Raw genomic sequence first — 62,399 nt, forward strand, 5'->3', positions numbered from 1 at the left:
AATATATATATATATAAAAGGATATTTTATTTATTTTTTATCATAGAAATATTATAATTATTTTTTATAAAAAAATATTAATTTAAACCAGTTCAAAGTATAATTTATCGATTTTTTGGTCAAATCAATTTATTTGATATAATTTTAATAAAAATAATATAATTTAATTAATTATATGTATTGAATTTTAATTATTTAAAAATATCTTAAAAAAAAAGACATTTTAAACATCTTTATTTAAGTGGATCTCTAAATTTATTCTTTTATGATTCGGTATATGAAAGATAGCAGATATCTTACAAATTGAAATTAGTGCTGTTTTCTTTCTAACTATTTTATTTTACTTTATTTTATTTTTGAAGAAATTAGGAAGTAGCTGACAACTTGACATTCTAAAAGTTGTTGCAAAGTTAATAACCATTTATGATTTTAACACATTAATTTTATTTCTATTCCATAACTATTGCGCTTCATTCAATTGTTCATGTTTCGCTGAATAAAGGCCTATTTATTGCTTGCTGAATCTTAATTTTAACGAGACGAAAACACTCCTTTAATTAAGATTCAGAAATGAAATCCTTGTCTATAAAATGATAAATGTTTTTCCAATAGCATCCCGGGAATTTTTAACCGATATATATTTTGTTAAGATGTGTCCCTAAGTAGAACACATTTTAAAGATACTATACAAAGAAATAATTCATTAAAATTTATTGAAAAAATAAATATTTTAACAATACATTGAATGTATAAAAAATTTAAAAAGTTTCTATTACTATCCACCTCACTAAAGTGTGTCTTAACTAAATCATATATAAATGTAGTCAGATTTTACCACTCAACGCAGAAATATTCTATACTTAACCTATCCTCTATTTTTTCCTTTTTAGAAAAATATTCTAATCGACACAACCAGTTAGAAATATTATACGTAAAGTCTAGTTGTTGTAGATAGAAATAAAACGATAATATTGTGGAGACAAAAAAAAAAATCAAAATTTATTTTATTTTGTATTTATTAATTATCAAATAAAATAAATTTTGACCATTTTTTATTTTAATTATCAAATATTTTTGATATAAAATTATTGATTTATCAATTTTATCCAATTCCATGGATATATATATATTGGAATCAGAGGCGGAACTTTCCATAGACAAGAGAGTCTATAGTCTTACAGATATTTTGTAAAAAAATTAATAATTCTTTTATAAAAAAAATTAGCACATTTAAATAAATTAGTATATTCTCAACTCATCTACCTGTGTTCACTTTTTTATTTTTAATATTGGATTAATAATTATATTTTCTTAAATTATGATCGACTGTGGTATTTTTTTAAAATGTGGGATGATTTGATGTACGAAATACAAATTGGACCGTCTGATTTTTAAAAGGTACAGAAATTGGATCGTCCAATTTGTGTTGAAAAAATTAAAAAAAATTTGGAGTACACAAATCGGACCGTCCAATTTGTAAAGGTACAGAAATCGGACCATCCGATTTGTGAGAGGTACACAAATCGGGCCGTCCGATTTGTGTTTAAAAAAAATAAAAAAATTTGAGGTACAGAAATCGAAACCTCTGATTCATGTACTTCCACAAATTTGAAAAACATAAAAAATTATAATGTTAAAATATATCACCACTTCTACTTCCATAACAAAAAAAATTAACCACCTGTGTTCAATACTTATCTTAATCATTTTTTCTATTTTTTTATTTGTCATATAGTGTGTTTAAAATGAAATAAAAAGACATCCGTTCGTTGATTGTCTTTCTCATATGTCATAAAGTGAAGCCATTCTCATATATATATATATATATTTTATGTATTATTTTATTTTTAGAACAATAAAAACTGTAATATAACTAATAGTAATATTAATTGCTAATAAAGAGTCATTATTTTATTTTTAAATTAACATTGCAAGTTACATGTCATTCCAGTATTAGCATTGTTTATATTAATAAATTTCGGTATTTTATTTTGTTGAAAAATTAAGTTTTTATTTTATTAGAGTATATTGTTTGATTGTACAAAAAATAATGTTAAGTTTAGAAAATTTGTATATAATTAAAATAATAATAAAATATTATTAAAATATTAATTAAAAAATTATTAAATTATTATTTACTTCTAATGATGTGTTTGTTAGTGTGTAGGAAGAAGAAATTAATTTTTTATTGGACAGAGAAGCTATAACAGTCCACTTTGATCAATGAATTAATTTAGCTTTATGTAAAATTAATTTAAATATAAAATGGTTGAACTTTGAGATTGAGACAAATCCAAATTACAAGCCCATTTTGATAAAACAAAAGAATAAAGAAAATGGTCCCAAGATTTCTAGCATGTTTCAGTCACTTTGGTAATTTGAAGTTGAAAATTCAAATTGGTTGAATCACATTAAAAGATCCATACCTTATTCTATGCATTGGTTACTCAAACTCAAATTCCAATTTAGTTAAATGCATGCATAGGTAACCGAAACTTAAAATTAAATTGAGTTTAATAGTGCATTGAAAGTTTTGTCTCTTCAATCTCCTCTTTCTCTTTGCATTCAGTCATGTCAATTAGAGAAAAGAAGATTGAAGAAGTCATTAGAAGAAAAAGGAGTCACAGTGAAGCCTATGGAAGAAAGGCTATGAAGAAAGATCTAAAGAAAGGCAAAGCAAGATCTTTGCCATTGAAGGCATGATTTGGAGAAGGACTTCAAGATTTTCAAAGTAAAAAATGGAAGCAATCCGCCTCTGTTAGAGAAGAAGATCTCAGTTGCAAAAGTTTATTTCCATTTTTGTTCATCAAAGAAAGAAGATAGCCTCTAGAGCTATGCATAGGAAGAAGCAAAAATGGAAGGAAAGAAGCGGCTCTAGGTCAGAAGATCATCAAGGGTCCAAATCCTTTCTTGGAGCCAAAGACAAGATCAAGGGTTCATATTGAAGAAGCTTGATGAAAAGGGTTGAGAGAGGTACATGCATGTTGGTTTTTGGTTTTCCCTCTTTCTTCTTTGTCCGAACCGCTGCTGTTTTTGATTGGAGAAGAAGTTACTTGTTGAACCGGTTTCACCTTGGAAGCTTTCCCTTCTATATTAAGGGTGAATGGCCAAGGGTTGAGATCAAGGACAGAAAGTGTAAAGCACAGAGTTCTCATAGCTATCCAAGCTTTGTGAGTTCTTCTCCTTCAAAGATGTTCATTTTGTTTTCTTTTTCTTAGTATTGTCTGTCTGAGTCTCATGGTGAAAAAGGCAAATATAGTAAGATTTGTAAGAAAAATCCTGTAAGAGAAAAAAGACAATGATCAATATTAGAGAAAAATCTATAGATGTCTCAGAGTTTCTTTGTACATTTGTATGTTATGTTTCATGATCCTGTGGAGATTCCCTTATAAGTTGGGTTAGCACTTTGCGGTTGAAAGCTATGTTTTGAGTTCTAGTCAAATTCAGATTGGGTGTAGAATCTGAATTTGTCCCAAATAGGAATGGGTAGTTCTTAGGGAGAAATTGGTATGTGAAATCTTGAAAAAGAGATAGAAAAATTTTATCATTGTTGTGATGGAGACTGGATGTAGGCCACATTGCACCAAATGGCTAATCAGGATATATCTAGTGTTAATTCTTCTTCGCTACTCCTTTCTCTGTCTCTGTTTATCAAGAGACAAAAACAAAAATATATCAACTCAGCACGAGACAAAACAAAAGTGTCTCTCAACTCAACACGAGACAAAAAGCCGAAATATCTCCTGAAGTTCCTTTAAAAGTTAGAAATTAATATTCAGCGAAAAGGGGCTAAGATTCAACTTCCCCTTCTCTTAGCCACTGATTACCATCAATTGGTATCAGAGCTTGGTCTCAAAGAGATCAAGTTTTACAACTTGAAGAAAAGATCCTGATGGTAGTTAACATTGGCTCAAATCTGGTGGCCTATACTCTGACAGAAGAACAGTCAAGCAACAGACCCCATTCTTCAATGAAAAAACTATAGCTATTGAAAAGAAAGAATAAAAATCTTTGTTCAGTCTGTAGATTACAGACTTTGAAAGATAATCCTAGAAGCTTCATAATTTTCAACCACCACTGGAGTTGATGGAGTGGTTGTTCCCAAGGCTGAGACCGATTGGAATGAAGATGGCAGAAAAAAAATAGAGCTCAACGCTAAAGCTATCAACTTACTCAACTGTGCGGTTAGCTTCGAGGAATACCGACGAGTATCAAGATGCAAAACAACAAAGAAAATCTGGGACAAGCTTCAAGTCACTCATGAAGGCACAATCCAAGTCAAATGATCCAAAATAGATATGCTGAACATAGACTACGAAATGTTCTCAATGAAGGAAGGAGAAACAATTGATGAAATGTTTGAAAGATTCAACATTATCATCACCATCTTGGATGCTATGGGAATCAGACATTTAGAATCTGTACTTGTGAGGAGAATATTGAGATGTCTCACTAAAGAGTGGGAAACCAAAGCTATAATAATAGTTGGGAGTAGTGGTATTGATGAAATGACCTATGATGATCTGAGAGAAAAGTTACTTGCTTTTAAAAACACTTATTTAAAGAGAGATACAAAAAAAGGAGTTGCTCTCAAATCAGTCACTGAATCTCTGGATGATGAATCCAGTGATAATTTATCTGACGATGACTTTGTTTTGTTTGCTAAGAAATTCAGGAAAATAATGAAGCTGAAGGAACAGAACAAAGGAGGCAGTTCAAGGAAACCAAAGAGAGACCTGAGTAAGGTGATCTGCTACAACTGTAAAGAAACTGGACACTTCAAGTTTGATTGTCCAAAACTGAAGAAGGAGGACAAACCGAAAAGAGAAAAGAGGAAAGGACTCATGGCATCATGGGAAGACTTGGAGAATGATTCGGATGAAGAAGAAGAAACTGAAACCAAGTCCCAAACTTGTCTCATGGCCGACATAGTAAATGAGGTAATATTTCCTGAACCCTCAACTGAAGACCTTCATCTTATGATAAATCATCTCAATGGAAAAATCAAATTCTTCTTTGATGAAAACTATGATCTTGAATCTCAAGTTACCATTCTAAAAGTAGAAAATAATTTTCTCAAAAATAAATTAAGGGAAGTCGAATCTGTTGTTGATCTTGTTGAAGAAAATAAGTTGTTAAAAGCGGAACTTAAGAGCTGCGAATATCAACATTCTGTGATTACAAATCAAAATTATTTTGAGAAAAATGAGTGACTGCATAAAGAGGTAAAAAGATTTAAAGAAGACTTAGCCAATTTTGCTCAAAGTTCTGAAAATTTAAATCAATTCTTGACTAGTCAAAAACCTCTTTATGATAAAGCTAGTTTGGGTTTTCATAAATATAAAAAATTTATTGAAAAATTTTATTTTATCAACATGACATCCTCTTCGGATGACACAAGGTTTCAAAATTCAACAAGCTTTAAAAAATAGCAACACAAAAAATTTTGTAGATTATGCAATTGGAATGGACATTTTTCTATTTAGTGCTTCATAAGTGAAAGGATGATTGGAGATAAAGTTTACAAGATTATTTGTGATTATAATGGCTTGGGACAAAGGAGATGGTTTGACATTAAAGTATCCAAAAAGATTTGGATACCTAAGGTTACTTAAGTATTTTTGTAGGTTTGACTAGCATCCAAAAGAAAGAACAACATGTGGTATATGGATAGTGGGTGTTCTAGGCATATGACCGGAAAGTCAACATTCTTCACCAAGCTTGATGAGTATGATGGAGATTTTGTTACTTTTGGTGACAATGGAAAGGAAAAGATAGTGGCCATAGGTAAAGTGGGTAAGAACTTCTCTTCTTTCATTAATGATGTTTTGCTTGTTGACGGATTAAAGCACAATCTACTAAGTATTAGCCAATTGTGTGATCTTGGATATTTGGTTATTTTTAGAAAATTGGATTGCTTGGTTATTTGTGAAAAATTTGGTGATATTTTGTTTGAAGCAAAAAGATGCAATAATGTGTATAGAGTAACTCTAGAGGATTTAAATGATTAAAAAGTAACTTGTTTTACTTCTCTTGAATATGAAAAATGACTTTGGCATAAGAAATTAGGACATGCAAGCATGTACCAAATTTCTAAGTTTGTTAAAAAGAATTTAGTTAGAGGAATTTTAAATATTAAATTTGATAAAAATATTACTTGTGATGCTTGTCAACTAGGTAAACAAGTAAGATCATCTTTTAAACCCAAAGATGAAATTTCTACTAAAAGGTCATTGAAAATGTTACATATTGATCTTTTTTATCCTACTAAAATACGAAGTTTGGAGGAAAAACATTATGTGGTTTGGTAGTGGTAGATGATTACTCTAGATTTAGTTGGGTTCTTTTCTTAGCTCACAAAAATGATGCATTCTATGCTTTTTTCTCTCTTTACAAAAAGATTCAAAATGAAAAAAAAAATCATGAAAAGGAGTTTGAAAACCAAGATTTTAAAAATTTTTGTGATGAAATTGGAATAGCTCATAACTTTTCATGTCCAAGAACACTTCAATAAAATCGGGTTGTTGAAAGAAGGAATAGAAGCCTTCAAGAAATAATTAGGGCAATGCTTTGTGAAAATAATGTTCCAAAATTTTTGTGGGCTGAAACTGTAAACATAGTTTGTTATATTCTTGTCTCAATTGGTGTTTGTAATCTTGATAATTGGTGTTTGTAATCTTGAAAAAGAGATAGTAAAATTTAATCATTGTTGTGATAGAGACTGGATGTAGGCCACATTGTACCTAGTGGCTGAATCAGAATATATCTGGTGTTAATTCTTCTTCCTTACTTCTTTTTCTGTTTCTATTTATCAGGAGACAAAAATAAAAATATCTCTCAACTCAACACGAAATAAAACAAAAATATCTCTCAACTCAACACGAGACAAAAAATAGAAATATCTTCTAAATTTTTTTTAAAAGTCAGAAATTAATATTCAACAAAAAGGGGTTAAGAAATAAAGGTAATTAGTATTGAGATTTTTAAAAGGCAGATATTGTCAAAGGTAAAAATTTTATCTTTTAAAATATCAAAACTTAATTTATATGTGCTAGTTGTTTTGTATAATTTAAATAAAAAATTAATTTTTTATTAGTTTTTAGATTAAAAAATACATTTTTTAAATAAAAATAAATTTTTATGTGCAAAAAATTGATTTTTTTCTACAAAAACTGATTATTTTTAAAAATAAATTTTTATATTTAAAACTAATTTATTAATTTCATAAACGATTAATAATCAATTTTATTATTTAAAATCAATTTAGTTATTAACTTAAATTAAATTTTATTTAACCAAAATTAAATTAATTTTTTTGTTAACCTTAACTAGCTATGTGCAGTCCTATATATTAATAACAATTTGAAACATAATTATATTTATAAATTTCGTGTTAGTATATAAATAATATTAATATATAATTTTTATTTTTGATCCCTCCACCACCAATGGTTATTAAAGAAAACATTGAATTGAAATGCTAATAGTAACTAAAACTGGTTGTGGAATATAAACATTTTAAAGAAGTTCAAATTTACTATGTGATTTGGCTTATATAATACTCTATCAACTGAGACCTTTCGATTCAAGCGGCATTTAGCTTCTTCAGATATGTGTAAGAGATGTAACAAGGCGCATGAGACTATAGAGCATTGCCTTAGAGACTGTGAACGATCAAAGGCAATTTGGCATATGTTGGATCCTAGTATCTTGGACTCGACGGCGGGTACTGCTCTTGAAGAGTGGTTTCAGAAGGCCTTGGCTAACAATGAGACGTCTTTTGGTACAGGACTTTGGTGAGTATGGAGGCATATGTGCAATGACATATTCAATACTGACAACCCTTGGACAGACTACAAGGTTGTTGCCTTGGCCAGCCAAGGACTTCAGGAAATCGAAACAATGTCTTTAAATCTCTCCGAAATTGCCTGTATTGGGAACCACCGATAGGCAATAGTTTTAAAGTTAATTATGATGCAAGCTTGTATCTGGATTTAAATTTAGCGGGATTTGAGTGTATTATTAGAGATTTTAAGGGAGATTGGATCTCGGGCTACTCTGGAAACATTCCTCCCTGGTCTATCATCATATGTGAATTATTTGCTGCTTGGAGAGGGCTGATTTTAACTTGGGATTGCGGTTTGAGGGATATTATATGTGAAACAGATTGTCTTGACATTCTACCCATCATGCATAAGCTTACAAGTGAGTATTCATCTGAAGTAACAGATTTGGTTCACAAGATTTATGAGCTTTTATCTCGTTCTTAGCTTGTTCATATTGAGTGGGTGTCTCGAGAAACAAATAGAACTACGAATTTGATAGTTAGATATGATGGCAAAAATAACTCTAATCATATTATTTGGTCTGAATTTTATGCTAATCTTCAGCAAATCATCCGTTTAGATATAGGATATATAGTATTTGCTTTATTTTTTTTCATGTTTAGACGCCCGAAAAAAAAATGGCAAATAAATAAACTAGTTTAGCTGCACGCACGAAATTTCGTAAAGAGTACACTTCTCTAACAACTAAAATTTTGTTTTCGATAAAGAAATCCGAGATTCGAGATTAGAAGCTTACTCAACTTAAATATGATTTAAATTATGATCATGATATCATATATATGTTTATTATCTCCATGTCACATGGATGGCCGTGAGAGCACATCTTCAAAGGACGCTCTCTTCAAATTAATATAATCAGAGCCTTCTCTCTCCGTTGACTACATAGCTTCTTAGTTCTTCAATTTCGATGTCTCAAAGTCCAAACCTTAGGTAGGTATCCTTGGAGATTCACTTTTTCTTATATGTTACATCACCTTCTATACTTTATACATAACATTAAAAAGAAAAACAAATTCCAAAAATCAAAGTTATCAATAGCTATCCCCACTGGAGGACAAGTTGGTCGATTGTACATATGGTTATATAAGACAAAAAAATTGTTATTGATACACTACTAAAAATTTATTGTATTTTTTATATAAATATATATGTTATTTTATATATTTTTAATATATATTTTATATTTTAGTATATATTTTATACAAATAATTAATTTTTTTTATGTATACACAGAATAGTAATTAGTACCCGCATAATGTCTTGTATATTGGATTTTTATATATTATATATAATTATATAAAAATATTATTTATATATTAAAATTAATCAATGTGTATTTATGTATAAATATATATAATTTAATTTATTTTTAATATATATTTTAATATATTTTATACTAATAACTATTTTTGATATACACATAATAATAATAATAATAATAATAATAATAATAATAATAATAATAATAATAATAATAATAATAATAATAATAATAATAATAATAATATACGTAGGATGCCAAAATGTACAAACTAAAGATTTTGTTTTATTATATTTTTAGTTCAGTCGGTACATGTCGCTCACAATTTGGATATTGCTTCCCAAAAAAGATGAAGGAATAAATTAGGATAGCGAAATATATTTCTCTATATACTATGAATAAATAAAGAAGGCACCAACTCTAACAAAAATATTAAAAATATCTTCATTTTTAAAAGCATAATTTATATAAAAAGTAGTTATTTAAAAAGAATAATAATGTATTAAGATAAAGATAACAATTTTATAATATGACAAAATCAAATTCTATAATTTATTATTTAATAATAAAAATATTTTTATAATTATAAAATCTTAATTAAAATATCTACTAATAAATATACATTTTCATTTCAGCTTAACTACTCTCTAGTTTTCACCATTGTAGAATTATATGTATAATTTATTTAATTTAGAATAATGCTATAGATTCAATTCTTTTTTATAAATTAAATTTAATTAAATTAAATAATAAAATTTAAAATAATATTATTCATAACTGATGATTTTTATTAATGTTAGATCAACTAAATTAAATTTGATTAACAAATTAAAAACACTTGAATACGTAACATTATCCTTTAATTTAATTTATAGTTTGAAAATGAAGTGAAGGCATAAAAAATTGTACTTGTTAGTTGTTATTAGTAGTCCATGAGAGGGAGTATATGGATAACATGATACATACATAGATCACGTTGTATTCACTTAAATCTGAAGTATATATAGGTTATAAAGTGAATAGTAGCGAAGGCAACCCTAGCTAGGTCTCCTTCAATTGAGTGCTCGCTTTAATTTATCGGAATGATTATTTTCTGTAAAAGTACAGATAGATAGGTTATTTATTTGCATGTTGTGATTGTTTGTTTTTTAAACCCACTCATCAATATTATGTCAGATTTCAAATACTCAATAACTTTATCCAAGCTAGCTCTAGTGATAGTTATTGAATGAAATATAAAATACATCAACCAAGAGAAAATTCAAGTGCAGTCGATTTTACGTGAAGTTGATAGTTAAAAATTGTTACATGAAAATTTAGTCAAATTAATCAAATAATCTAATAGTTCTCAATTATCAACTTCACGTGAAGTGTATATGAATTTCCAACTATCAACAACGATTATATTTATAAAATTAAACATCTAAACATAGTAACCCTAAATTCCAAATGATATTTTTCTAAAGAATAAAAAAAAAAGAAAAAGGGAAAAGAAAAAGAGAATTGAAGAAGGTGTGCGGTTGGAAGGGAAATAAATAATAATGGAGGAAGTGAAGTGTATGGTGGCAGATGAAGACATTGAATTAGAAATGCAATAAAAAGGGGAGAGTGTGTTTTCAGTTGGGTAGGTTTCGTTTTTATAATGCCTTCAATAACTTCTACCTTACTTCTTCATACTACAAACTTGGGAGTCAGCCAGCTATTCAAATAATTAATTAAAAGCTTTCTTTCTTTGTTTCAATGTTTGTGCAAATTAAATGAATAATAATAATAATAATAATCTCGAACGTAACAACATGACTGCAGGCACATATATACATTATATATATAGATGAAGACTAGTTTGATGAAACGATGATGATGATATGAAACATTTAATATTACAAGCAATGATGATATGATATTGATATGATACTGAAGAGTCTCATCTCTCTGAGCATCCCCTTAATTAACCTTCACCCACCACCTTCTCCTCACCATTAATACAGAGAGAGAAGAGTTCCTTCCTTCCTTCCTTCCTTTCCCTACCTTCTTCCCTCACAACAAGTCCTTTTCCGATAACTTTCTCTTCTTTTGTTGGTGTTAGTGTTTTTGTATGCTAAATGGAAATCCCCATGAAACTCAGATTCACTTTGTGCTCTTTGCTTTCCTAGTAATCTCTCTCTCTCTCTCTCTCACACTCACAAAAATGGGTCATCACTATCACCGCCGTCACCGTCACCATCACCACCTGATCTTTTTTGTGTTCCTTCTTCTACACACGGCGGTGAAGGTTAAGAGCAGTACCCTAAATTACACAAGTTACAGGGAAGTGAGTAGCTTAAGACTGGAAAGGATTCAACGGCACTTGGACAAGATCAACAAGCCCCCTATTCTCACCATAAATGTTGTGCCTTCAATTTAATCTCCTTTATTTCTTCAATTTATTACAATCATAATCATGAGTAGCACTAAATGTTTTAGTTATTATTTTCAGAGTCCAGATGGTGATATTATAGATTGTGTTCACAAAAGAAAACAACCGGCTCTAGATCACCCCCTTCTCAAGAATCACAAGATCCAGGTATATTTTCAAATTGAGACTACTAGTACTTGTGAGTTGCAAAAATGTTTTACTTTTCCCTTTTTCTTCTACATGATTTTATATTTTTATTAGAGTTTTGCAATTAACCTTATCACATTAATTAGATGATTAAGAAAAACAATCATATTAATTATACACAAAAATATGTTATCAATGTAGAATAAATATTCAAATATCAACTAAATGTTAAAAATAAATTAAATTATATATATAAATAGTATTTTTCAATGTAGAATATATGAAAAAATCAGTTGGTATCTTTCAGTAACAATCTCAAATATAAGTGATTTTAACAGTTTTATTTTGTTATTGGTTTGATTAATAAAAGAAGGTGGCGCCAAAGGTGCCAAAGGGGATGAATGTTAAAAAGAGAGGGACGACGATGGAGGATGTAGTGAGCGGCGGGGCATGGCAAATGTGGCACCAAAACGGGACACGGTGTCCAAAAGGAACGGTTCCGATACGGCGGAGCACGGTGCATGACGTTCTGAGAGCAAAATCTTTGTATGAATTTGGGAAGAAAAAGCGAAGCATGGCAATGTCTTTATCACGGCGGCGCATTGATGCACCAGATGTGGTCAGCGGCAATGGCCATGAGGTGCGCGCGTGCCCTTCACTTTCATTTCTCAACTTATTAATTAACCTGCAATCACTCTCACTCACATTAATCAAGATTATGTATTATCTTAAATCATTTAATTATTTAATTATTATTTTTATATAAAAATATTTTTATATGTATAATCGCTGTGTTCATGTTTTTAAAAGCAAAGTAGTGGAAGGAGAATATTTTTTTTAGATTATCTAAAGTTATTAGATTAAGTTTAGTTTGGATAAATAGTTTAATTAAATTTTTTTAAATAATTTAAATAATAAATAGTTATATTAAAAGTAATTTATAAATAAGTTATTTTATATTTGAATTTTTAGTTCTAAAAATATTTATTTTAAAAGAAATGTGATAAAAAGTTTTTTATTATGAGAAATCATTTTTTTTTAATTTTTCTATAAACTTTTAAATAACTTTTTAAAAAGTTATAATTTAATTTTAAAAATTACATTAAATATTAATATTATTACTAAGTCAAAAATTTCAAAAAATTAATTTTAAAACTTTCTAAACGAGCCTTAATAAAAATTTCTAAATTTCTTTATACATATGATCCGTAAATATTATTATTTTTAATCAGTATTTAGTCAACAATAATTTATATCTATATTTACAAAAATTTTACATACATAAAATATATAATTTATATCTATATTTACTAAAATTTGTACACATAAATCAATACTTTATACTAATAATTTTTATAATTTACACACATAAATTAACAAAATTTATTTATTAAAAATAATTTAGTATTTATACTAATTAAATAATGACTAAAAATATTAATAATTACTAACAGTCAAAAGTTTCTCTCTATATATTTATATATATTTGATATTTTTTATTTAGTTTTTTTATTTAATAATTTTAGCATGTGCATGTTGGTCTTAGCACTAAATTATTTTTTAATAAAGAATTTAACTAATATATATTTTAAAGAGTAAAGATACATGATAAATTTATTATTTATAAAAAATTTAAAATATTTTTATTTAATAAATATAAAATAAATATATTAAAAATTTAATTTTTTTATATTTTAATAAAAAAATTTTGAATTTATAAACTTAACATGTGTGGAGCGAGCACAGGATAGATACGCCTTTAGTTCACATATATATGTATGTGTGTTTAATTTCTTGTAAGTTACATGACATTAATAATAGTCGACAATAGATGTTGCAATACGTGCCATTGTTTTGACCGGAGCGGGGGGCCCGTAACAATAATATAGTCTATGCACCCATTTGGTAATGCTGCTAAATTTTCAAATTTTCATTACAAAATGTTTGTTTTATTTGTAGTATATATATTAATGTAAACAATTAGCTAAGTACATGAGAGCATGTGAATATTAATTAGGACTTAGGAGGAAGTAATGGAAGGTCATCAATAATTAAGATGAACCCATCTTCAATTTAATTATTGGCAATTAACGGGTGCAGCATGCGATTGCGTACACTGGATCATCCCAAGAAGTTTACGGAGCAAAGGCCACAATCAATGTGTGGGATCCTTCCATTCAAGTTGTGAACGAGTTTAGTCTCTCTCAAATTTGGATTCTTTCTGGCTCCTTCGACGGTTCTGATCTCAATAGTATTGAAGCTGGATGGCAGGTACATACATACATACGTACATACATACATACTCCATTTCATATCAAATTATTATTCGTTATTTTTTATGCTAAAAGGATTGTCTTCTAACATTCTACTTTTTGGACATATTTGATTAAACTGACTAATATATAAAGGGAAAATATGAGGAGTTAATGGAATATTTGTACAATATGTACAATAGAGATTTATGGAGTATTAGAGATATAATTATTAGTGTTACTTTTTTCTATCAGCTGAAACTTTTTTTGTGAACTCCAAAATCAATTTAAACTTTTGGGAAGATATTTATTATCCTTACACATTGTATAAATAGTTCATTGTCTCCCTAACGAAATCTATATATAAAATATTTTTATGTTAAAAAGCAATACTATATAACCAGTAAATATTATTATTTAAAAAAAAATATTTTTGGTCCGAAATAGGCACTGAAGCTTGGATTATTGTACTAGTCAGGTCAGTCCGGAGCTGTATGGTGACAGCCGACCCCGTTTATTCACTTACTGGACGGTCAGCACTCAGCACCACATACTCACCTTTTTTTATTTTCTTATTATGACCAATTAAATTACTCTGAAAATTCTTGATGCAGAGTGACTCGTACCAAGCAACGGGATGCTACAACCTTCTCTGTTCCGGTTTTGTCCAAACAAACAGCAGGATTGCCATTGGAGCTTCCATTTCTCCAATCTCTTCTCTTGACAGCAACCAATACGACATCACCATCCTCATTTGGAAGGTACTTCCCACAATTTCATCATCCACTCATTAGATGATATTGAGAATTGTTAAATGATAATTTAGTCAAATCTGTCAAATCATTTAACGAATAATTATCAGGATCCAAAAGTAGGAAACTGGTGGATGAGTTTTGGTGACAGCACATTGGTAGGGTATTGGCCGGCGGAGCTATTCACACACCTCGCCCAGCACGCCACAATGGTAGAGTGGGGAGGCGAGGTGGTGAATACACGTGTGACCGGCCAACACACTTCCACTCAGATGGGATCCGGACACTTCGCCGAGGACGGATTCGGAAAAGCAAGCTACTTCCGGAACCTGGAGATCGTGGACACAGATAACAGCCTGAGCTCAGTGCATGAGATATCAACCCTAGCGGAGAACACAAATTGCTATGACATAAAAAGCTCCTACAGCAATGATTGGGGCACTTACTTTTACTATGGTGGCCCTGGCAACAATCCCCAGTGTCCTTGATTATCATTAATTCCTTTATAAACATATATACACTATAATTAATTCCCAATTATTAATTAGTAAGTCATCTTTTTTTAATTTTCCTGTCATATTATTCTTTAATTGTACGTAAATATAGAGTCTTATTTTGGATGGAAGGAAAGGAAAGCATAAACACTACTGGAAATGGCAAGAAGACTTCTTGAATCACGATTTCTATATATAAAATGCTTAATTATTCTACCTTTTTGTTATTCTCAATTATCACAGATTCACAGTTAAAGTTTCATTTAAGCTGAATTTTTCTTTTTTGGTAACAATTAAAGAAAATAAACACTTAATCGAACAGAATTCAAGCTCCAACTGAAAGCGTCATAACCAAACTTCTCGACGAGAAATGCTTGATTCCACCCAAAACCCCCATAGGCTCAAACATTAAAACAGGATTTATATGCTAGCTAACCAAAGAAGCTATCAGTCAATAACAATCAATTATTATTAATAAAAAAACATTTAAAATTATATTAAAAAAATTCAAAAATTTAATAAAAAAAAACATTTAAAATTATTATAAAAGAGCATTCAAAATATTTTCATAAAACTCCAAAATCTGAACTTAGATGTTTTTTATATTTAGATTCGAATGTTCAAATTTTAGATGTTTCATAAATATTTTTCTAGAAATGTATATTTAGATTTTGAATGTTTAAATTTTAGAGGTTTTAAATTTTTTTAGGAATGTATTACTAAAAGTAAATGAAAGTAAAATATATTAAAAGCAAATATATTATTTCAAATGTTTCTTATACTTAGGTATCGAATATTTAAATTTAAGAGGTTTTATATTTTTTTAAAAAAATATATATTAAAAATAAATGAAAACAGAACATATCTTTAAATTTTGTATATTTAAATTTTAGAAGTTTTGCATTTTTTCATGATTTTGAATTTTGTTTCTGTGTTAGATTTTGAATTTTTTTTTATAATTTTAGACATTTTTTTATTAAATTTTAGATGTTTTTTTTTATTCACATTTTAATATAAAATTGACTAATTTGTTAAAATATTGGATGAAAAAGATATTAGTTACCTAGACTTTGTCGAAATTATATTATATCCTGATTGAAAGGAATGGATTTTTTTCCCTCTCCTTTTATTATTTAATATATTCTTTCATATGATTTTCACTTAATAAAAGTATGATGAAAGATATATTTTGGGTTAAGTACGACTTTGATTTTTAAGATAAGCACCCAAAAATTTTTTTGTTTTCAATTTTTTTTTATAAAAAATCGTTCCTAAAATTTATTTTAGTTTTAAAATTATTATTTTTACCAAATTTTTAAATTTTTATTCCAAAAGTATCCTTAATTAAAAAAAAAACAGATTAAAAGAAAAGAAAACGGGTATTGCGCTGGAAGGGGGGTTTGGGGTTTTGGTTCAGGGAAGAAGAGGGAGAAGGAAAGAGGAAGGGCCAGTGTCGCTGTTTTTCATTGTCGCCATTCCTGCTTCTCTTTGTTCGGTTCTTGTCGCTGGATCTCACCGCGAGGGTATATTTCGTGCGCCGCGAGCCATTTTTACTCCTTCTCCTCGCCCTCGCCCACGTCGTCACCTTACCATCATCGTCGTCGTTGCCTTGCCGTTGGCCTCATCTCGCCACACCTCCTCCTCAACATCACACCTAGTCTCGTCATTTGTTTTGGTAATTATATTTTTAGATTTTTGGTTCTTGTAATTGAAGATGAATTTGAAGATTTTTAATTATTATAATTGCATCTTAGTTTTGTTAATGAAAGAGGAAGAATTTTAGTTCTGGGTTTTGTTAATGGTTCTGAATTTTGACGATGATGATGATTTTTTTGTTTTTCTAAATTTTGAGTTCTGGATTCTTGTTTTTCTGAGTTCTGAGTTCTGGGTCCTGAGTTTTGATGATGATGATGATTTTCTGAGTTTTGGGTGAGATGATGCAGGAGGTGATACAGTGGTAGTGGGTGGGAGATGGTGGTGGTGGATTCTGAATTTTGATAATGATGATGATGATGATGATTTTTTTATATTTCTTCTTATGTCGACAATCATGTACATTGTTTTCTAAGTCCCTTACTGCCCTCTTCACGTATCGATGAAGTCCTCTCTTTCTTTTCGACTTTGTCGAACCAAGAGCTGTTGATAAATGACAAAACTCACTTTTTGAAACAATCCCAAAATTTCTAAAATACACCTTTTTTGTCCCGGTTTAAGAGACTCGAACATGACAAAAAGAAATTTTGAACTACAAGTAGGATCTCGGTATCGACTCACTGCTGGATGATTGGAGTCGCTCTTTATTTTTGGAGTCAAATAACCAGCAATCTACACCTTCCACGTGAAATGGTAGGCCTAACTTCTATTGGTGTTGTTGTTCTTATTTTTTTCTTATTATTTTATTATCCATTATTTTTCTAATGATGATGATGACCATGATAATGATGGTGGTAGTGGTGGTGGATTCTAGTTAAGCTTCAGCTTCTGTTCTGCTTTTGGTTAATTTTAGAAAAGAAGGAAAAAAAGAGTATTTTTATTTGAAGGACAATTTTAAAAATAAATTAAATTTTAGGAATGATTTTGTAAGCAAAATAAGGTTGAGTAAAAAATTTTTTTTTAACCCTAACTTAATTAGAGACCAAAATCATACTTAACCCTTATATTTTATAACAATAATTTAGAAAACAATTGAAAAAGTCTATTCCCTGAAATTGAAATCTAAATAAATTCATATTTATGTATGTATGTATGGAAAATGTGTATTAACCATAAGAATAATGTTACATTATTCACTAATAAAATTTATTATTTTTGTCAATAATTAATCATCACTTTAAATACAAAGTATTAATAAATTCTAATATATTAATTATAAGAGTATAATATTACATAACTAAAATTCTTTTTGTCAATATATAGTGGATACTCTAAACGCTAAGTATTAAATTATAGGATAAAGTATTATTTTTATCCTTAATATTTAAGATAAATTTTAATTTAGTCTTTAATATTTGAAATATTCTATTTCTGTCTTAAAAAATTTTAAACGAGTTTAATATTGTTTTACAGTTAAATTTTACATGAACAATTAACATATTTAAGAGTTAATATAACGTTCAATTTTAGTGTATAAGTAAAATTGACCTATGATATATAATATAAAAGATTTTTCATTAATTATTCAATTCAAATTTAATGGTATAATAGGACAAAATTAAATCCGTTCAAAATTTTTGAAACTAAAATAAAATATTTAAAATGTCAAGGACCAAATTAATTAAAATTTGGTGTAAACATTAAAAGTAAAATTATCATAAATTATAAATTTTAAATTCTATATTCTCTAATAGTATAAAAATAAAATATTAATTTAAAATATAAACTAATATTAATAAAAAATATTACTCCTAATATTTTCCTTACCATAATCCATATTTTGTTCGCAATTATACAAGATAACGACATTATTACATATGTATTTTTAAGTTCTTTATTTTTTTCCTCCAAAATTTATCACATATAATTGTCTGTTATACGCAGTGTTAGAATTTTGATATTCACAAAGTGATGTATGGTTATTACTCAATTATATTTATGCACTGTGAAACAGCGTATCAGAATCATAAGAATAGTGAAAAAATATCAGAAAAGAAAAGTAAAGGAATAACCGCATTTCTAGATTCCACTGAATCATACAGGTAATGTATGTATCCTCCACACAGAACCAGCATGAACGCTGCACGTTGCAAATTCAAGACAGTTGTTTAATTTCTTTTCATGTTTCGAAAAGCAAAATAATCAAAAGCCCTTAAAGACGCACATTCATAATTCATATATTCCCATTGCAGTATAATATATATATATATATATATATATATATATATATATATATATATATATATATATATATTCTTTTTACAATTTTGCTACGGTAGTAATAGTATTTCTGCTAATTATGAATATATTTAATAAAAGTGTCTTTTTATAAATATGTCTAATAATAATATTTTTTTTATGATAGTATCTAATAAAAATATCTTTATAAATATATTTTTTTATAAATATATTTAAAATATAATAATTAATTATTATTAATAATAAATTAACAGATAGTATATTAGTATTTTGTTCTTTTCTATCCTTCTTTTTCTTATTGCTTTCAAAAGGGCCAAAAGCGTGCTGACATCAGTTATGCAAATTAAACTGTAAAATAATGGCTCAGCAGCTTCAACATGCATGCATGTAGATAATAATAATAATAATAATAATAATAATAATAATAATAATAATAAGTAATCTGAGTATAAGAATGGCAAGGTGGAACATATATTATTTTACTTTATAATTATATACATATATTGCAGAGTTATTACAAAAACAGCTGAGAATTAAATTTAGGGTTTGACAAGCACATAAATATGAAATAGAAAAAGAAAGAAAGAAAGAAAATTCCAAGTAAGTCAGAGCTGGCAATTGCTGCATCTTTAATTTTATTTAAGTATTATGAGATAGATTGATGGTAATGGTCAAATCTGACCAGTCAAACAAACATGAAAAAGGCATGCACTGCACCTCCTCATTTATTTTATTCTTTTAGTGCAATTGCATGCATGCTCCTTCTCTTCTTTCTAATGCTATGACGAAACGGGGAAATAATAACATGCGAGTTTAAATATCAATATATTAAACTAAATTATATAATTATTATTTTTCCTAGATGAAAAAAAAATATTAGCCAGCATATATTTGATAAAATAAAAATTTCTTTTCTTCCATGCATTATTCATCTGATGAGATCAAGAATGAGAAGGAGGAGAGGAAGGTGCAGGAGAGGGCTCAAATTTGTAATGCATGTCCACCGAAGCCATTACATCCCAAGTGCAACTGAGTCCACTGGGAATGGTGACAAGGTCGCCGGCACAAAACTCCACCGCCGGAGAAGACGAGTCATCGGAATAAACCTTCACTTTCCCTCTCAGCAAATGGCATGTCTGTTGTGAATTGTATTTCAGCTTGTACTTCCCAGGAGGACAAGCCCATCTACAATAACAACATTATATAGGAAGATAAAATAAATTCGCAAAAACAGTTTAAATTTGTCTTATTTAATATTTATTTATTATAAATTTATTCGCCAAAGGTAAATTTTCGCAGTTTTTATTAGCTAATATCTTTTATAAAATTGTGAAAGAATAGGGAAAACAAGTGAATTTGTGGGTCACGAAACTTTTTTATTGTTGTCATGGGCTAACGCGAAAGAGTAGTTTAATAATTTTTTATATACTTGCTCAAATAAGAGGAATTAGTTACTCACTTGGGCCATGAATTAATTCCCAGCTCTGCAAATCTTGTTCTTGAAATACTTTTTTCAACTGTGATTGTTTGATCTGTTGAAGAACCTGATGCTGATGATGGTGCCATGTAATAAGATGAAAGAAAGAAAGAAAAAGAAGAGAAGCTAAGGCCAAGTAGGTTAAATTAAAGGGTGGTTGCACTGTTCATATTTATATGGGAACATTTCATTATATGGTCAAAGGTTGATAAAAGCAATCTTGATTTAATATTGTATTTTTATAACCAAATTAATTATATGGAAGCATTTTTTTGGTCAAGCTGATATTTGTACAGTATAATAAAATGGGCTTTCCTGAAAAGGGTGGTTGTTCTAGGATTATATATATTTTCTTAAGGAATAAGTTCTGGCAGAATATTTTTAATCATGCAAATTAAATGACAATTATTATTTGAGAGGTGAAAAATAATACTTCTAATTTGAATTATTCAAGGTATTTTAATTTCCTACATACCTTTTGAAAATATTTTTGGATTATATCAATGTATCTTTTTTTTTTGGAAAAAGTATAGAATATTAATATATTATTTGTCAATTTATTGTTAATAATAATTAATTATTATATTTTAAACACATATATAAGAAGATATATTAAAAAAATATATTTATAAAGACACTTTTATTAGACACAATTATAAAAAAAATATTTTTATTAAATATAATTATAAATAAAAATTGACAGAAATATTATTCGTAACATAGCAAATTCTTCCTTCTCGCGGTTAAATATCTCTGAGTATTAATATGTACTACGCAAGTTATGGATATAGGATAGAGGTTGAAATAGAGAAAATCAATTATAGTAGTACCAATTAATAAGAGTTGACTTTATTGAGAGTTGAGACATAACGTAGGTCATTGACTGAGAAACTGTGCTCCAATTAAAAAGGGGTTATGATGCGCATTATTGTTGTGCATGCTGTTGTGTTCGACTTTGGAGGCACAACCAACACATTTCTTCATAAGGAACATCACTCGTAGAAAAAGGAAAAAAAAATGTCAAACTAAAATATGAGAAATATTAAATCTAAAAAAGAGGATAGTATATTAAACAAATTAAGAGGAAGTTATATTTTCAGTTTTTCTAATTGTCTAAGATAATGTAACATTTTTGAAATAATAAATAAAGTAACATGTTGATTAGGAATTGGCTTTGACCAATTGAAGGGTTACACTATTCAACATTCAATATTCAAACGCGTTGTATTTAAATTTGGACCGTTTCTTTTATACTGTAGATATTTAGATTCTACTAAATCTATCATATCGTATTACTAATAAAACTGGCTTAATTAAGAGACATTTAGAAACATCATGGTTACATACTTCTTTTAAATTATAAATGAGATAATAAAATAACGGATTTAGCTAATATGACATCATTGGTTACATACTTGTTAAAAGTATTAATAGCAGAAATTTTAAATTTTTATTTTAATAAATATATCACAAATGCCATAAAAAACTTCAATTTTGCATTTTTTATTAAAAAATTAATTAATAACTTTAATATGTGTGTTAGTTAAACCAAAACAAAAAAGAATTTATGACTATAATAAATAAATAAGAAAAGCGTCTTATCAAGTGAATATAAATATAAATAAAAAATTTAATAAGTACTACAAAATACTATTATTATTATTATTATTATTTTAACTGAAATAAAAAATAAAGAAAATAAAAAATAAAAGACATTATAACATTATTATTGATGTATTTTTTAAATAAAGTATCGATGTAATAAAGATATAAAAAATAATATTAATATATAGTGAAATAAAACTTTGTTGTTTTTATTGTTGTACTTGTACAGAGTAAATACTAAAGTAAGCAAAAATATTTTCCACTAGATTTATTTATTTTTAATTTCAAAAGGAAAAAATATCAAAAGACCAACTTACATACAATTTAAATATCTAAATAATATTAGGAAAAAAAAATTAAATATGACTTCATTCTATTACTAAATATTCAAACAGTAGAACAGAACAATTAGATATTTAGGAAATCAACATTTTTTCAACCAATAATCAACCTAAGTAAAATTTAAAAGGAGAAAAAGCAAAAAAAAAAAAAAACATTTGGACCGAATTCTCTTATGCATTATGTTCCACTCTATTCCATTCCACTACTAATCAATAATCCAAATATCCTTAGCCTTAACTAACCTCTAATTCCAATCTAAAAAAAATAACATAAGCCAGAGGAATACAAGACTAGCAGATATCAGCACAGGTCAACAACAATACAATGATTCAGAAATAGGGACATTTGATGGGTCATCCCTTTTTCATGTCTCATTCAAAGATTATCACAAGTTATGTTCCAAAACAAATCTAGTCTTCGATATTACAATTTACAAAATGGCATTACTGCATAAACAACAAGGATCCATTACATATTTCAGTTCACACAAGTATCCATATGCAGCAATTTACTTATCCCATTCCAAGTCCAAAGCAGGTGGTTCCACTTTCGATTGAAGACCAACCGTGCCCCCTGACTGATGAGTCATGCGGTCCCAACCCATGATGTGTGGCAATGCAAACTGCATTGAAAAACAATTTGACAAACCATAAAGTTGTCATAAAAAGAGCGTATTAAACATGAAACTGATGATTTGCATGAATGGTGAATCTAAAGCAAATCCTGAATCCTAACTCAGCAGTTAAAGAAACTTGGCATGACACATTCTAGCCGCCCAATGACATGTTTCTAGGTTCTTCCCGTCTCAAGTAAATTGTGCAAAAAGTCAAGGCGATGTTCTGTGCGGGGGCTTGTCCAGACGAACAAATTAGCACATATTCATTCAACTATATTTAGATTATAAAATGAAAACAAAACTTGGTTCGCTGACAGGGCACAGTATGCAATACCAGCTGATGCTAATAACAATCCAAACAGAGACTTCTGTTGAACTCTGAATAAATTCAATGGGCTATATAGATAACGAATAAAGATTTACGGCATTCTAGTAAAGTTCGAAAACTAGAACTGTGTTGCTTAATGGAATTGAAAGGATGAAGACTGGATAGTCGATTAGGAGTTAGCTCTTATATCTGTTATCTCATTACCTTGCATTACAAGAATTTCATAATTATACTTGTTGTATTAGTTCTATCATTGAGCTGAGATTCATATTCTCCTCATTCATTCTCTCAACCTCTCTAGTTCTATCTTCTTCTCTCTCAATCCTTATCTTGGTACTAGCTTTGGTCCTAATACTTTCCGGAACAATAAGCATACAAAATGACATGATAGTCATTGTTTTTATTCCTTCCCTCTAATGGCAGAAAAGAAAATGTTCAAAATAGGATAATATGCAACGAATTACAATCAGAAACTCAGCAGGCATAACCTGAGAAAGCAATGATGTAACTGAAACAATTCATGCAGTATATGTAGAGAAGAAATATGACATACACTGCAAGCTGTCTTCATCACAGCAAACTCAGCAGTCGTGACAGGGACACTCAAGTAATCCTTGGTATTTAGCAGGTTATTGACAACAGCTGCCAAAGTAGACACAATCCAAATGAACAAGGAATACATTATTCAACGTAAAATAAGTGCAAAAGAAGAAGGGGCCAAAAACCACACACACACGTATTACACAAAATCTTACTCAAAGACACGAAGTAGCCATTGCTGCTTGCATGAGGCTTAATTGATAAGCTTTTTCTCACTTGACCAGCATTACTGCAGCACAAGGTATGTAAAGAAAGTGCCATCATTAGGGTAATGCCGGATACCTAAATGTATCTGTAATTCAATCTCATTCGCCTCTCACACGATAATTTAATGGCAGTCGAAAAACTAAGGCTGGAGTGAGACAACCAACCTCGATAACATGGAGGGGTCATGAAAGAATTCACAAGAATCCTGAGGGCCCATGCTTATCAAAGAGCCAACTTCAGTCGCCGAGAGAGCAAATCTCTGCAAAAAGGCAATTGAAATAAGAGACAGATGAAAGAACATCCAAAGAAACAGGATATACATCAGGGTAACTTGACAACACATTGGTTTTCGATCCAAAACAAAGGTTTGAAGTTTGAACTAAAGAAAAGTCACAAGCTAACAACAAATTGCTTGAAGCAAAAGCATTACCTGCTTGTTCTCCCAGTCATACTTGCGCTCCCCAATGGAGTGCATGAAAATCATCATCATTGAACCACGGCGATCAACTACAACGGCCCCACTCTATGCAAAGATAAAAACACAAAATAAATACCGCATAGTGAAAAGTGACAAGTATAAAGTTTAAGAGCTAACATCCAACTTGGTGAAAGTTGGAAGACAAGGACTCAAAGAGAAAGCAGCTTTGCCCTTGTAAACGGAATAAGGAGCAAATATGCGATTTGAGGTATATCCTGCAATTTTAATGCACAGAACCATATTATTACAAACCAAATGGTGTAGCATAAATGCATAATTCATAAAGAAGAAACAAAATACCTTTAGCAGCATATTTATTATTGGTAGCTGTAGAAAACGCTGCTGAATCCCTAGGATCATGTTTTGTAAAGGAGAGGGGTTCCAGTAAGCGGGGGCTGATTAACAACAAAATTAAAGACTGAGTTTGGGGTTTTGATCATTTGAAAGGGAAAGGGAAAGTGTTTGTTGTAGTACCTGGAACCGGAAATGGAAGGTAGAAGGCGAGACAGCTTCAACATTTTTTGTGATTCTCCAACTTTCCCTCTTCTTTCTCCTTCCTCTCTTCACTCTTCTTCACTCCTCTGGCGCACTCCGCATATTGAAAATGGTAATGGACTTTTTTTGCTTCTTTGGGCCTGGCCCACGGGCCCAATATCAGACGGACCACAAGCCTCTTCTGGAAAACACACAAGATTATTATTATTAAAGAATTTAAAGTTATTAATTCAAAAATAAACATAAAGTAAAAAATTTACAAGCTATTTAACATTTAGAGTGTATGGAATAAATAAATTTAAATCAAATCAAATATAATAAAAAAATTTATCATATTGCTAAAATATGTAACAAAAATATAAACTTAAGATGAATATTTATAAAATAGTTATTTATAAATGTTGTTAAATATATTTCTTTTTTTTACTTTATTTAATTTAAAGAATACATAAAAATTTATATTTAAAATATTCTTTATTTTTATGCATAATTATAATAAATAAAAAATAATAATATTTTTTTAATTTTATAGTCAACACCTTAAACTATATCTTTAATTTCACTATACTTTTAGAATTATTATTTTTTTATTTTTATCATATGATCTTTTCGTATTATATTATTCTTTTCTCTAACTATTTTTTATACATAAATCTATTATTATCTCATTGCCACTATGATTATATTATATTATTCTCTTCACATTTTTTTCTTTCCTTCTACTTCTGCGTTCTTTTTACCCAACTACGCAATTAATCACTATCATTATTTATATTTTTTATGTGTACTTAGTAAGTCATCTTTTTCGTTTTAAGAAAAAATTTAAGACGTAATAAATCCAAAATTTCGGTCAAATTATTAATACTTTATATCAACAATCCTAACAAATAATATTAAAATATATTATATCTTTTTTAAAAGAATATTATTATATAAATACTACTGTTTTAGTTATACTACTATTATAGTTAATATTTAATAAATAATATTTTACTATGAAAAATATTAATGTCATGTGGTAAAAATAAATATATTTTTTTAGAAATTTATCGTTATAAATTTGTGTTAATAAGATTATTTAAAAGACAATTTAATAAATCTTCTTATCTTACTATATTATCAGTGCTATGTGCAAAATAAATAATATTATTGTAAAAAAATAAATTTAGTTTATCTTTTCACAATATAATTTAAAAAGCTTAAAACAAAAATACATAGACTCATTTTTAAAATTACAATTTTTTATAACAAATATATAAAATCAGACTATGAAGCAAATATGGGTTATGTTACTGTGTAAAAAGGAGATTTTTTCAACACATATAAAAACTACGTTGGCGATCAATGATATAGGTAATACCGTAGCGAAAATAGCATACCGATGCATAATAGAGCAACAGCGTTAGTATGGGATTAGACTCTCAAACAGGTTAATTTGGACTATGCAAGTCCAATTCGTTAAATTTGTAGCTTAAATAGGTTAGATTGTTTAAATTTGTTTTATTTGCGAGCCATAATTTTTCAGTTTAGATCATTTATAGTCAGTCTGTGGGTTAAACGGGTCAATCCATTTATCCTTTTATTTTTTTAAAATATTTTGACAAAAAATATTACTTTTAGATAAAAAAAAACATTTTAAAAATAATAGTTGATAGGTCGAATTTTCGGGTCGGATCGAAGAAAATATTTACTAAAAGTGCTAGTTTTTTTTAAAAAATATAAAAAAATTAAACAGGCCACCTGTTTAGCCCACGGGTTAGCCTGTTTAACCCGTTATTTTTTTTAAGTTAATCGGGCTCAGCCTGTTTAGCCCAAAATTTAAACGAGTTTAATTTTAAAGACAAAGTCCACCCATTTAAATGGATAAATGAGTTAGTCCCATAGGTTTAACCCATTTTAACAGCCCTAATATGAGATCCATGCATCTAGAATTCTGCAATCAATAGACTCCACATGTTTATTAATTTATAATGAAATTTGTTAAATACTTAAATTTATTAGTAATTACAATTAAAAATGGGCATTTATATATGCAAAAAAATACAAAAAGCCTTTTAGAAAAATTATAGAATTTTAAATAAATTTTACTACTCTATTTATCGTTAATAAAGACCTACAAATAAAAATTATTAGTTTTTTTTATTTCTGCTAATAATAACGAAATGTAAATTCTTTAAAACAATTATATTTTACGTAAACAATATACTTATTATCAAATTTTAGAAAAAAATATACTAAACAATTTAATTTAGAGAAATAAGAATATACAAGAAATTAAAACATACTTATTATCATATTCTATAAATAAAAATATATAACATTTTACGTAGGGCTGACAATATGTACCTTATCTGCAGGTACTTAATCCTATCTAATTTTATTGGGTAGAGTTGTCTATTCGATTCGCTGCCAATAAGATAGAGTGTAGATAAAATTTGTTTGTAGGTAGGATCGAATGCAAATTTAGAGTATATCCTATTCTATTCTACGAGCACTCTTAATATATTACATAATATATATTTAAAATTTAAAAGTTATATATGTAATGAATGAATATTAAACCTATAACATTCGTTTTGTAAAAGCTCAAGATAATCACTAAGTTAATAATTTAAATTATTAGTTTAATACATTTATTATTTAAAGAATAATATTGTAAGAATTTAGAATTAGACAAAAAGTGATGAGATATTTATCTTTTTTTGGGTTATTTTAATTTTATTAAAAATTTTATGATCATGTTATTTGTAATTTTATTTTGGATTTTTTAAAGATTTTATTCTTTTAATTTTAATTTTAGTTTTAATTTAATTTTTTATTTTCTATTTTATTAATATATATATAATATAGAATGATTAAATTTTATATTTACTTGAAAAAATTTTATTTTCCTACAAATAAGGTAAGGTAGGGTAAGGTTAAAAATTTTAGAATGCGAGTAAAGTTAGGGTGGAATTTTAAAAAAGTTTTTAACTCGTGAATATGATTAGGGTAGGGTTTGGATAGGGTTAGGGTAGAGTCCAAACTCTAACCTATCATATCCATTACCAGTCTTACTTTTAAAATATATACTTTTTTTTGTTTTGTTGTTGTCTACGGTATCCTCCAATTTGACAGGTTAAGGCCTAATTCATCACGAATTTGAACTCTATTTAAGGTTTTATTGCTGCTGTATGCACAAGACGAAATTAAACCCTCAATATTTGCTTAAGCAGGTGAGTAAACTGACCATTTGACCAACCCAAATTAGTTTTTAATGTATATACTAAAATATATTCAGTATATATACTGAGTAAGTATCTTCATTTAATTAATAAAAAGGTTAATAAAATATAATGACATAATTTTTATCTAATTATAACAAGTATCTCATTTGAAAATATTAGCTAATTGTAACAAGTATCTCCTTTGATATATAATGAAAATATTAACTAATTATATATATATATATATATATATATATATATATATATATATATATATAAGAATTATTACCATTATAATTCATTTAGAAAAATCATAATTCATACATAGTTTTTTTTTCGATTTTTTATTCTCCATACCTAATGGTTATTTGCTACGATTCTATTAATAGTATTATTTATGATAAATTATGTGATGAAAAAGTTTGAAAAATAAAGGTAAGAATTATAAAGTTATGGAAAGTTTCATATAAATTTGACAAAAGTAAGACGGCTTACATAGAAATGGTTCTCATGGATGATAAGATTAGTTGATTATTTTTCATGATTCTTTCAAGTGATGCTATGTCCAGTTTATAAATATTTTTTGTTCGTATTTTAAGTTTATTTAATAAGTAAACCATTGCACGAATCAAAGACAACGCGATTTAATAGCTTTATAAGTGTTAATAACTTTTATATTTAATTTGTTTTACAGTGTGATAAAATTCATTGTTCAATCAAGAATTATTTGGCAAAGATGTTTGAGAATAAACTGATCGAAAGAAAGGTCTATGTCTTCTCAAATTTTCTGATTGAGGAATCAAGCAGAATTTATTTTTCGACTGCACACGTGTGTAGAATAACTTTTAAGAAAGAGTCACCTATAGTAAATACGGTCGATGATTGTAAAACTATATACTAATATTGATATAATATTGTTTAAGGTATATATTTTGCAGGTATCAAAGAAATGTGTTGAGTTATTTTTTAGTGGATTTAAATTATTTATTGTTTATTAGAGAACTTTGTGCATTAGAATTCTCTAATAATTTGTTGTTTATTTTGAGCTGATTTTGATATGTTATTATTTGATAGTAAATTACTAAAATCAATTAATAACTATTTTAGAGTTAATACACTTAACATTAGATTAAAAAAAACAAACAATACATAACATGTTATATTTTTATTAATCAAATTATTATCATTCAAATTAATCTTAACAAAACAATTTAAAATTTTAATTTTAATTTTATCACGTGCATGGCACGGATTATTACACTTGTTAAAGAATATAATTGAAGGAGAAGGCTATGCATGGAAGTTATGCATAAAATATATTCAGTAATTATTAATTACTAAGGTTGGAAGTAAGTCGAGTTAGTGAGTTTGACTCACGAAAATTGAGCTTGGGTCACGGCTTGATTCTTTAACAATTGAGCCTATTTTTTATTATCTATGTTTTTAGGTTGTTCCATACATAGGAATCATTCTTCTCTCTAAAAGATTATGAAATTTTTTATACCAATTATGCAAAAATGGTTGGTTTTTTATAGAATATAAGAACTACTAAGTGAGATCAAAATAGACAAATTACATACCAAATCTTAGTATGTTCTAGAGCTGGTTATCGAAGATCAAAAATTGATCCACTAAAGAAGACAAATTCAATTTCCGAGCAAAATTATAAAGCTAGAATTATTGTGAAAAGGGATAAGAAGATGGAATATGTATTAACCTTTGTGAATATCCAGCACAACCATGCTATTAGTCCTAGCAGGGCAAAGACTCTGAAAAAGAACAGAGAACTAAGCTTGCATGCGAAATGGATAGATGAGATCAATGATCAAGCTGGTGTTACAATAAGAAACACCTATCAAAGCTTAGCAACTGCTGCTGGTGACTATGATAAATTAACTTTTACTCAAAAAGATCTTTGGAATCATGTAGCAAGAAATGTCAGAGTCATAGAAGAAGAGGGGGATGCGAAATCATTAATGCAGTATTTTCATAGGATACAAGAACAAAACCGCAACTTTTTTTACGAAGTTAAATTAGACGAGCAACATCACATCAAGCATGCTTTTTGGGCTGATGCTAGAAGTCGTGCTACTTATGAGTACTTTGGCGACGTTGTGAGCTTTGATACGACGTACCTAACAAATAGGTATGACACTACAATTATATATTTTAAGTTAATTATATACACTTTGGTTTTTACATGTGTTTGATGTATATGAATAGGCAGAATAGAATGAATTTGCTGCTGTTGTACATGTTTGCATATGTTTGATGTATAGATAGGTACAATAGAATGATTTTGCTGCTGTACATGTTATACTAAGTTTGATTATGTACTCTTGTTTTTGCATATGTTTGATGTATAGGGATAGGTACAATAGAATGAATTTGATTATAGGTAGAATAGAATGAAACCGAGTTTGATTATGTACTCTTGTTTTTATTATAGGTATGATATGCCTTTTGGCACATTTGTTGGGGTTAACCACCATGGCCAATCATTGCTACTTGGTTGCGCTCTTCTTTCATGCGAAGAAGAGAATTCCTTTGTTTGGTTATTTGATTGTTGGATACGATGTATGGGTGGCAAGGCGCCTATTGGCATATTGACGGATCAATGCAAAGCTATGCGGAATGCCATTTCAAAATCATTGCCAATGACACGACATCGATGGTGTATTTAGCATATCACGAAGAAAATTTCAGAAAAACTAGGAGCATGCAAGCAATTTAACGAGATTTGTACTGATATGACACATATTGTGTGGGATTCTAGGTCTAAGGAAGCATTTGAGAGCTCTTGGACTGATTTTATCAACAGATTCAGCTTGCATGATAATAATTGGTTAGCAGATATTTTATGAGTTTGATTATCTTATATCTACTATTTGATTATTTATCATTTATTAATCAATATGCCTTACAAGTTTGATTATGTCCATTTTATGGTTTTAGGTTTGTATGAAGAACGTGACAGGTGGGTCTCTATTTTTCTTACCAACAGTTTTTGGGTAGGCATGAGTAGCACTCAAAGGAGTGAAAGTATGCACTCATTTATGAAGGGCTACCTAATCTCAAAGAACACTTGCAACAATTTATAACACAATATGACAACTGTCTTGCAAATAAAACTCAACAAGAATATGAATTGGATACTGCCAGCTTCAATACATGATCCCTTGTGCTACTGCCTCTGCTATTGAAAAACAGTTTCAGAAGGAATATACTCATGCAAAGTTTAATGAGCTTCAAAAGAAGTTTAGAGCAAAGACTAATGCAAAGTTTAATGAGCTTCAAAAGAAGTTTAGAGAAAGACTAATGAAAACTAATTGATCCTAATATATTCTAACAAACCCATGGCTTTGGAAGGATAGAAAGCAAACTTTTTTTTATGGCATGACAAAGAAATGAGCTTGGAAACATAACCACGTAGCCACGTAGGTGTAGTCAAAGCAAGCTAAGTTTCTTTTTTATTTTGTGACTACAACAAAATACAGCAAAGACAAGGAACAATGAATTATGAACAAATTGGCAAAATCAACTAGTCTCTCACTGGGTAAAAGGTAGAATAGCAGATGTGGTTGTCGTCAATTATTTACGGAGAAGCTTTAGAGCCCATCTTTTGGGGATTCACTCTCAGTTGTTTCCTTTGTTGATGTGGTTGCCAAGGCATGGGAGCTTTTCATTTCTTCTAACTGCCAAAGTAAGTATAAGACATGGTATGGTGATTTAGTAAGTCAACCAGAAGAAAACAAGTATTCTCGCTTAATAAAAATCAAAGGAACATTGGAATAGCAGATTACAAGCCAAAATCATAAATCACAACGAATTAGAAACTTAGCAAAGTCTAAAAATCCACCTGATGTATAGGAAGCCACAAAATAGTTACAAAACCTTCCACTTTTCTTTGGGCTATAACTATAACATGGACTGTATTTTGGCCTACAGAAGATCTATATGGATATGCAACTTAGACACAACTTACAGACAAGAGAAACTTATTCTTCCTCCCTTCCTCCCCCCCTCTCTTTTTGTCTCCTCCTCCTCGCAAGACCCCATCCCCCCCCCCCCCCCTCATTTTTCTGCAAGTGCAGCTAACCAATGAAGCTTCAACTTCATGGTTAATACTTCTGTTTTATTCTCCATTCCCTCTGTTTGTAGTTAATATATGCCAACTGCCAAACCACAGCATGTTCACACTCCTGATACTAATCAAAGATAACAAGATAACATACTACTTTTATCATCGGCTTTATTCGCAAACACAAGAATACTTACTACCCCTGTCATCTTGAATCCCAAGTCCTAACTGTTACCACCTAACCATGTAGAAATTACCCTAATTATGCCCTTGTTATAGTTCCAGATAAAATTAATCAAACATAGCGGAAATCATTCCATCAAGACAAATTTTATCATAATAAAATCTCTAAGTAATTGGAACTAAAGGATACGCAGACATATTGATATGCCATAGCAGTGTTCATCATAGATTAAATTTCAACTACAAACGTATATGGCATTTGTGATTGACATACATAGATATAAACTACAATTACAAAATCATGCTGTACACTTTAACGATTCAAATATAATCCAATTGGCAAGGAATGAGTGGGCCTTGGTAATGTTATGCAAAGCCACAAACACTTGAGAAGAAAAGTGGATTCATGCCACAATATGATATCATATAGGGTCTAGTGGAGTTCAAATTTCAAATCATGGTATAAAAAGGGGAACCTCTTTGGAAATTTTGTGATGTGCAGCCAAAAGGTCATTATATTTGTTGTGGAGATCAGAGAAATCTGCTTGCAGCTTTTCGTAATCTGAGATGGAAGGACAGCTTAGCTTCTGTTGAATGAACCTGATGAGTGACGAGCATAACAATTAACAAATCGGATCACAATTCAGAACACAATAATAGGTGAAATTGAAAAGGGAAACTCACTCAAGAGCAGAAGCAGGCTTGTCGTTTTGCTCATAAAGAGCAACAAGAACTGCATAAAAGTAAATACAGTTATTAGAAAAACAAAGATCGAAAGGGAGAGGGGGGAAGTAAACCTTTGGTGAGAGCGTCGACGGCTCCACTGGATTCAAGGTATTTTCTGAAAGCTTCCTTCTTGGCTTCTTTTTCCTGTGGAAATTGTTATTACAGTTGAGAATAATGTGAGACGAAGCAGAAGATTTGAAGTTAGAAGAGATGAAAATGGAACCTCTTTGTATCGCATCATGATCTGCGTCGCAACTCACAACTCTCAACTCTGCTTTACCAAACTATCTCTATCCTACTGACAGTTACAGCTACCGGTAGATCCGTAGATATCTTTATCTATTCATACTAACATCATTTTTTTAAGTTGAATTTAATTTTAATGAGTATATTTAATTAGATAGGATCGTATTAACAAAAATAATTATATTTTATATTTATGATAAATGATTATCCAAAAAAAATGAACACAATTATACAATTGTATAAACGGTTGTGTTATATGCACATCACTTTTAGCCACCAATTTAATATTTTTATACATATACAATACAAAATATAAAATTCAAAATTTAAAAATAAAAATCTTACTCTTAATATTACTCTTACGTGCTCGCTGAAACAACGTTCTTCTTCTCTACTTCCCTTACTCTCACTTTCACTCTCACTCTCGGACGGTGATTCTTCTTCCTCATCCTCATTTTTAATGGTGATTCTCTCCGGCGGCATAACTCTCCTTCCCTCTCTCTCCTATGACACGATTCTCCTTCGCTCTCTTTCAGGCGCGGTTGCGATTCTCTTTCCTCTGTCTCGAAAGTGGTGCTCTCTGTCTCAAGCGCGAATTTCATCGACTGTATTTTCCTTGTTTAATTCTGCAAGATAAATTTCTATTCCTTGATTGATTCTTCATTTTGGTTGTTTAATTTTCTAGTTTTGAAATATGCGAAAGAAAACTACACTAAAACGAGTAGAAAAAGAACCAGCAAACAGAGACACCAAAGAAAAAAAAAGAAACTTCGAAGGAGATAGAGTAGAAAAAGATATTTTGTCTTTAATTGCAAGTTGGTAATTTGAATTGAAACTGAGCATGCTACTACTTTATATCTATGATTTATTTTAATATGATTAGTATTTTCATTAATGTAGTGCTATGTTGACACGAGATGCGCACCAAACTTATTAGCGCACTTTCTTCTGATTATTTGAATGATGCGCAATGCAATGAGGTTCGAGCAATGGGTTTTGGATCCCTCTTGGGTATTCCTAAGGAGAATTTAAACCATGATTTGATTTTGGCCCATATAAATGCCTATAATCCCTCCAAATTTCATCTTCTCACTCCAATAGAAAAAGTAGATGTTACTTGGGATTCAGTTGCAGCTATCTTGGGAATGCGTACATACGGTAATAATTAAAATTTCTTTAAGATCTTTTGGTTTTATTAATTAGGATTCACTGTATAAAATCAAACATGTTGTATAACATGATACAACATGTTTTTAATATCACTTGATTCGTATAGGAGTATAATTATATATTGAATCTAAATCTTGCATTACTGATGACTTGCTTGATGAAATTTTTACATATTGAAGCTATTGATGTTAAAAATTTTGTGCTATGCCAAGTTTGATTATCATGTTGACTACTGAGTTTGATTATACTCTGAGTTTGATTATACATGTTTACTGAATTTTGATTATACATGTTAACTAAGTTTGATTATACATGTATACTGAATTTGATTATGCTATGAGTTCGATTATACATGTTTATCGAGTTTGATTATAATCATGTTTCTCTCATTATTTTCTTAAAAACAGGTGACACATTCAAGGAGGTAACTAAAGAGCATGAGCCATGCTTTTAGAGTTCAAGAAAAAAAGTCCAAATACTTTGAAACAAATCATGTTAAAAAATTCAGGAGGGGGTCCCACATTTAGGAGAGCTTTTTTGTTGTATGCATTAATAACATTTTTGTTACCAATAAATACAACAATGACTCGGGATAAAAATTTTCATTTGTAATTGATGTTGATAATCCAATGAAGTATAATTGGATTAGATGCATTGTTGATGGCCTTGCTGATGGAGTTAACAACTATAAAGAAGGAGTATTGTCAAGTTTAAATGGGTGTATATATGTGCTTCAGGTATTTTTCATTTAAATTAATTTTTTCTTTGACTATTATCTAAAGCATGTTTTATTATAATATAACTTTAATTAATTGAATTCAGATTTTATACTTTTATAAGCAAAAATATGGGCCCTTTGATTTTGAGAAAGAACCACAACCGCATTGGCTTTCCCATTGGACAAAGGAACTCCTTTTTGCCCAAATAGCATTAGAAAGAAAAAGTTCATCGGTACTTACATTGTCCGTTCTCTAAAATTTCATTTTCTATCCATAATGAATGAATTTTCACTAATTATGCATGTATTATAGGGGCTGGTTAAGTTAAAGGAAGAGCAACCTGTGCTTAAAAGACTAGTTCGACCAAAGAAAAGGGTTGTAAAAGAGACTACTAAAGCGGAAAAAGAGCAAAGTGAAAAGAAAAAAGTGGTTGATAGCCGTAAGAAGGGTAAAAAAGAATTGAGGCAAGAAGACACCACGAAATCAAAGAAAAAAAAGAAGCAAGAAGGAAGAGCAAACACAAGTTCCAATAAAAAGTAAGTTAGTTTGGCATTCCCATGTTTTGACTTTTCAATACTCATGTATACTACATTCACTTTCGTACATAATGTTAAAAATTAATAATTACTTGCTTCCTTTGATTATACTCTGACTTTGATTATACATGTTTACATATTTATAAAGTTTGATTATACTCTGAGTTTGATTATAGATATTTTAAAATTTGATTATACTCAAGTTTAGTGCTATATTTGACTACTGAGTTTGATTATATATGTTTATTGAGTCTGATTATAATTTAAGTTTGATTATACATGTTTACCGAGTTTGATTATATTAAGGTTCAGTGCTATATTTGACTACTGAGTTTGATTATGTATTTGCTAAGTTTGATTATGCTAAAGTTCAGTGCTATATTTGACTACTGTGTTTGATTATAAATGTTTAATGAGTTTGATTATAATTTGAGTTTGATTATACATGTTTACCGAGTTTGATTAGGTTCAGTGCTATAATCAAACACACAGTAAGCATTTATAATCAAACTCAAATTATAATCAAACTCAGTAAACATTTATAATCAAACACAGTAGTCAAATATAGCACTGAACTTTAGCATAATCAAACTCAGCAAACACATAATCAAACTCAACAGTCAAATATAGCACTGAGCCTGAATATAATCAAACTCGGTAAACATGTATATTCAAACACATTATAATCAGACTCAGTAAACATGTATAATCAAACTCAGTAGTCAAATATAGCACTAAACCTGAGTATAATCGAACTTTAAAATATCTATAATCAAACTCAGAGTATAATCAAACTTTGTAAATATGTAAACATGTATAATCAAAGTCAGAGTATAATCAAAGGAAGCAAGTAATTATTAATTTTTAACATCATGTACAAAAGTGAATGTAGTATACATGAGTACTGAAAAGTCAAAACAAAGAATGCTAGGAATGCCAAACTAACTTACTTTTCATTGGAACTTGTGTTTGCTCCTCCTTCTTGCTTCTTTTTTTTCTTTGACTTCGTGGTGTCTTCTCGCCTCAATTCTTTTTTAACCTTCTTAGGGCTGTCGACCACTTTTTTCTTTTCACTTTGCTCTTTTTCCGCTTTAGTAGCCTCTTTTACAACCCTTTTCTTTGGTCGAACTGGTCTTTTAAGCACAGGTTGCTCTTCCTTTGATTTAACCAGCCCCTATAACACATGCATAATTAGTGAAAATGCATTCATTATGAATAGAAAATAAAATTTTAGAGAACAGACAATGTAAGTACTGATGAATTTTTTCTTTCTAATGCTATTTGGGCAGAAAGGTGTTCCTTTGTCCAATGGAGAAGCCAAGGCAGTTGTGGTTCTTTCTCAAAATCAAAGGGTCCATATTTTTGCTTATGAAAGTATAAAATCTGAATTCAATTAATTAAAGTTATATTATAATCAAACATGTTTTAGGTAATAGTTAAAGAAAAAATTAGTTTAAATAAAAAATACCTAAACCACATATATGCACCCATTCAAACTTGACACTACTCCTTTTTTATAGTTGTTAACTCCATCAGCAAGACCATCAACAATGCATCTAATCCAATTGTACTCCATTGGATTATCAACATCAATTACAAATAGAAAAATTTTATCTCGAGTCATTGTTGTATTTATTGGTAACAAAAATGTTATCAATGCATACAACAAAAAAGCTCTCCTAAATGTGGGACCCCCTCTTGGATTTTCTAACATGATCTTTTTAAAGCATTTGAACTTTTTTTCTTGAACTCTAAAAGCATGGCTCATGCTCTTTAGTTACCTCCTTGAATGGGTCACTTGTTTTAAAGAAAATAATAAAAGAAACATGATTATAATCAAATTCGGTAAACATGTATAATCAAATTCATAGCGTAATTAAACTCAGTACACATGTATAATCAAACTCAAAAGTAAAATCAAACTTAGTAAACATGTATAATCAAATTCAGTAAACATATTTAATCAAACTCAGAGTATAATCAAACTCAGTAGTCAACATGATAATCAAACTCAGCATAGCACGATATTTTTAACATCAATAGCTTTAATATGTAAAAATTTCATCAAGCAAGTCATCAGTAATGCAAGATTTAGATTCAATATATAGTAATACTCCTATACGAATCAAGTGATATTAAAACATGTTATACAACATGTTTGATTTTATACACTGAATCCTAATTAATAAAACTAAAGGATCTTAAAGAAATTTTAATTATTACCGTATGCACGCATTCCCAAGACAGCTGCAACTGAATTCCAAATAACATCTACTTTTTCTATTAGAGTGAGAAGATGAAATTTGAAATGATTATAGTCATTTGCAAGGGCCAAAATCAAATCATGGTTTAAATTCATCTTGGGAATACCCAAGAGGAATCCAAAACTCATTGCTCGGACCTCATTGCATTGCGCATCATTCAAATAATCAGAAGAAAGTGTCGCTAACAAGTTTGGTGCACATCTCGTGTCAACATAGCACTACATTAATGAAAATACTAATCATATTCAAATCAAATCATAAATATAAAGTAGTAGCGTGCTCATTTTCAATTCAAATGACCAGCTTGCAATTAAAAACAAAATACCTTTCTCCACTCCATCTCCTTCAAAGTTTCTTTGGATACATTTTTTTTTTTTCTTTGGTGTCCCTGTTTTCTGGTTCTTTTTCTACTCATTTTGGTGTAGTCTTCTTTTGCATATTTCAAAACTAGCAAATTAAACAACCCAAATCCAATCAAATTCAAAAAGTAAAAAAAGTTATACATATAATCAAATATAGCACTGAACTTGAGCATAATCAAACCCAGCAAACACATATAATTAAGCTCAGCAATTAAATATAGCACTGAACCTGAATATAATCAAACTCGGTAAACATATATAATCAAACTCATATTATAATCAAACTCAGTAAACATTTATAATCAAACACAGTAGTCAAATATAGCACTGAACTTGAGCATAATCAAACTCAGCAGTTAAATATAACACTGAACCTGAATATAATCAAACTCAAATTATAATCAAACTGAATAAACTTTTTGTTGTTTACTTTGAAGCCTTATGCATATGTTGCTGCTACACTCTCTGTTTTATTTCTTGATTAAATTAAACTATGGTACTTCTTTACTTTCCCTTATTTGATTCATGAATATGTTAATTAGATTTATGATTAAAGAATAAATTTGATTTTTAATTTTAAAATTGAGGCTAGATTGGATATATGTTTAAATTCAAGACAAAACTTAGAATTAGATGGGGGAGTTCTGCAATTATCCTTTCTGGTATGGGTATATGAACACTCATAGGGTAGATAATGAACTAGCTCATGACCACAAGTGTGACATAGTGGTAAGGTCTTGCTCGAAGTAAAAAAACACACTATCCATTTTAATCAATACATACTCTATAGTGATAAATTGATGACTTTAGAGTGAGACCAATCCAAATTTTGTGCATATCCTAAAATTAAACAAGACCAGAAAACAATGCTCCTTTGGGGCATTTCAGCAAACAGCTTCTGTGCGCATACTAATCAAATTGAGCATAATCAAACTCATTCAGTATAATCATCAAACATACTCCAACTCATATTACAAAAATTCAGTTATAATCAATTAATAGTCTACTAATAATCAGTTATTATAATTAGCCAACTGAGACTTCAATTCAAAACCCTAACTTAAATATTTTTAGTACAAACTATGCACAACACAAATTCATTTATAAAAACTCAAAATGAAGAAGGAAAATGCAATTGAAGAAGCTGATAGAAGCTCAAAATGAACAAGAAAAATGCCATCAAAAAAGCTGATAGAATAAAACAAGAAAAATACAAGGAAAATGCAGAATCAAACAAGGAATAGAAATTTACCTTGCAGAATCAAACAAGAAAAATACAGTCAATAAAATTCGCGCTTGAGATAGAGAGCACCACGCCCGAAACAGAGGAAGGAGAATCGCAACCGCACCTAAAAGAGAGCGAATGAGAATCATGCTATCGGAGAGAGAGGGAAAGAGAGTCGTGCCGCCGGAGAGAATCGCCGTTGAAAATGAAAATGAGGAAGGAGAATCATCATCGGAGAGTGAGAGTGAGAGTAAGAGAAATAGAGAAAAAGAACGTTGTTTCGGCGAGAATGTGAGAGTAATATTGAGAGTGAAGTTTTTGTTTTTAAGTTTTGAATTTTATATTTTGTATTGTATATATACAAAAATACAATGGCTGAATTAGTGGCTGAAAATAGTTTGCATGTAGCATAACCGATATCTAAATTATTTATTAATAATAATGAAACCTCAATTATGTAAAATAACGGGAGAAAAGAATACATAACCTAATCTGCCCGTTATAACTTGGACTAAGAGTAATAAGTTATAATTCGGATATAATTCTCATAACTCACGCTATATGTGTTACACCAATTTAGCATTTATTACAATTTATATTAGTAATGGATAATATTTTTATATATATCTAAATTATTCATTAATAATAATCAAACCTCAATTATGTAAAATAACGGGAGAAAAGAATACATAACCTAATCTTCCCGTTATAACTTGGACTAACTACGGAGTAATAAGTTATAATTCGGATATAATTAATTCTCATAACTCACGCTATATGTGTTACACCAATTTAGCATTTATTACAATTTATATCATAAACGGTTCAAAAATTTTGTAACGTACATTTTATTCTACAATTTCTATCAATCACAAAGAAAAAAAAAGTATGAGCATTGGTATCTTATTAGAGTTGGAAGTGAGTCACATTAGTTTAAGTTCTATTTATTAATAGTTTGATAAGCTAAATTTATGAGCTGATGAGCCAAATTTGAGTCTAAAATTGAGCTCATAAATTAAATAAATCGAGTTTGAGCTTGGATAAGCTCAGTTTATTAGCTCGTGACCTGACTCGAGCTAATAAACATATATATACATATATCCTATATGCATTTAATCTATATATTTAATATTATATATATACATGAAATAGTAATATTTAATTATATATATTAATAATCTTAATTATTTAAATTTTATATTTATTTTTTATATATAATTTTGATGTAGGACATAAATAAAAAAATTATAATTTATTTATAGATGAACAATATATAAAATTGATCTTTTTAAATATTTTTTAAAATATATAAGTTATAATTTATTGATATAAAATTATAGATTATGTTCCTATTATTTAAGTCAATTCGTGAGCTCGAACCAGCTTGTGAGCTTTCGGTGAGTCGAGCTTGAGCTTAAGAAATAGGCTCAATTGTTAATGAGTCGAATCGAGCCGTGAGTCAAGTTCAATTTTTGTGAATCGAGCTTGAGTTTGTTCTAGCTCGACTTAACTCGATTCACTTCCAAACCTGTCTCTGATAAAGTCTTATAGCAACTACTCAAATGAAGATGGAAAAAACATCTTTTTTATAAATATGCTTTGTTTAAAAAATGTGACTTATTTATTTAACCACATTTTAAATAAAAATAACACTTTTATAAATATCAAAATCTAACCCTACAATTCAGCGAGCCTTTGACAGGTATTCACGCCGCCATCCTAAAGTCCTTTGACAGGTATTCTCGCCGCCATCCTAAAGTGCTGCCGAGGAGCTCATCTCCGATCCGGAAGTCTGAAAGAGCCATCACTCGTTTCACGTGAATATACTAGAACATAACCAAATCAATCTAAATTGAATGCATGTTTTCAAGAGATGGGGAAGGAAATGTTTGAAATGAAAGATACCCAAAACTTTTAGGTAAGAACATTCAAACAAATTCATTATCAGGACCAAAAAAAAAAACAAATTCATTATGAGACAAACAAAAACTCAATAAAACAACATGCGAGAAGAGAGAAGAGAGAGAAGAAGTAAAGAATAATTTTGTCTTTAATTTCTTTTATCCTTACTATGTAAATTAATCTTTTTAATAATTTTAATATAAAAATTCTTTTTGATAATTAAATGTTTCTAATAGTTTTTCTAGTATTAAAACGATTTCTCTACAATTATTAACAATAAGAAATAGTTTTAAAGCCGCTGAAAAATGCTAATGATGAAATCAATGCTGAAATCCATACCCGACTATGATGCATAGACATAGATACGATACGATACGAGACACGTCGATACACAAATTTTAAATTTTTATAAGACACGAAGACATATATATATAAAATATAAAGTATTTTTTAAAAAATCGTAACGATATTTTGATATTTTATTAATATTAAAATATATATTAATTTTTTAATTATTTTTATTGTCTTATTTTAATTATATAAAGTATTTAAAATATTTTTTATTTTAATAAATAATAATATAGAAAAAAGATCTTCTAAAGTGATAATGTTAATAAAGTGGTAAAGTGATGCTTTAATCACCTTTGAATTTGTAACATTTATTATCTATAAGCCCTACTATTTTAATTCAATGGTGATTAATGGTGTACTTTTTTCTCTAAAGTTACAATACAACTTTAGAGGATCCGAATCCAATAATATATACTATTTCTAAATTTATTTAAGAATGTATCTTAAGAATAAGGCTGGACATGTTGACACGTGATGGTATTTAGGTGTGTCCAAGCATGTCCAGAGAAGAATTTTTTATTTTTTATTAAGACACGGTTACACACAGCAGACATGTGTGTCAATGAGTGTCGTGTCCGAAATGTGTCCGACACACGGATACGGCAACCCAACAAAGACACCCAAAGACCTCAAAGTGGTCTCTAATATTGGTGTCGTGCACCAAAATCGTTCTTGAGATTGACAAAAGTACCCCATGTTACTCCTTGACCTATTCTCCATTAACAGCGTGCTGACGTGGCTTGATAATGTGGATCATTAGTAATACATGTTATTTCATGGTTTGACCACATATAATGATATGATGATAGGTAAAAAGCAAGTGAATTATCGTACTAATAAGATTAAATGCATATTAGATATGGGCAATGAGAAAAAAAAGAATCTTGCAAAATAATAATGAGGTATATTATCATGGACCTTGAGAGCTCTACTAGGGTTTCACCGCAAGAATACAACTTTGTTCAATAGAGCACCAAAAAAGTCAAAGATAGGACTAGTCTTGATCTAAACCAACAAGGGGATTCATCAGAGGAGACAATGGACGACTAGCAAAATCCTAAAGTGTCAATGAAAGTTTCTTATAAGGAGTCGTTGCTATCTACTCCAGGAATTCTGTTGGAGGGAGAGGCGAGTCACCTAGATGATATAGTGGAGGATGCCCCAAACCTAAAGGACAACTGGTATAGTGAAGGTAGAAGGACCCTATGAATGAAGAAAAACCTTTTGATTTGTGTCCGGTGATTCCCGTGTCGAAGGAAGATTTTGATGAATGGTGTAAGCTATGGAAAGCAGTTCTCATTGTTAAAGTGCTTGGAAAAAGAGTTTACCTCAGCTTTATGGAACAACGCCTTAACAGAGATTGGGTTAAGAAAGGTAAGATTAATGTTATTGACATGAATCATGATTATTTTCTTGTTCGTTTTTTAAATAAAGAAGACTATGCACACGCCCTTATGGGTGGCCCATGGATGATAACCGGACATTATCTTATTGTCCAACATTGGAGACCCTTCTTTCCCTCTTCAAAAGGCCAAATGAAGAAGATTGCGGTGTGGATTCGTATCCCTAACCTGCCTATTGAGCTCTGTAATCATCACTTTTTTGTGGCGATTGGCTCTAGCTTTGGTACCATGTTAAAGATTGATCGAGCTACTTCAATCCACTCTAAGAAAAGGTTTGCTCACATATGTGTTGAAATTGATCTATCTAAAAAACTCGTCCCCAGAATCTCGGTTCTAGGATGTACCCTCAATGTGGAGTACAAAGGTTTGCACTTTATCTGTTTCTCGTGTGGAAAAATATGGCCACAAGACGGATCAATGCAGTGAAGGACTAGTGGGTAGCCATGAACAACAGGTGACGGTGGTCAGAGATGCCTCTGACTGAAATGTAGCGGTTAAGGAAGGAGGCAAAATTATCGGTGCAAGTAAGGAAGCAAATTGTGATGAAGATCAGCATAACCAAAGACCAAATCAGAACCCTCCTGACTTTGGGCCATGGATGATGGTCAAAAGGCCTCTTAGAAGGAAACAAGAGAAAGCCCCAGGTGGAAATAGGAAACAGAATCAACTAACGGGCTAATGAGAACAAACCCAATGGGAAAGGTATCACTGAAAAACGGAAATAATAAACCCTAAATCTAAACTAATACATGAACTAAATCTGAAAAACATTTAAATCACTAATACAAACATCTTAATTGAAAATTTTATAATACATAACAAATTAAAATTAGATAAATTAGGATTTAGGATTTAACTACCCAAAACTAATTAATGAGTTACTTGGAGACAATAGCAATGTAGAGGACTTTTCTGGCATGGTGGTAGAATGGGCGGCAAAGTCGTGGCGGCAATGGTCAATTGGCAAAGCTGTATGAGTTTTTTTTATAAATAAATTGAAAAAAAATTAATAAGAAGAAGGAGGCAACTCTGGCGATACAGGGAGCAGCAGTGACAGCGGTGGCAGCAGTAGCGATGGTAGTAGTGGTGGGAGCAACAAAAACAAGCGATAGAGCAATCGACATGACACAAAAAGTTTACGTAGTTTTTGAACGTTGCTGGTGGTGGCCAAAGTTGGTAGAGGAGCTGTCAGAGGTGATTTGTAGGGGGAGAGAGAGAGAGAGAGTAGTTCAAAATGAAGGGGGAGAGGGTTCGTTATTCGATTTAAGGCAAAATTACCGTCGAATTTATTGGTAGATAAATCCGATAGTAACATTTTGCGAATGACCAAAACGCAGCGTTGCACTAATTCGGATTACCGGGAGATCTATCCATCGGTAAACCCGACGATAATGATCGCGATAATTTTTCTTTTTTCCCTCCAATTATTATTGGTGAATTTACCATGGAAAACCAAATTCAACGGTAATTTTTTTACCTAACGAATTTATTGCCAAATTTGCCGATAAATTTGCCAGTAAATCTGCCGCTAATATCCGACAGTAAATCCGAAGTATTCAACATTTTTCTCGTAGTGATCCTTCACTATATGGACATAAATTCTTACAGGAGTTCGCAGTAAGTGAAGGGTTTGTTTTTTAAGCAGATGGTTTATCAAATTTTCTATTCCCTTATTTATTACATGTAATTAGTTTATCTTTTATTTCATTTGTGATGCTATTTGAGTTCCTTATCTTGGTAGAAAAACTTGCAATTTAGCATAATTTTTATAGAATTTTTCAACTTTTTAAAATGTTTTGAAAATCATCCCAACCTTTGGCACATACTATTCACGCGCCAACATTTTATAAAAACTGCTCCTGACTAGTCAAATTTAAAAAAACTTGCCAAGCCAGCATAGTCAAACTTGTGGATTTTGGTAGGGTGAGATGGGCCATCCTGTTGGGCTAAGGCTTTTTTTATATGAAAGAGTGATTAGTATTACAAAAATTAACAATTATATAATTTTCAAACACTTTTTTTTCTTTTTGTTATTAACTTTATTTAAGTTATTTTTATACTTCCATATATGTGCTCAATTTATGTGATTTGTTTCTTAAAATAATGACGATTCTATATTGACGGATATTATTGAGAACTAACACTATTAAAGTTGAAAATTTAGAGGATTGAGAAAAAAATTGTATTATAATTTGACTTTTTATTTGTATTTAATTTTTAAATTATATCATTAGATTCATTTTAATTAATATTTTTTTTTAAATTTAGTCGGGGTAGCCCGCCGACCTACCAACTTGTCATAAATCCGAACGAGCTAGCATTTTAAGTTCACTTTACTTTGCAAGGCGGACTTTGGTGTGGCGGGACGGATTACCAGCTTTAACATCCTTACTTATGACATAGCCAAAATAGAAAGCACATGAAAAATAAGAACATCTAATACATAGCATAGAAATGTTTGAGCATATCACATAAATTTTTTGTGTATAGCACATAAATCCTCATACATAGCACTAAAATATTGGAACAGAGCAAAAACTCACTTAAGGAAAACTAACATACTAAGGTGGTGTTTGGTTTGAGGAAATATTTTTTTATTTTTCATTTTTATTTTTCTAAAAATTATTTTTGTTTTCAAATTTTAGGAAATATGTTTGTTTTGATAATTGTTTTCAATTTTCAAAAAAATGAAAACATTGAAAACATGTTCGGTTTGATTGTTTTCAATATATTAAAAATATTTAAAATAATATTGTATGAACAAATGAACAAATAATCATGCATAATGTCATAGATTCATAGTCATTAAAAATTCATTCTTCTTAAAATGTTATAGCCATGCATAAATCCATTTTATTATTTTAAATTTCATGTAGTTCTTTTGCAAGTATAAATACAATTAACAAATAAATTAGAATTTTGATACAAAAAATACAAGCAATTTTTTTAAGATAGTTACTAATAAAATAGCCAAAACACAATCTTATCAAATCATCCAAAATCACATTATGTTCAACATACTTGTTATCATATATTAAATACATTTATTATATAGAGTAATTCTCCACATCCAAGCAATTTTACATTCAAGTTCATCTAAGTAATTTGAGTTTCGCGTTTCTTTTTCTCTTTTTCTTCCCCATTTGCGCTGTTGTTGCTTCTTCTTCTCTTCACTCTTGATGCTACGTCTTCTTCTTCTTCTCCTCTTTTTTTATTATTTTTTAATTTTGCTATCATTGTCACCAACAACACCTCTTCCTCTTCCTCCTCCTCCTCCTCCTCCTATTGGAATTTCGTCTCCTCCTTTCTTTTCACCCTTCTCCTCCTCCTCCATCATCATAATTATCATCATCATCATCATCAACATCGTTATCGTCATTATCTTTTTCTAATATATATCGTCGTTATCGTTATCATCGAATTCAAATTTATATAATGGACAATTTTTGGTTCATTTGGTATTATACAATGGTTTCATTTTGAGCTAATTTTTTGTTCATTCGAGACGCAAGTGTTTTTGAATTCGAATTTATATAATGGACATTTTTTGTTCATTTGGTATTATACAATGATTTTATTTTGATAATATTTTCGGTTCATTCGATCACCACAGAGAATCAGAATCAATAAAGATGTTAGCAAAATATTAGTGTTGTTGGTGATGATGATAATGATGACGGAGGAGGAGGAAGAAAAAAAGAAGAAGGATGAAATCAAAGAAATTCAAATAAAAATGAAACAGGAGGAGGAGGAGAAGAAAGAGGAAGAGATGGATGTGGTGGTACGGTGGTGGTGACGATGACGATAATGAAAAAAAGATGAAGAAAAAGAAGGAGGAGGAGGAAACGAAGCCCCGCAGCGTAAACTAAATGATTTGGATGAATTTAAATGTAAAATTGCTTGGATGTGTAGTGAGACTCTGTTATATAATACTCAATGGTTGTAACTAGCCCACAGTTCATTTGCAATTATATCTCGCACAATAGCCATTTGGTTTGCGAGCACCACTATTGCTCATGCCTTATTGGTCTACCTTAAAGCCCAGGTTCATCTGTAATTATGTCACATCCACAGAGTAATTTTGAAAACGATTATCAGCATTATGTTTTAATCTGATAAAATTATGTATAGTGCAACAAACAGTTTGAATTAATCTTTGTTTTCTAGCAGGATAATTTGGCATCAACTTCAAGATTGAAAATCTTGCTTTCAAGACTCGAAAACATCTATCTATGACATTCTAATGTCTATGATTAAACAGTTTTTGTTTTCCTCAAGCCTGTCTCCCATCACTAAAGTCACTCAAATGATATCTTTCCTTACGATATGGAGTAAGATAACCCAGCATATTAGGAAATCCAAAATTAGAATCGATCTGTAAAATAATTGAAAGTTGAAACTCCTGTTAAATCAACCACAAACATACACATATTTGTATTAGAAGAAAACATACCTCCATAAGGCTTTGGAAAATTATTTCAAGAGTTAAAGCATCTTAAAACACCCTTGAATCGTTTGCTGTCCCTTCCCATCCAGAATAAGCAAATGTGAATAACATGTCAAGATCACATATTACTAAGACATTTTGTGTTATTACAAATTTTCATCCACGAAAGGTAGTTTGCTTTGATGCAGGAGCCCATGTTGAAATGTGTGTGCCATCAATTGCACCGATATAATTCTACATATGAAATATGACCAATAATTTAATTCAAAAACAATTAAACAATTATACATTTACAAAATATTTAGAAATACTTGTACATAATTTTACCTTAAAATAAGAAAAGAATCTTGAATTTTCCATGATGTTCAGATGAGTTGTTGTCTGATTTGTTAGTCGAATAATTTTACTACCCAATTTTCAAACAATTTTCAAGACGAAAGTGTGTTACAACGACTCAATGTCGTAAATTATGGCCTATTATTATTAAAAACATAGCAACTCCTTCTTCTACACTTACCTTCTTGTCGTTTTTCAAAATTTCAGTGTCCTTTAAAGCATCACAAAATTTCTTAAACACATCTTTTTTCTATTCTAAAACTTTGATAGCATCTAATTTCATGACCGGCCAAAAACTCAAGTGTATACATTTTTCTAGTCAATGCTAAAGTCCTACATGGTATCTTACTTATAAAACTGTTCATATTCCTTGATCAAAGAAACTATAATGAGATCACTCTTATCTTTGCCTAAATCAGCTATTGTCACTACTTGAACTAATTGAAGATACATACATCTGACATAATAAACCTACTCAAAATATTAATAAATAAATAAAAAGTATTCAAATATATTACACAATAATGAGTTATCATATAAAAGATAGCAAATCTTAAAAATCCAATACTTAAACATTTAAGCAAGTCATTACAAGAGTTAAAAATAAAAACAGTCAAGATATCACATATTAACAATCTAATTCTTAAAATTTAAGCAAGCTGTTAGAAGAGTTCAAAATAACAATTGTAAAATATTATCTTAAAACTACTCAAGTGATGCTAGCCAATCCTTCCTCCTAAATAAAAATATCTTAATAAACATACATCTCCAATCCTCATCTTTAAATTTTTCGAGTGTTTTATTGTAGACTTTATTCGAAATGTCTTCTATATAGTCTAACAATTCCATGCATGCGTCTATGGAGTAAGGGTCATATAGTGGGCTAATAGCTTGGCTAACTTGAAGTTTATATCGCTCAACCTTAGCTTTTAACAAATCTATTTTTGCTTTGGATGACTCTGTCCTTACACTAATTGATTCACTCTATTAACTCAATGCATCTTCAAGTATTATTAATATTGAATTCTTTGCTTCTTTAGGCCTACTCTCACTTGAAGACCCTTTTTGTTTCTTTTTGTTGCTAACATTGTTGACATTATCTTTATCAACGTCAATGACATCAGAAACATACACACCTTTTAAAAGAAAGTCATCTTCTATTTGTTTCTCTTCATAAGAATTTGGGGGCTCTTAAATAGATGAATGACTTAATTTACGAGCTGCAGTGTTAGAATTAAATATTATTTTCAAAATGTCATAGTCATACATAAATTCATTTTTCTTAAAATTCATGTAGTTCCTTTCTTTTTAACAAGTATAAATACAAAGAACAAATAAACCTTATGAAATAAAATAAATTAATATAAGTAAAAAGACAATATTTTAACTTAATATAATTGAGCATACCAAACATAAGTCTTGTCAAACTTTTTCCGAGACATTTACTTTATTAGATGCATGCAATGTCCCATGTAACCCTGCTTGAGCTAGCAAAGTTAAAAACTCATGATGTGTAATGTGTAGTCGAGATTATACTTTCCCTTTAACCTAGTCACATGGTAATGTTCCGCAACAATTATAGCCAATTCACTATTTCTTTCTTTCTAAACTGTTGTTTTAAATGTTGAATATTGCAGCTGTCTATTCTTCACTTGCTTATACAATATGACAATAAAAGCCTTTGTATTTTCATTGGACCATTCTTTACTAGCTTTAGTTTCAGATTTTTTTCATCTTATGCTAATAAATATCAACTACTATTAAATATGAGACGCAATAAAAGAGAGATATAAAAAATGTTACATGTAACTATTAGCGATAGTAGTGGAAGTAAAACAAAATCTAGCCTCTTAAAAAAAACACAATGCTAAAAAAAAATTAGAGAAACTAAAATTCTAAAATAGCAATTTGAAAATAGAGAAACACATGAAAAAAAAAAGGAATAGTAACGGGAGACAGCACAATAGGAAGCAGCACGAAAGAGATCAATGACCAATTGAAGAAGAGCTAAAAAGATGGAAAGATTGGAAGTGGCACAAAGAAATGAATAAAGAGATATGTTTAGAGAAAATATGTTCTTTTTATTTTTAGCTATGATGAGAATACTCATAATTACATATGTCCTACCGCATTTTTAAAATTTTCAAGTGAAAATTGCCAAAACAGAGAATCAGCATTTTAAAATTTTCACCTTATTTTAGAAACATTTCCATAGAAACAATTTTTATTAAAATCAAACTAACGTGTTTTTATCTTTAGTTTTCATTTCGAGTGAAAATAAAAACGAAAACACTCAAACCAAACACCACTTAATTAATCAAAATCATGAAAAAAGTACATGATAGCACAAAAATATTTAAACATGGTACAAAATTTTGCGGATAACATAAAAATCCATAAACATAGCATTGAAATATTGGAACATGACACAACTCAAACAAGGGAAACTAACATCATAATTACTCAGCCATGAAGAAAGGTACAAAAATCTATAAAGATATAGAACAAAAATATTTTTTTGAAACATAGCACAAAAATACAAGAAATGAAAACTAACATCCTAATAGGTCACACTGATTTGAACTATAATGATTCGTTATCCGAAGACTTAACTCAAATGCAATTAATTCAACAAATCCTATGGTGAAAACTCAGGTGCAGTCGACTTCACGTGAAGTTGATATCTGAGAGTTATTATATGATTTGACTGATTTAACTAAAGTTCCATCTAACGGCTCTCAGGTATTAACTTCACGTGAAGTTGACTGCACCTGAGTTTCCACCTCTATATATACTAGTACATGAAATTCAAATAGCATAGATTTTGATGTAAAGTAAACAAGTTAAAGATGTTGGGATATGGGATAGATGACTGTCTTTCCAGCTGGTCTACGTGTTTGAAGGTAGGAGAATGCTTCAATAGTGTGTGAAAATGGAAACGGGCTTTTGGGGTCGAGTACTGGCACCACCTTGCCACTCTCCAAGTAGGGCCTTAGTTTCTGCAACATAGACCCATCAGGGCTGAGTATGAACAACATAGCTGATGAATCTCCAGGAGGCACTATTGTCACCACTTTCCCACCTTCTTTCAGGGCTTTAAATGCCTTGTTAGTCTCCCCTGTATTTGTTTTTTCAACAAAAAGAAATTATGTTTAACCTCACTCATATCTTACAATTTGCATTCCTAAATTACAAAACCAAAAGAGCTAGCATCTTTTCGGTAAAATTAAGTTCAAAATCTTACCTACTGCATCATACACAGCATCAAATTTTTCTGGCAAATCTTCAAAGTTTTCCTTTGTATAATCAATTGGCAAATCAACCCCTAGCTTCCTCATCAATTCTAGTTTTCCAGTGCTGACTGTAGCTGCTACCTTTGAAGCACCAAAAACATGTTTGGCAATCTGCATGCCCGCAATATTTGTACAGAGTACAGTAATTACTTCCAATATTAAGTAAAAAATTCTTAAATTGTCAAGATTTTACTCTGTAAAATAATAACAAAACGATATTTGTTCACTAAAATCAACCACTAAAATCAGTCATTAATATATTTATGGAAAAGTCCAAGGGACCAGCAACTTTATTAAATTCTGGCCAGCATGTAACTAGCAAGAAAAAGTGAGCCATTGAATGAAACCTCACATCAATCTCACACCATTAAAATCATCATTGATGGTTGTTTGATGGCTATAAGTCACAAAAATTGCTGGCCCCTAGCATTCCTCTATATTTATATATAAATACATGTGTGGTTTAATTTATTTTTAATGTGTATTTGTATTTCAGCATGTATTTTATACCGGTGCTAATTTTAGTACTGATTTTAGTATATATACAGCATATCTCAAATAATAAATAGAGTAATTATCCAAATCACTCCCCCAACGATTTTAGAAAGAGACATTTTAGTCCCTAAGAAAAATTAATATATAGATTAATCCCAAGGTTTTATTTCGATAGACAAACAGTCCCTAGTTTATTTTTCGAAAGAGTAATTACCCAAATCAGTCCTCAAAGATCTTAAAATCGGATATTTTAATCTAAAAAACATTAATACACAGATCAATTCTCAGTGTTTGTCAATAGTCTCTTGTCCATTAAAATCTTTGGAGACTAATAGGGTAATTACTCTGTCTCAAATTAAATTAGAAACTGATTTGTCTGACGGAGTAAAACCTTAGAGATTGATATATGTATTAATTTTTTTGAGAACTGAAATTTTCACTTTTAAAATCGTTGAGGACTGATTTAAGTAATTACTCAAATAAATACTAAAGGGAGTCTTAAAGAAACGGTCAAGTTATTTCTGTATAATTTCAAATTCACATATTCAAATTGTAGAAATAGTGTATTTATCTAGTTAGGTAGCGTAAATTGTTCCTTTGGAAGTGACATTTTCTCTAATCCTACTTGTTTTTTTATCCATTTCCTCCACCAAGGCAACAACATAATAACATAGTAACATACCTGAACAGCAAGGGTTCCGATACCACCGCCGCCTCCGAGAACAAGGATAGATTGACCGGCAGAAAGGTGAAGTTTCTGAAGGGCACCATAAGCAGTTTCAATGGCCAAAGGAAGGCTAGCAGCTTCAGCAAAGGTCAAATTAGGAGGCTTGTGATCCAAACCATCCTCTTGTACTGTTGTATATTCAGCCAAAGACCCAACATCTTTTGCCTCAACGATACCATACACTTCATCTCCTTCTTTAAACTTCTTTGCTTCACTTCCTACCTTGATCACCCACCCCGCAACATCATAGCCAGGAACAATCTTCACTCATCATCAAAACCAACATTTATTCAATGCCAAAAGTGTAAAATTCTACTACCACAGTTACATAAATTTAAAAATATGGTAACGCATATATATAAAATATAAAATATTTATTTAGATAAATTATAATGATATTTTATTGATACTAAAATATAAATTAATTTTTTAATTATTTTTATTATTTTATTTTAATTATATAAAATATTTAAAATATTTTTTAATAAATAATAATATGTATTATTTATAAATTTATTTTAAAAATATATTTTAAGAATAAAATTAAGGATCCCGCGAGATAATGGACTAGAAAAATTAAACTGATTTTAGGGTTCTAGCGCTCTAATATCATGTCATGATACCACTTATCCCAAAAACTTCAACTGATGAAAAAAGGTAACACTAATGATTATATCTCTAATACTCCATAAATCTCTATTATATAAATATTCAATTGACTCCTCATACTTTTTCTAAAATTAAATATGTTGATATATCATAATATTTAAATGTATCTAAATGTGTCTGAAAAAAATTTTTATTAAAATAAACTTGGACACCGCACACACGTATCTGGAACAAATGTTGATGAATGTCAAAATATGTAGACATAACAACTCAGCAAAATTTCGGTGTTCATAAGTAAAATTAAAGCAGGTAGGAGGAGGAGGGAAGTCTGATGTTACCGGAAAAAGAGCGTCCGAATCGTTGTAACTCCCAGCAATCTTATAATAATCTATGGGATTTATGGCTGCAGCAACGACCTTGATTAGTACCTGATCTGCTTTGAGTTCAGGAACAGGAAAACTGGGGTGGAATTTCAGAGCAACGTTTGATTTGCCATGGTCAGAATAGGCCCAGGCTTTCATGTGAGTTGGTATTGCTGATGCAGCAGCCATGGTTTTTGTGATTAGAATGAATGCTGAACTATGTATGCTTATATTATGCTTTTGATTAAATTCTCTTTATGTGTTTCTCAAATGTACGTATATGGATAAGTGTCGCATTTATATAGAGAGCTTATACATTATATCAATTTTATAGTTTGAATAACACTACTTGGTAGTTAGTAACTTAGTATAACTATTCTTTATTGTCGTCACTCGTCAGGGTATAAGACATTTTCTATCATATGATTTTTTAGTTTATTACTTTTCAAGTAAAATGTATTGAACCAGTTGAAAGCCGCCTAAGTCCTACCTATAACACACGACGTTATCATGAGATAAAAAATTGAAAAAAAATGATAGAGAGTCAGAATTTATTATTTTTTGTTATTAATTAATTATTAATATTTAAAAATATGAGATAAAATATGTTATTATTTATTATACTATTAAAATAAAAAAATCAAATTAATAATAAATAATTATTAAAAATAATAAATTCTGATAATTTTTTAATATTTTTTAAAAACTAATTATTAAATAAATTAACTAATATATATTATATATTAAAATATAAAATATATTTAAATAAATTAACTAATATATATTTATAGATAAATATATAATAATTAATTTTTAGTATGCAAATTATTATTTTTTGTTTATACAATGCAAGCATCATGGATGATGATTTTCTTGTGGTGTTAAGGCGTCATGCATTATGCATAACCAAACGTTCGGATTCGTGGTATTATTAGGTAAGTCAAATAATTAACTTTTAAATTTATATATATATATATATATATATATATATATATATATATATATATATATATATATATATATAAACTATGATACATCAAAATTAAATCTTAGTTTTTTGTCAACAACATTTGTACTTTTCCTGTTTTCCATATGAACCCACCACAAAATTAAACATCATCAATGAAAAAAGGATTTTGACCTGAAAATTAATTAGGGATTCTAACTTATTTTTAATTATTTTTTTAATTTTAAAATAAATAAAGTTTTAAATTTTTTATGTTTTCAAAAACTAATTTATATGTATTTAAATTTTTACTTATTTAAATATTAAGAAAATAATAAGATGATAAATTAGAACTCTTAATTATGGTAGAAGACTTATTTAAATAAAATTAGTCTTTTGTTTAATTTGTTGTCCAAAACTTTATCCGTATAATGATTCCTGCTAATGATGGTATAAGATTTTGATGTTATTGTTGTTTTAAAAATTCGATCCTTAAATATAAGATAAATTAATCACTTATTCCTTTAAACTTTATAGACAGTTAAATCCTGTTTTAGCAAAAATTAAAAGTTACTATTTTTTGCATTTTTTAAAAAAATGTTTGGAACTAATTTCTCATTTATTTTGTTAGATAGTTATTTGTCTAATATTCTAAAAGATTAGGAACTAATTTGAAAGATCATTTTGTTATTATTTATTAATATGAATAATAATCTAAAATGCGTTGAGTATATTTAAAAAAATGTAAACACATTAAAATTGCGGTTGTGTAGTTTGGTATTTTATTACTTTTAATAGAACCAAATTAAACAAGTTATCATATAAAATTATTAAGTTGTTTTATTTCCTAATGAATATTAAATAGTTGATATAAAAAAACAATAAATAAATAGATATTTTTTATGAAAAATGTTAGAGAATCAATAAAATTTTATTATTTTTTGTCAATAATATTTAAAAATTTGAATTAAAGGTATGTTATTAAATTATTAAAATAAAAAAATTAGGCTGATCAACAAAAATAATAACAAAAACTAATAAATTTTGTTTGGACATTTCTCATTTCTTAACATCATTACCCAAAAAAATACTGATTAGTGTATTGAGATATCCAAAAAGAAAAATAGAGAATAGTTCAAAGCATCTTGCTTGCTCCCTGGAGTTACAATCCTATGTGAACCTTTTCTGCAGAAGAAAGTGAGATTTATATATATTAGAAGTTATAAATATAAATTTAATAATGATTATTTTTTATTTTATTATTTTATAAATTCTTCAATTTTAGATAGGGGTGACAACGGGACGGGTAGAGGCGAATTTTTGCTCTATCCGACCCGTCATGGCGTACAACAATTCGCATAGAATCCGTCTCATTTCTACCTGCGAATAGTAAAACGTTGAATCCTAACTCGCTCTTGCGGGTACCCACCCCTATAATTATTAAAATCCAATAAATAAAATTAAATTTTAAAATTTATATAATTATTATCACATACATAACATAAATTAAAGTAAAAAATTTAAATATGATACAATATTAATAATCATTTACTAATTATTTTACATGTATTATACATATTATATATTAAAATTATATATATTATATATATAGTGGGGCGAGTATTACCTAAATCCGACCCCATTCCGCCCTTTTTAAGAACCCACCCCGTCAAAAACCAGCTCCGGTGCGGGGCGAGTAGGAGCGGAGTGAATACCCACGAATTCGAGTGATATTGTCATCCCTAATTTTAGAAGTCCTTTCTTTTTTTCTCTAATTTGATAATATTGGTTTTGGATGGAATACTCTATAGGAGGATATTTAAAGGAAAAGAAATATGAGCATCAGACACAAATGAAATGCGAGATAATAATCAAAGTGTTTACTTTAGTACGATAATAAATTTACATATATCAATACTAAAAATATGGACAAATAATAATATGACATGTGAAATTTATTTTTAACATTAGCATTTAATTTTTTTTAAAAAAATATACATCATATCACTATTTTTATTAAAACACCTTTATAATTTAATAAAAATAAAAAATATTTTTTATTTAATTTTTTAAAATATTTAAATATTTTTTTATGTTAGACAAAAATTACCCTTTTAAATTAATCAAATTGTTTAATTTTACAATTTCAAAATTTAAATAATTTAAAAACAAAAACTAAACCACATTTAATTATTTATCTATACTAAAAGAAATTATTTCAATCTTATTGACATTCTCCATGAACCCTAATCAATCATTCAGACAAAAAAAAAAAAACAAATCTAAAATATACTTAAAAAATATCACATTGTTCTTTGTTTTGTTGGTTCTCACCCAACCTTCATATTTCTTTTCTGTCGCTAGTATCTCTCTCTTCTCTTTACACTCGTCTCTTCTCTCCGGTAAAAAAGACGAAGAAGCTTTTTCCACGGCCCTGCCAAGGTCACCACAGCATTTGCGCACGCCTCACCCAACTGAGGAGAATGTCGTCGCGTCAGAGATAGAGCGTCGCCGTCTTCCTCGTTTCAGAGAGTGTCACCGTCTTTCTCATTCTTCATCACCATCGTCATTCTCTCCCTTTCCGTAACATCTTTACTGTAATTTTAATTATTATAACATTGTTGTGAAAAAAAGAAAGAATACAAAATAACTATGGCAAATACATAAAATAAATTAGTTAATTACAAATAATTTTGTATCGTTTGAGCTAAGAAAGACAAATACAATACATAGTATGAACTAAAGTGTGTGATTGCATTATTATTATTCTTGTTTCTAAACAATCTAATAATCTTAAGTCATTGATGCCGAATTGGTGGTTAAAAACCTGAAAAATGTTTTGTCTATTCTTCAAATTTGTTAGTATGGCAACATCAATCAATTTTAAGTAATCAAATATTGTTGACAATTTTATGATGTATGTGTAACAAGTACCAGGTTCAAGTTCATGTGATTTTCTATGTCTATTTATTCTTTTAAACACTTTAATTTCTCTCGCTGTTGGATTAAGCAGAAACGAAAAGAAAAAGCATTTCCAAATTTTATGTGTTCTTACTACAAGAATTTGATAAATTTGTGAAAAAATTTTGCGAAAAATGTTTTTTGTCACTAATTCGTCACTAACTTGCGAGGAATTAGTGACGCACTAACGACAAAATTAATGAACAGTCACAAAATATCCAAATTTGAAAAAAAGACTGATTAGCGAGAGATTCATGAGTAAGTTTGTTTATCGCAAATTGACTTTTGTAACTAAAAAAAGAGCGGGAAAAATTTTCTCGCTAATTTGTCACAAATTAATTAGCGAGTAACAATGTTCTAACAAATCAGTCACTTAGGGGTCTAATTGAATAAAAGTAAAGTAGTAAGGAATATTATTGTCACTATTCCGTTGCAAGTGTTTGATATACAATTAGCGAGAAACAATTCACACACTAGTTCGTCGCTAAATAAATTTTGTGCAAAAAGGCTAATTAGTGAGGAACAATGTTACTAGCTAATCCGTCACAAAGACTTGAAATGCAATTTGCAATGGACAATTTCCTAGCTAATTTGTCACCAAAATTTTTATTTTTGCTCGCTAATTTGTCGCATAATATTGTAAAAATTCAAAATTAGGATAGCGACAGAAATTAGTTGTCACTAACTCTTTGCAACGGATAAATCATTCAACTAGGGAATTATTTCTTTCTAATTAGTCGCTAAATTGGAAATACGGATATTGAGCGCCTAGGACTTTCCTCCTAGCGAAGATTTATGATTCGGCCCAGATCTGTGAATTTCATGTATCTTTTCTGTGAACATGCATGGGGAGTACACTGAATTAAGCAACCTTTATTTTTAGTGTCTATAATAAACATTTAAATTTAAGTTATAAGTTCTGAAAAAAAAAAAAACTTACCTGTGGGAAGGACTATTCCTATTATTCAGTGCAGCGAAACTGACAGCACGGTTGACCTCACTGAGTTTAATTTCATGAGGGTCAGAACATCAACATAGATGTCACCTACCGAACACAATGTAGTATAAGGAAGACTCAATCCATCATCATTGCAGCTCCTAATCTCTAATTTATTATCTATTTTGTCTTCAGTAAGTAGGTCTCTAACATGTTCATTATAAATCTCAACCATTTGAACATAAATGTCATATGTCATAATATTTTTTTGTCATTAGACATTCGAAACAAATCGTTAAGAGCAAGATAATTGTGTTGAGGAGATAATTTTAATTAAAATTATTACCATGTTTTTCATTACGAAGAGAAGCAGCAAAGTTTTGATTAATATTTTTTTTAGTTTTCAAGATGCAATCAACCATTAGCTTCACAAGTGATTCTACATTTTCCTCTCCATCTAATAGAGTAATTAAAAAGAATAGAATTAAATGAGTATAAAGAATGCTTTGAAATCACTTTCAGTAGCAATTTTTTATCACTTGCAATCAAAAGAATATATTTCATATCAGCACATGATGCAAAATTAGATACCAATATATGAACAAGACTGAGTGATGATAAAACCTTCTCGTTTCTGAAAATTACTCTCAACAAAATGCACTTTTTTCATTGTGGCTGACAAATCCAATCACTTACATGCATCAGAAGGAAACGCAGCTACGGTTCTCGAATGATTCTACTGACTAACTGCATAAGTAATGTAGATCTTAAGTGCCTATTGGAGGATCCATTCTCGCCATTTGTCATCAATAAAAGTCATTACCAAACAATTCAATAAAGTGGATCAGTAAAACATCGTAAGGTGAATCAAATTACTTAGAGAGAGATGAGCAACTTAGGGAACCTTGTTGAGCGCAACGGAAACAACTTTGGAGCTGTCACGCAGGCGAGGGTCGACCATGGAAACCTAGAGGAGCAGGGCTTGGACGTTATCTTCGCTAAAGCGAAAGAGGCCGAGGTTCTTGCCAGTAGAGATTCCGGCAACCAGCAAGAACTCCTCCGACGGGTTGCTGAACATGTACACGAAGAGGTCGTGAAGGAACAGAAAATCGACAGGGAGGTCATGCAGGAACTGAGTTCTTCTTTTTTTCCAGAAATAAATAGGCGTAGAGAGGAAACGATTGAGTAGAGCTTCATCTTCTTCTTGGCCAAACAAAGCTTGATCAGAGAAAGAAGAGCAGAAAGGTGACGACGGAGTTTTCTTCTTTTCCCAAAGAAAAAGAACACTGAAATCTAAAGAAGATCAAACACTTTTTTATTTTTTTTTTATTTTTTATATATGTTTTTGTTTTGAGCTGTTATTTTTAAATTATTTTAAATTTAAAAATATAAAACTAAAGTTAATTGAATCTTGATTAATTTAAAAAAAATTAGAATAATTTTTGTCTAATATAAAAAAATATTTAAATATTTTTATAAAATTAAATAAAAATTATTTTCTATTTTTATTAAAGTATAAAGGTGATTTAGTAAAAGTATTAATATGATATGTATTTTAAAAAAAATTATTGACATAAAAAATATAATTTACATATCGTATTTTAATTTATTTATATTTTTATTATATTGATACATATAAATTTATCATCGTACCGAAATAAATACCATAATAAAATTTTAGACTCAACTGCAACATAGTCATAGCTTATAATATACTTATTACATGAGATTAATGATGTCGTATGTAATACCCAGACATGTTAAAAAGAGGGTAAAAAATCTTAATAAACCAAGTCAAGAATCATGTAACGTAAATATGCCAAAGCGAAAATCGTTTCAGCAATAAGCCAAATTATATTTTTATATAATTCGAACCATGCTGGTTCGAATTTCATTTCTACATCATTCGAACCAGCTTGGTTCGAATTATACACAAACACATGCATATACGTAATTCGAACTAGCTTGGTTCGAATTACACACAAACACACACACACATAATTCGAACCAGCTTGGTTCGAATTACACACACAAACACACGCACACACTAATTCGAACCAGCTTGGTTCGAATTACACACAGTAATTCATGGTATAATTCGAATTATACTGTTAAAAAACTAATAATTTATTTAAAAAAATTTATTAAAAAATTAATAATTTAAAAATTAAAAAAATATATATTTTTATTTCATACGTTAAAAAAAGCTAACAAAATATTTAATTACGAGACTTCTTTAAAATATTAATGAGCTATCAATTTGAATTCCATATAATACTTTTCTGTCCATTTTTAATAGTTCATGAATATTTTTTAATAAATTTTTTTAAATTATCGTACAAAAAATATTTTATCCTATGCAAAACAATTTAAAAAAAATGGCTTAAAAAATGTTAGGAGTACTATAAAAATTTGTAATGTTATAATAACTTAGGTAAATACATGCATGTACTCAAATTTTAAATAAAATACTCTACATAATCAATAATAATTTAGAAATGAAAGAAAATATTTTATTCCATACAAAATAATTAAAAAATATATTTTATTCTATACAAAATAATTTTAAAAAATGGCTTAAAAGATGTTATGAGTACTATAAAAGTTTGTAATATTCTAGTGATTTAGGTAAATACATGATAAAAATATTTTTTCTTTAATTTCTAAATTATTAGTGACTATGTGGAGTATTTCTTTAATGTCCGAAGTCATTAGGACATTACAAATTTTTATAGCACTTTTAACATCTTTTAAGCCATTTTTTAAATTATTTTGCATAGAATAAAATATTTTTTTGTGGTATAATTTAAATAAATTTATTAAAAAATATTCATGATTTATCGAGAATGGACAGAAGAGTATTGTATAGAATTCGAATTGCTCACCATATTTTTTAATAAATTTATTTAAATTATACCACAAAAAAATATTTTATTCTATGCAAAATAATTTAAAAAATGGCTTAAAAGATGTTAGAAGTACTATAAAAATTTGTAATGTCCTAATGACTTCGGACATTAAAGAAATACTCCACATAGTCACTAATAATTTAGAAATTAAAGAAAAAATATTTTTATCATGTATTTACCTAAATTACTAGAATATTACAAACTTTTATAGTACTCATAACATCTTTTAAGCCATTTTTTAAAATTATTTTGTATAGAATAAAATATATATTTTAATTATTTTGTATGGAATAAAATATTTTCTTTCATTTCTAAATTATTATTGACTATGTAGAGTATTTTATTTAAAATTTGAGTACATGCATGTATTTACCTAAATTATTATAACATTACAAATTTTTATAGTACTCCTAACATTTTTTAAGCCATTTTTTTAAATTGTTTTGCATAGGATAAAATATTTTTTGTACTATAATTTAAAAAAATTTATTAAAAAAATTATTAAAAAATATTCATGAACTATTAAAAATAGACAGAAAAGTATTGTATGGAATTCGAATTGATAGCTCATTAATATTTTAAAGAAGTCTCGTAATTAAATATTTTGTTAGCTTTTTTTAACGTATGAAATAAAAATATATATTTTTTAATTTTTAAATTATTAATTTTTTTAATAATTTTTTTTAAATAAATTATTAATTTTTTAACAGCATAATTCGAATTATACCATGAATTACGGTGTGTAATTCGAACCAAGCTGGTTCAAATTATGTGTGTGCGTGTGTTTGTGTGTAATTCGAACCAGGCTGGTTCGAATTACGTGTGTGCATATGTTTGTGTATAATTCGAACCAAG

At 29.1% G+C, this 62,399-nt stretch overlaps 6 protein-coding genes across 7 annotated transcripts; 3 read left to right on the forward strand and 3 right to left on the reverse strand.

Moving 5' to 3' along the window:
- Positions 1-10,953: 10,953 nt before the first annotated feature.
- Positions 10,954-15,364, forward strand: LOC112695369 (protein neprosin). 2 transcript variants are annotated; one of them, XM_025747684.3, is made up of 7 exons: positions 10,954-11,494; positions 11,585-11,671; positions 12,021-12,290; positions 13,751-13,921; positions 14,381-14,434; positions 14,517-14,663; positions 14,765-15,364. In XM_025747684.3, the coding sequence occupies exons 1-7, from the start codon at positions 11,204-11,206 to the stop codon at positions 15,140-15,142; spliced, it is 1,398 nt and encodes a 465-aa protein (XP_025603469.1). In that variant the 5' UTR covers positions 10,954-11,203; the 3' UTR covers positions 15,143-15,364. The 2 variants fall into 2 exon arrangements, with proteins under 2 accessions (XP_025603469.1, XP_025603470.1); XM_025747685.3 differs by having other exon boundaries at positions 10,962-11,494; positions 12,024-12,290.
- A 7,385-nt stretch (positions 15,365-22,749) lies between these two features.
- LOC112695370 (single-stranded DNA-binding protein WHY2, mitochondrial) lies at positions 22,750-25,262 on the reverse strand. The gene is made up of 8 exons (XM_025747686.3): positions 25,128-25,262; positions 24,954-25,048; positions 24,771-24,868; positions 24,606-24,698; positions 24,340-24,434; positions 24,124-24,197; positions 23,922-24,010; positions 22,750-23,046 (listed from the first exon to the last, which is right to left on the reverse strand). Exons 1-8 carry the CDS (start codon positions 25,169-25,171, stop codon positions 22,933-22,935), a joined length of 702 nt encoding a protein of 233 aa, XP_025603471.1. The 5' UTR covers positions 25,172-25,262; the 3' UTR covers positions 22,750-22,932.
- Positions 25,263-30,054: 4,792 nt separating this feature from the next.
- On the forward strand, positions 30,055-31,319 carry LOC140173551 (protein FAR-RED IMPAIRED RESPONSE 1-like). Its single transcript, XM_072197850.1, has 4 exons — positions 30,055-30,500; positions 30,804-31,028; positions 31,131-31,199; positions 31,310-31,319. Exons 1-4 carry the CDS (start codon positions 30,055-30,057, stop codon positions 31,317-31,319), a joined length of 750 nt encoding a protein of 249 aa, XP_072053951.1.
- Positions 31,320-31,473: 154 nt separating this feature from the next.
- LOC112695372 (uncharacterized) lies at positions 31,474-33,748 on the reverse strand. The gene is made up of 5 exons (XM_025747687.3): positions 33,568-33,748; positions 33,416-33,488; positions 33,303-33,351; positions 33,095-33,218; positions 31,474-32,049 (listed from the first exon to the last, which is right to left on the reverse strand). The coding sequence occupies exons 1-5, from the start codon at positions 33,583-33,585 to the stop codon at positions 31,963-31,965; spliced, it is 351 nt and encodes a 116-aa protein (XP_025603472.1). The 5' UTR covers positions 33,586-33,748; the 3' UTR covers positions 31,474-31,962.
- Positions 33,749-43,324: 9,576 nt separating this feature from the next.
- Positions 43,325-44,201, forward strand: LOC140173552 (uncharacterized). Its single transcript, XM_072197851.1, has 2 exons — positions 43,325-43,886; positions 44,014-44,201. Exons 1-2 carry the CDS (start codon positions 43,325-43,327, stop codon positions 44,199-44,201), a joined length of 750 nt encoding a protein of 249 aa, XP_072053952.1.
- Positions 44,202-50,678: 6,477 nt separating this feature from the next.
- Positions 50,679-54,076, reverse strand: LOC112695373 (2-methylene-furan-3-one reductase). The gene is made up of 4 exons (XM_025747688.3): positions 53,768-54,076; positions 52,776-53,081; positions 51,550-51,709; positions 50,679-51,423 (listed from the first exon to the last, which is right to left on the reverse strand). Exons 1-4 carry the CDS (start codon positions 53,978-53,980, stop codon positions 51,149-51,151), a joined length of 954 nt encoding a protein of 317 aa, XP_025603473.1. The 5' UTR covers positions 53,981-54,076; the 3' UTR covers positions 50,679-51,148.
- Positions 54,077-62,399: the final 8,323 nt, after the last annotated feature.

Source organism: Arachis hypogaea, chromosome 6, assembly GCF_003086295.3.
Source record: "Arachis hypogaea cultivar Tifrunner chromosome 6, arahy.Tifrunner.gnm2.J5K5, whole genome shotgun sequence".
In the NCBI taxonomy this organism is placed as follows: Eukaryota; Viridiplantae; Streptophyta; class Magnoliopsida; order Fabales; family Fabaceae; genus Arachis; species Arachis hypogaea.

Bases quoted from the DNA above. Each gene is read 5' to 3' on its own strand.
- LOC112695372 (XM_025747687.3), bottom strand. The intron at 33,352-33,415 runs GTTTACTTCCCC...ACTTTTATGCAG, and splicing joins CGTCGACGCTCTCACCAAAG to TTCTTGTTGCTCTTTATGAG. The intron at 33,219-33,302 runs GTGAGTTTCCCT...GTCACTCATCAG, and splicing joins AAGCCTGCTTCTGCTCTTGA to GTTCATTCAACAGAAGCTAA.
- LOC112695370 (XM_025747686.3), bottom strand. From the start codon at position 25,171: ATGTTGAAGCTGTCTCGCCTTCTACCTTCCATTTCCGGTTCCAG. The intron at 24,869-24,953 runs GTATTTTGTTTC...TTAAAATTGCAG, and splicing joins TAATAAATATGCTGCTAAAG to GATATACCTCAAATCGCATA. The intron at 23,047-23,921 runs GTATGTCATATT...TTTTCAATGCAG, and splicing joins TGATGAAGACAGCTTGCAGT to TTTGCATTGCCACACATCAT.
- LOC112695369 (XM_025747684.3), top strand. From the start codon at position 11,204: ATGCTAAATGGAAATCCCCATGAAACTCAGATTCACTTTGTGCTCTTT. The intron at 12,291-13,750 runs GTGCGCGCGTGC...TAACGGGTGCAG, and splicing joins TCAGCGGCAATGGCCATGAG to CATGCGATTGCGTACACTGG. The intron at 14,435-14,516 runs GTCAGCACTCAG...TTCTTGATGCAG, and splicing joins GTTTATTCACTTACTGGACG to AGTGACTCGTACCAAGCAAC.
- LOC112695373 (XM_025747688.3), bottom strand. From the start codon at position 53,980: ATGGCTGCTGCATCAGCAATACCAACTCACATGAAAGCCTGGGCCTAT. The intron at 51,710-52,775 runs GTATGTTACTAT...GCGGGCATGCAG, and splicing joins TCGGAACCCTTGCTGTTCAG to ATTGCCAAACATGTTTTTGG. The intron at 51,424-51,549 runs GTAAGATTTTGA...AAACAAATACAG, and splicing joins TGCTGTGTATGATGCAGTAG to GGGAGACTAACAAGGCATTT.
- LOC140173552 (XM_072197851.1), top strand. From the start codon at position 43,325: ATGAATGAAGAAAAACCTTTTGATTTGTGTCCGGTGATTCCCGTGTCG. The intron at 43,887-44,013 runs GTTTGCACTTTA...ACTGAAATGTAG, and splicing joins CCTCAATGTGGAGTACAAAG to CGGTTAAGGAAGGAGGCAAA.
- LOC140173551 (XM_072197850.1), top strand. From the start codon at position 30,055: ATGGAATATGTATTAACCTTTGTGAATATCCAGCACAACCATGCTATT. The intron at 30,501-30,803 runs GTATGACACTAC...TTTTTATTATAG, and splicing joins ACGACGTACCTAACAAATAG to GTATGATATGCCTTTTGGCA. The intron at 31,029-31,130 runs GTGTATTTAGCA...GTGGGATTCTAG, and splicing joins CCAATGACACGACATCGATG to GTCTAAGGAAGCATTTGAGA.